This window comes from Schistosoma haematobium, chromosome 3 (assembly GCF_000699445.3).
Source record: "Schistosoma haematobium chromosome 3, whole genome shotgun sequence".
Classification (NCBI taxonomy): domain Eukaryota; kingdom Metazoa; phylum Platyhelminthes; class Trematoda; order Strigeidida; family Schistosomatidae; genus Schistosoma; species Schistosoma haematobium.
In genome coordinates this window covers 8,603,172-8,664,129 of record NC_067198.1, presented here as the reverse complement: position 1 = coordinate 8,664,129, position 60,958 = coordinate 8,603,172, and the positions used below count along the sequence as shown (strand labels likewise).

Sequence of the window (60,958 nt, the reverse complement as noted above, 5' to 3'; positions counted from 1 at the left end):
CAATTAAAGCTAGACCAACATGAAAAACCTGGAACCACCGGATGGCCGTTTCATCCTATTTTGAGACTCCTCGGCAGTGCGCATTCACGATTCCGACTCGCGAAATTTGAACCCAAGACCTATCGAGCTCGCGCGCGTACACTTAACCTCTAGACCACTGAGCTGGTCGGCACCCAATGGTGTTAATGTCTAACTTCAACTAATCCACGAAATTGCGTCACCGTCCACCATTGTCTTCAGTGAATCACTATCTCCAAACAGACCGGCTGAACTCCACTGGTCACTGATTCTCACTAAAACATCAGGAACTACCTCTTGAAGTCAGTCACTAGTTTATTAATTGGTGTAAAAAGAAACATCGGTTGTTACATTCATTAAACAAACATAAGAAGTAATCAAACTGACATTATTACAGTTTAGTGGAAATTAATTTTATGTTTGATATGTAATATTATTGATTACAAAGAAAAAATTGACTCAGAAATATGGTTTACCACAGGGAATTGTTGATTGTTTATTATCTTCTATGCATTGATTTCATGTAATAGTGATTAAAAAAATTTTTTTTTATAGCTATAAGCATAAACATAAATTTGTGAATTGAGATTTATAGTCTCTTGGCAACATTTACTCGATGTTAATATCGATTAAAGTCTATTAATGTTTAATGAATAGATCTAGTTTAATTATTATTATTTAAATTTTTTGACAGTTAGACTTTCGTTGTGCCTTTCTATGAGAACTATTTAAACTAATGAAGAACTAATAAGATTTAAGACAACGATTACTATACTTTTGTATGAAAACTCAAAGCACAATGATGCATAATTTGTATTTCAGTGAAAATTAAGTGAAACCTACCAAATTTTTAGTTAACAAAACGCTTAAAATTGATAAACATATGAAACATAAAAGGTAGGGACCAAGATATATGAATTTCTGAAATTAAGATTATGATCTTATTATTTTAATTAAAAAGATTAACTGCTGAAGTATTCACTCATATGGTTACAACCATTCTTCTTAAAGCATTCCCAGCCATCCTTGATATACTCCAAGTTCCGGCCGTTACAGTTCTAGTAAGAAGCCATGGTCAATGGAGTTCAACCGTGTAAAGTGTGAGACAGTTATTTACTTAAGGCAGAGCATGAGGGTTACAGAATATATTGAATTAGTTAAAGTTAGACATTAATATAGTTTGACCACGAGTGATCGCTCTAGGGGTTGAATTTCGCGCAGGAAACTGAAAATCATGGGTTCATTGGTGTGCACTGTTGAGAGCTCCCACAATAGGACGAAATGCCCGGCCAATGCTTCCAGGTTTTTCATGGTGGTCTAACTTCAATTGACTCATGATATAAACCACTAAAAAACTAATTGATTACTATATGATTGTCACTAACTGACAATAGTCATGTTAACTTAAGAAACTTTCTTGAAAAATTAAAAAAATTAAATGATCATAAAAATTCGGAATGTGTTGCTATTTATAGTTATAATCTTTATGTCGAAAAAAACGATTCATTGTGGCGACAAACATCGGCCATATGTTTTAACGATTACTTCAAAGTTAGTTGTTTAGAGGTATTCTTCAGGAAACCCTAGAAGTAGATGATTTACTAGTTGACTCCCGTTATTAAGGCTTACCTGCAATTTTGAGAGGGATAAGTTTTTCTAAGGAATTTGAAAGAGTACTTATTGGCATACATGATTTTCAGCTGACTACTTCAAATTAATTATAATCTCGACACGGTAGAGACAATATCACTGAAATTATTAACCGATCTAACTTAGACCACCATTGACAACCTGAAAAGACTAGACGGTTGTTTCGCACTGGTACGGGATTTCTGTGTAGTTCCCATTATGTTGTTCCACCCTTCTACTATCTATCACCTAGAACACTTTCTAATGTATTACATATTAATTTATCTAAATATTTTACATCGAAATTTTCTAAACAATAATACTCTACTAACTACTTTTTTTTGTATATTTGGTATCGTATAGAATTGAATGATCTTTCTAGTGGAAATTAAAAAAAAATTTTACTCTCCAATGGTTAGAAAATGCGTAAATCATCGACTTTCACTTTATTATTATTATTATTATTATTATTATTATTATTATTATTACTGTTATATAGACGTATATAACTACACACTTGATGCATGATGACTGTCATGAGCTTTCATAAGAACTGTGATTATTTCGTATCAATTTTTATTCAGAATACTTTCTGATTGCTTGCATAAATTGTTTTTGTAAACAAAATAGAATGAATTATCTAAATGATAAATATTTATTATTTTTTCTTTGGATTTATTAAAATAAATAAATAACTTTCTCTTATATTTATTATGAATGTATGACCATTATAAAAATAGCCTGTCCGATCAAAATAAATTAATTGTTCTTTTGTAATATTTACTATTCAAATTTAAATAAAATAGTAGTCATTTCAATAGTTGAGATTATGAGTCAATCGAAGATAGACCAATATGGAAAACCTGTAAGTACTGGACGACCGTTTTGTCATATTGTAGGACACCTCAACAGTGCTCATCCATGATCCCGCCTCGTGAGATTTGAACCCAGGATGCACCGGTCTCACACGCGAACACTTAACCTCTAGACTACTGAGCTGGCTTTTGACCTTACCTATTGAAATTACTATAATATCCACAAAACCCCTCCTGATATTAAAATAGTAGTAGTTGAAAATCTGGCACAAGTATATATATATATATATATATATATATATATATTTCTAATAACTGAAATTTCTCAATATGTAGTGAACGTACATTCAGGTGGGAAAAGACGAATTTATTGTTTAATGCACAATCACACAGTGACTTAGTAAAATGTAAAAATCACATATCAAATACATCATTTGAACATCTGCGAATTGTCTCTTACAGACTTCATTTTTTCTTCATTCCTGCTGTTATCTCAATTGCTTTCAGTTTCTTCCTCTATTATCTTCATTTTAATCTTTTCAACTTTATGCTCGCAAACATTCTACTTCCGACTGATGTTACATGATACTTATATCCGCAAACATATGTAGCATACACCACAGGTATATAATTATGGGGTCAATCTTTGATGGATGAAATTACATCGTTTTGTTTAATAGTATTATTAAAACTAATTATTTTATTTCCTGGCTTCTTATTTATCAATTTCCTGTCTTAAACGTTTTCAGACTTTCTATAATGACACAGCGTAGAATAAAGTTTGTGAGCACTACATTTATACCATACAGCTACTTAATTCTTAAAGTTGGATAGTGACCAAAACTGTAACACAAGGTGTGCGTTCCATTGTGTTTTGGAATTGTGTATTGGATGTTGTTGACACGCTCACATCAATATTCACACGCAGACTCAGAACAAGTACTTCTCACTCCAAACACCAACTGAGCTAATGAGTCCAGATAATTATCAACTTGTACAGTCGATATGAATTGCATTGGAAAGTTTTTTTGTTTTCCTCTTGTTGATTCCAAGGATTGAAATTGATAAGTCTCTATTAGGATATTTACATCCTTAACAGATCGACTCAGAAGTGCCATTTAGTCCCGTTTTTATTAAAAACGGGAAATAGAGATTGATGTAGATTATATGATTAATTGTAATAATCCCGAAGATGTAAGTTATATGTTATAATACCAAATGTTATAAGTTGGACGAGGTTTGACCAATTTAATTCTTAAGACTGAATAGAGGGGCGTTCAAATCCGAAGTAAAATTGCCTTAAAATTGATACTCAGTTTGTGATTCAAATATATATACCAGCCGGTTAATAAATAAAATGAAGATTGCATTTTAGATCAAACCGCTAACAAACACTGAAATATAATAAAATAACAGTAAGCTTCAATTAAACTTGAATTCTAACGAAACAACTATGTAAATAAAGTGAGTTAAATTTTGTGTATCCATCCAAAATTAGCTTCGATACTGGAGAACGACTGAAAAACAGTTTCACTCTGTTTAGAACTCCTTAGCATACATCCTATACAACCTTACAGACTTAACTTAAGTTCTAGAGATTTATCATTTTAGTGTTAGTTCATGATCATAATGAACTAGATTGTATTCCCTATGTGGTTACATTAGCTTACTATTGCGAAGTCAGTAACAAAAGTGGAGTTTTTTACCAATCCTTGTCCTTGATGATTTTCACACTGATGTGATATTGAGAAAATATTATATATCCTCCATGTTCTTTGTAAGTAATAAAATTAATTGAAACAACTATCCTATGAACAAGTTCAATCTAGTCAGTGGAATGATATTTATCGTCTGTGAGGCCGAATGATGCGTAAAGTAGATATTGTTGGTCAACTGATATTACCATCCACAAACAAGCTAGAACTTAATAGAAAACTTAAGCGTGCTATGATTTCGTCAGTTTGAATTTAACAGTGATGCATTTTTTGGCATCCAGTTCAACGAATCTCGCTTACATGTTTATGAATGTATTTCCAATTATTTAAACAAACTCCTATTGGGTAATTGAATTATTTCAAAGGCATGTACATTGAAATGGTACAATTTTCTTCATTTTTATAAAACAATCAACACAATAATCGAATTCGCTTTCATTTTGATCCAGAATAAACGTTTGTTTTTACATTCATTTAAACAAAATGAAAAACATATTTCTCTAATTGAAATCACTAGTCGATTTTAGTTTAACCTTTATTAAATACGTGGAAGCACTGGACATCTCGTTAATCCTAGTATGAAATATACACGATCCCTCAAACATAGGTCGAATTCATAACCTTATGATCTCGCTCGTAAACACTTAATCTCTAGTCTACTGAGCCAGCATCCAATGGTGTGCATGTCTAACTTCAATTAATTCGACCCTCGCCCATTGCCTGTGGTAGATAACTGTATCACGCGCAACACTATCTAATTCCGATGGCCACGGCTTCTTACTAAAACTCCGGAAATTTCTTCTCAGAGCTCGTTATCAGGGAGTACATGATAACTTTTAGCGTGAAGTTGTAAAGATTGTCGGATTTCATTGATATCGTGAATCAATCTATGTTAGACTAACACTAAAAACCTGGAAGCAGTGGACATCTTGTTCGTCCCAGTATGGGACATCTCGGCGGTGCCCATATTAATGCAAAACGGTCTACCAATGTTTCCAGGTTTTCAATGGTGGTCTAACATCAACGGATTTATGATTTTGATGAGATTCAGCAACCTCTAAATCCTCATACTGAAAATTCCAGATTATTATAATTACCCTTAACTTTGTCAGAAATATTTCAAATTTATTTATTGACCAATAACTAATTTGTCATGAACTATCATCGTTATCTATGCAAGCAACAACCAGTTTACTAATATCACTACCCTATTTTTTATGACAATGACGGGTTAAAAGAAACCAGTCAGTCTACTAAGAAACCAGATGGGCAGTCACGTGTACTATATGACAACGCTGTAACAAATGTTTTCCATATAACTGAATGACCGATCTATAAATGTTGATATTGCAATGAAAAGACAAAGACAATTTATAAAATGTGATGGATTTACGCTATGCATTTCGAATAATCTTATCGACTAATTTATTTATGAAATAGGCCGTAAAACTAACTTTAATGTTTATATAGAAATTATCAAAAATGAATTCTTAAGTTTAAATAAGCGCTAACCATTTGGGAAACTTACATCTCCTCAATATAAATAAAAACAATTTGTTATAATCTTGATCCTGTTCAAAAAATTTTTAATCCCTCTTATGGCTTTTAATGATTTGGCAACTTCTTATGCTTTCCATATTATCTTTTCTCTCTTTTTTTCTAATTACCATTTTATATGTAGTCGTTGCTGATAGGTATATGTACGATAAGACTGTTTGAAATATACTTACTTACTTACTTACTTACACCTGTTACTCCTCGTGAAGGAGCATAGGTCGCTCACCAGCATTCTCCATCCAACCCTGTCCTGGGCAATCCTTTCCAACTCCTTCCAGTTGTAATTCATCCTTTTCATATCTGCTTCTATTATCCGACGTAATGTGTCCTCTAGCCTTCCTCTTTTCCGCTTCCCTTCAGGATTCCAAGTTAGAGCTTGCCTCGTGATGCAGTTTGACGATTTGCGTAATGTATGTCCTATCCATTTCCATCGTCTTTTCCTAATTTCTTCTTCAGCTGGTAGTTGGTTTGTTCTCTCCCACAGAAGGCTATTGCTGATGGTATCCGGCCAATGGATGTTGAGTATCTTGCGTAGACAGCTATTTATAAATACTTGTACTTTCTTGATTGTGGTTGTTGTAGTTCTCCAAGTTTCAGCTCCATACAGTAGAACTGCCTTGACGTTCGTATTGAAGATTCTCACTTTGATATTGGTTGAAAGTTGTCTTGAGTTCCATATGTTCTTCAATTGTAGGAATGCGGCCCTTGCTTTGCCAATCCTCGCCTTTACGTCTGCATCTGAACCTCCATGTCTATCGACGATGCTTCCCAGATATGTGAAGGATTCTACATCTTCCAGAGTTTCGCCATCAAGGGTGATTGGATTGCTGTTCTCCGCTTTGAATTTGAGGACCTTGGTTTTCCCTTTGTGTATGCTGAGGCCTACTGATGCAGAGACTCCTGCTACATTGGCTGTCTTTATCTGAATCTGTTCACGTGTACGTGATAGGAGGGCTAGGTCATCTGCGAAGTCCAGATCGTCTAATTGGTTCTGAGCTGTCCATTGTATTCCGTGTTTTCCTTCAGATGTCGAGGTCTTCATAATCCAGTCGACCACCAGAAGAAAGAGGAATGGAGAGAGTAAACAGCCTTGTCTGACTCCGGTCCTTACTTGGAATGCATCTGTCAGCTGTCCTCCATGCACTACTTTGCACTGTAGTCCGTCGTATGAGTTCCGGATAATATTGACAATCTTCTCAGGAACTCCGTAGTGTCGAAGAAGTTTCCATAATGTCCTCCTATCTACACTGTCGAATGCCTTTTCATAATCAATGAAGTTGATGTATAGTGACGAGTTCCACTCAGCTGATTGTTCGACGATGATCCGTAGTGTTGCAATTTGGTCTGTGCACGACCGATCCTTTCGGAATCCAGCTTGTTGATCTCGAAGTTGGGCATCTACTGCATCCTTCATCCGGTTCAGCAACACCCTGTTGAAGACTTTCCCTGGTATTGACAGTAGTGTAATGCCTCTGTAGTTTTCACATTTGCTCAGATCTCCTTTCTTTGGAATCTTGATGAGGTGTCCTTCTTTCCAGTCCATTGGCACTTGTTCCTCCTCCCAAATCTTTTTGAATAGAGGGTAAAGCATGCTTGTGGTTACTTCGACGTCTGATTTCAGTGCTTCAGCTGGTATGTTGTCGGCTCCTGCTGCTTTCCCGTTCTTGATTTGTCTGACGGCCATTCTAATTTCTTCCGTCGTTGGTGGGTTGACATCTATAGGAAGATCTGTGTGTGCTGCTTCGATGTTCGGTGGATTCATTGGAGCCGGCCTATTCAGGAGTTCCTCGAAGTATTCTACCCATCTGTTTCGCTGTTGTTGAATTTCAGTGATTGGCTTGCCTTCTTTGTCTTTGACCGGCCTCTCTGGTTTACTGTATTTCCCTGATAGTTTCTTCGTTGTATCGTAGAGCTGTTTCATATTTCCTTCTCTAGCAGCTTTTTCTGCCGTCGTTGCTAATTCTTCCACGTATTTCTTCCTGTCGGCTCTAATGCTCCTCTTCACTTGCTTGTTTGCTTCTATGTATTCAGCTTGTGCTTGGACTTTCTCTGCTCGTGTTCGGCTGTTGTTAATTGCTGTCTTCTTGTTCTTCCTTTCTTTGATCTTGTCCAGTGTTTCTATAGAGATCCATTCCTTATGATGGTGTTTCTTTAGGCCCAGAACCTCTTGACACGTTGAAGTCAATGTTTCTTTGATGCCTTTCCAGTTGTCCTCCATGGTAGTTTCTTCTTCCTTCAGTAGATCTTGAAAGGCTTGGAATCTGTTGTTGAGAGCTATCTTGAATTCATTGAGTTTGTCAGTATCTCGAAGGAAGGCTGTATTGAACCTTTGTATTGCTGTTTGTCCACTTGTCCAGTTCTTTTTAGCTTCAGTTTTAAATTGGCTACAACTAGGTGGTGATCTGAAGCTACGTCAGCTCCTCTCCTGGTTCTCACATCTTCCATTGTCCTTCGGAATTTTTTTATGCAAATATGGTCTATCTGGTTCTCTGTAGTGTGGTCCGGTGAGATCCATGTAGCCTTGTGTATACGTTTGTGTGGAAATATTGTGCCCCCTATGACCAATTTGTTGAATGCACACAAATTTGCAAATCTTTCTCCATTTTCGTTCCTCTCTCCCAGTCCATGTCGTCCCATAATATCTTCATATCCAGTGTTGTCTATTCCGACCTTGGCATTTAGATCTCCCATCAGAATGGTGAGGTCCTTTCTTGAGCATTTCTCTATGATTGACTGCAGCCGCTCGTAGAATTGATCTTTAATGTCGTCGTTGCTATCATTGGTGGGTGCATAACATTGGATAATATTCATTAAGATCCCCTCCTTCTTTGTTTTGAATGATGCTTTGATGATTCTGGATCCGTGGGATTCCCATCCTACAAGTGCATTTCGTGCTACTTTGGACAGCATAAGAGCAACTCCCTGTGTGTGTGGAGCATTTTCCTCTTCGTGACCGGAGTATAGCAGCATCTCTCCCGTAGCTAGCCTTTTCTGTCCAACTTGGGTCCAGTGGGTTTCGCTGATTCCCAGTACTGCCAAGTTGTATCTCCTCATTTCCGTTGCTATTTGGCTGGTCTTCCCGGTTTTCCACATTGTTCTAACGTTCCATGTACCTATAAAAATTTTTGCTCTGGTTGTTAGAAGGGGCATCGGCCTCGTGGCTTCCGAAGGAATTCGGCTTTCACCATGAAGCGTCATAATTCTTCTAAATGAAGACCTTCTAACTCTCAGGGCAGAGTTAAAATGGTTTGAATTATTTTTTCTGGTAAGCGTTTTTTTAGCGAGTTAGTTTTCTACGGGATGGGGACGCTAACCCCATGCCCAACCCTCCTCCTTTACCCGGGCTTGGGACCGGCAGTAACTCTAGAAGAGCTACAGGCGGAGTTTTGAAATATATCATGCAATTATATTAAACTTCTCAGAATAATTCCTTTTTTATTACATAATCGAAATTTATTAAAGAGACTAATTTAGGCTTAAATGAATGTAATTTATAATTTTTTTAAAAATTACTATCAATTGTTGATTTAATAATTGAATTCATGAGTCAATTGAAGTTAGACCACTGTGGAAAACCTGGAAGCATTGGACGGCCGTCTCCTCCTAGTATAGGACACCTCAGCAGTGCACATCCATGACCCCGACTCGCGAGATTCGAAACCAGGACCTATCGGTCACGCGCACGAACGCCTAACCTCTGGACCACTGAATCGCCATCCAACGGTGTTAATGTCTAACTTCAACTAATCCACGAAATGAGCGACAAATTTACCATTGTTTTCAGTGAATTACTATCTCACAACAAACCCGGTTGAATTCCACTGGCCACTGCTTGTTTGAAATTAGACATTAACACCATTGGGTGGTTAAGTGCTCGCTCACGTAACTGATAGGTCCTGGGTTCGAAACTCGCGAGGTGGGATCGCGAATGTGCACTGTTGAAGTGCCCCATACTAGAAGGAAACGGCCGTCTAGTGCTACCAACTATCAAAATTATTATAATATTCACAAAAGCCTTGTCTGATAACATTTATTGAATTGAACTATTATTATGTAATAAAAGACCCACAAAATAATTTTACAATAAATACTGATTAAAAGTATATGAAATAATTCCGTAAAAACGTATCTATCTAAATTTCATAATTTTCTTCCCTCACCTCAACCTAACAGTCTCTCTCTCTTATATTAATTTATTGTAATAAATTTAAGATGGTTTTACAATTGTATAATTGCATGACTGCATAGTCAAATTCTCTTTGAAGTTATACCGAATCATAACAAAATATTTATATACTATAAGTTATACAATCAAATAATGAAAGAAAATTGCTAGTTCCCCAGTCTTTTTTCAGAGGAATATTTTTGTGTTTTTTTACAAAAATAATTACATCATGCTTATTATATCTAGACATTTTACTCTTTAGTATCAGAAGGGGTGAATCAAAATGGCATAATGAATTTGGATTATTGTTTTCACCGAAGAAGAAAAAGAAAGAAACGGTTTGGTTATTCTGTGAAATTATATCTCGGTTTGTATGTTTTTTTTCCTATTGAATTTCCATATTTAAATTATCCTTATTTTTGTTCACTACATTAATAGAAAAAAACACAATTAAGAATGTACAAATGTGATTCTTATATAAGCATAAAAAATAAATTTATCAAAATGGGTTGAAGTTAGACATTAACACCATTGGATACCGGCCCAGTGATGTAGTGAATAAGCGCTCGCGCGCGTGACTGATAAGTCCTGGGTTCGACTCTTGAGAGTTAGAATCGTGAATGTGCACTGCTGTGGAGTTATCGGCCGTCTAGTTGTTCCAGGTTTTCCATGGTGGTCTAGCTTCAAATGACTCATGAATTCAACTATAAAATTACTGAAAATAAATTATTGTTTAGTTATTCTGGATTTATATTTAACAGAAATCAGTTTATAATTAAAGATTATTGTCATATCTTAATTCTAATTAGTAATTGCAATCGTACTCGACCCGATCTATAGTGATTCCCCAGCTAAAGGATAATTTGCCTGGTTATGCCACTTCTATGTGCATCTACGAATTCAGGTGCTCCTGTGGAGAAGGAGAAATTATGCACACTACCAGACAACTGAACCAAAGAGTTAGTGAACATCTACCTTCGTGGTTAGGAAGAGGTACTGTCAAGACAATACGCAGCTCGGTTCTATCACACTTGATCGATAACGGTCATGTAGTAGACAGAAATTAGTCATTTAAAGTTATTTATCGCATTCCTACTAGTTTTCTTTATGGAGTTCGATATCGTTTCTTACACATATCAGAAGCTATAGGAATTCGAGCCAACAATCCAAGTCTTTATGTTGATAAGAAACTTTTAACACCCTTATCTCTCCCTTGGCCTTAATAAACGATTTTATTTACTATTATTCTCCATACTCTTTGTTAGTTTATTTTTCTTCACCCCCTCCTAACATTTTGTTTTATTTTCTCTCAAATATACGTTTCACGGTCCAATCATTTGAACACTTGTTATTATATAATCTTACAATTTTTATGAATGTTATTTCAGTGTCTATATATTCGCTAATCAGTGACCTATTTCCCATTATGAAACATTGATTCAAGCCTTTATTATTCTTATCACAACTAGTACACCCGTCATCACACTTATTTATGTAACTGCAATTTATCTGCCAAGAATAATATTCAAACAAGTTGTTTGGAAATTTCAATAGTTGGAATTACAAGTCAATTGAAGCTAGACCACCATGGAAAACCTGGAAGCACTGAATGGCCTTTTCGTCTTAGTATGGGACTCCTCAGCAGTGCGCATCCACGTTCCCGCCCCCCGCGAGACTATAAAATCTCTACAAAACCCCTTCTCATAATAAACATCTGCTCACTAGTGACTGGCTTTAAGAGGCATTTCCTGGAGTTCTAGTGAGAAGCCGTTACCGGTGCAGTTCAACCAGGTCTGTTGTGAGATATCAGCTCACTGAAGACAATGGTGTACGGTGGTGCAATTTCGTGGATTAGTTGAAGTTAGACATTAACACCGTTGGATGCCGGTGTCCGATCAATAACTGGGTGTTCACTTGATTTCAGCAGTTCAAAAATACTCATAGAATATTCGAAAACCAAAAAAGTATTTGAGCAAACAATTGGGTGAGACTATAATTTATGGACGACCTTTGAGAGACGCTTAAGTGACCTTGAGAGTATTCACCTAATAACTAGGACCAAATGAGGTTTATAAACCAGTGTGAGAAATCAGAAATATGATTTGCAGTTGATGGTTTAGGTTAGGAATCACATGAAGGTTTTTCATCACGAACTAACTTCCGCTATAATCACAAAACTCTATTTAGCCAAATGGATGAATGAATTTCGCGCCAAAATCCAAGACCTGTTATCTTATACGTGATTGGTTCGTCCATAAATTAAAGTGTCGCCAACAATTGTTTTCAATAATTTCATCATTAAGTTCTGCGGATAGTGTAGATAGCGAAATAAATAAAATATATAACAAATTACGAAATAAAGGCTATCCAGATAATTTCGTCAAAAATTTTCAATTTGGAGGTAAACAAGAACAAACTCTGACAAAGATGGTAAGAAACCCTATACCTAAAACTTAATTTTAAAGGGGACATAGCGGGTGACATTTTTAACACAAAAATGTTCAAATAGTTTCTCACCAAGATCTATGTATAGAAAACGGACTTGAAATAGTCTATATCAGAATTTCTAATTCTGAGTCACATTGAGTAGAAAGAGAAACTAAATTTACTGTCTGTCCTCCAGGATGAAAAGCATATTCCCTAACGAGACAATAAACGAAGAATTACTTCAACTTTGATAAATACTCATCAGAAGTGGCTGATGAAAACGAAACACCTAGACTGAATCCTAAAAGATCACAAATGGTTCAAAAGTAAACTGGTTTTATCGAATTTTAAAGGTGATCGTACTGTGGCAGTGTTGAATAAATGGACCTCAAAATCTCTGAGAAAAAGTTTCTACTCAACTTAGTTTCATGTCCTACAAAATAATCTACTCATTTAAAAGATTGAGGGGCCAAATGGAGGTGAAATCAAAATCTATATAACGGTGAGAGACTGATAATTCACCAATTCACATCTGAACTCTATGGCGAAAAGTAACACATGCTCTCATTCTGATAAGTCTTGTTGACTGAACGTTATATTCGTGTCCTAAGCTATTCTGGTAACCCGCAAGCTAGAACTACACAGCGATCTGAACACCAGAGAGAGGACGCAAAGCATGAGAGAAATACTTTACTCCAAGGTTCGTTTTTGTACATAAAATCATGGGTATTTATAGATGTTAACGTTTGTTAAATCAACATCATATTTCGGCCAATCCGTTAGCGACATATTATGCTACTGACCAACAGTAGCACGCCACGTTGGAATTCTATTATGCTCCATCGTGCTGTGATTGGCTAGGGCTCTTCGGCTCCTTTCGGGCCTCTGGAGGCTCCGTTGAAGTTCTCCGAAAGCCGACTCAACACATTCAGCCTTCTGTAGTCCAAATTACCTTTCCAGTAAGTATTGATCTTGTTTTATATTACTATATCCTCATCATTCTATTGTAATTTTAATCCGTAATCAATTACTATCACCTCTTGACAACTGTTTACAATTATTATTTAATTGTTATCATGATATTTACGTTTTCTATTACTTTTTCATGTGTCAAGTAGATAGTTATCCTATCTGTGAATTATTTTTATTATCCAATTATTCGCTAACCTTCAGATTAACAAGTGATCTTATTTTTTTGCTTAAAATCACTGACTACTTAATGATGCATTCTCGTTCTGTAATTCTATAAACTCGTAAATTCATTAAAACACGATAAACATGAATGTACAGCTCAAATGGATGGTTTCATTTGAAAAACTACGATTTAACACTACATTCAATAGTTCATGACTAACAGAAAACATTATATCGCCAAGCATAATGGAAATTCATTTTCTAAACTCATCAAATAAAACATATTATGTTAAAGCCTCAGAGATATTTTTACCTAAATAACATTACAACTAATAATATGTCGTTATGAATGATTGAAAGATGAATGAAGTGAGTTGAAATGAAATCGATCTACCGTTAATGTTATGATGATATAAAATGAGGTTGGAAAACAGTACACCATACACTTCATGTATGGTTTAAGCAAACATCTTTGACGAAAATGGATGATGGACATGAAAATTCGCTGACTGAAGTTAAAAATATTAACCATTGGATGGTAACTCAGTAGTCTGAAATTTAAGCGCCCTGAAGACTTTGTTTTCGGAACCATTTTGGGTTATGGGTCCTCATCGCTGATGATTTCCACACCAGGAAGAAACAGCCAGTTATTCATCCTTATATTTCAGTAGCTGTCTACCCAAAGTTAGTTTCTGATATAGGAATTAAATGAAAACAACAGAACACATTTCATTAACCATGTTCATTGTATTCACCGTACGTCTAGCATGCAATTAAACTGAATGGCTGGTTTAAGAATTATTGATTTTATTATCGATTATCACAATTTCACTTGAATCACGTCTGTACTTAGATAGTCATTATTTCTGAATTACAGCTTATGTCCTAAATGCACATTTTCAGTCACATTTATAAGAATGAAGCAAAATTTGTAGGCTATCTTAACAGATTGCTTAAAACAAGCTAATCCTTAGTGAAAAGCTCATATAGCAATAAGCATAAAAATTACAGTGGCATTTCGCGATGTTATAGAAGTGGAGTTATGTTAAAGAGACAGAATAACAATGATGAATATGAATGATGACTGTATATTGTATTATGTTATCATTTGTTTGGCACTGAATTACTGGTTGTGAAATGAATAATTTTTAAAGTTTTTGTGTGACATTTGGAACTTGAATAGTATTGTTGAAATGAAACTTCATATGACGAACATGGATAAGGTAACATCACTGGTCCAAGCGTTATCACAGTCGAATAATTTTCAATGTGATGTAAGAAAATATATGAAACTATTTCAAAGATTTATTTATAGCTTCACCCAATTATTGTCTTCCAGCATTCACGTTCAGCAGAGAACTTATTTAAAATAAATGTTATATAGAGATATTCAAAGACATTCTGAAGTTTTATAATTGTTGAGACCAATTTTTATTTCCCTGTTCACCCTCTTACAACTTGACGTTACAACTATAATATCGATCAAGAATTACAACTCTTTCTTGTAATCTACTAAAGATAATCTTACAGTTTTACTTCTCTATGCATTAAAGCACCAAGAACTAGGAATCAACCTAGTACAAAGAATAAAGATATTCGATTACCCTAAAATCACGTCAATTTGGATTCCTCTTGGTAAATATACATAAAGTCAGCGTAAAAGCATCATATCACTTACTTTATGAAGTAACCTTTGGTCGCTTTAACCACTACAGAAAGGCTAAACACCGTCAAGTTTGACTGAGACTTTGAAAAAGTTATTGTGTTTCTAGATACCAGTTCTGTTTGCCATCTACCGGATAATACTTTACATTATGTCTCACCTAAAAACTTATTTGAATTCAAAAGAATAACTATAACCACATTTAGTATTGTTTTTAAACAACATTTAAGTTAGACAAGGTCTTGTGTTTCATTATGGCATCGCATTGCCTATATGAGTAGTATTAAATCCAGTCAATTATTTAGAAAAATTTGATGTGGAATATATAGGGAACATGGCATTACTTTGACGTTGGGTAGAAGATGGTTTGAAATAAATTTATTTTTTAACTACAGACGAATTTAGATTTGACATATACTTTAAATTTTGAAGTAATAATAACTTTTTTACGTTTGTATCGATCAGCTTTTTGAATAAAAACGTTTGCTGCCAAATTCACATGCATTAGTAGAGCTGACATGACAATTTGTATATACGGACAAGGTGATAGCTGTTATATCCTAGTGAAGATTACGTTACGAGTAACATCTGCAACCCATTAATGGACTAATATTATTTATATATTCTCATGGTATAAATATTCAGTGACTAGATTATGTATATCTATATTCCCCTTGTTATAAGCTTTATTTTGACCTATAATTTATTATTGTACGATTTACTGTTCTTAAGCTATGTTCAGTTTATTGACTACTGCCTCTCACGTTCACAGCCACTTTTTGGCTTTATTGTGTACAAGTGTTATTTCCCATTTTATGGTGCGTTGCAGTCTGTTTATTTGATATATATACCCAGTATGTCTGAAATAAATGATACGATTCGCATACTGGAAGCTGGTATTGGTGTTTTGGACTGAAGTGGACGGGCTAGGCGGACTTAAGACCAATAAGGACGCTAGGCTGCTAATACCGGTCGAACGTCATTGGTTCGGCACAGTGCCAAGACTGTGAAAGTCGTATTTTGATTGGTGGGTAAATCACGTGATAACTAGCAAGACATAAAGTCATAACAGTAGCTATGTTATAATGTCTGCCTATTTGTGAGACTTTAAGTATATGAGGTTTTTGTACTTGAACTTATTAAAAATATTCGTTTAAAAATACCTCACTATATCTCTAGTCCTTTTGCCAATATAAATGTGACAAACAATTTATCTATAATAGTTAATCTGGAATATCTACTCAGAATATAGTTCATCAGTTATCTGTAAACAGAGTAAGTTACATGCCTAATGAAATATACACCGAGAATTTAGTAGGATGGTTTCGATTACCCTGATTTTTCTAAAATGAAAAGGCTGACACTATGAAAATCATTGTCATTCATTACAGTAATATCACCCTCTCCACCAAACTCGTTGAATACATCACTAAAATATCTTGTATTCTACATGTGTGTCATACATAAAGCATATTCTACATACTGAAGCAATTCTTTCATAGTGAATAAAACGTATATATAAGTGGATAATATTTTATTACATAACATAATAGTCTAATATGCAAATGAATAATTACGTGTTGCGTAATTCCAAAGATCTTTTTTAATCAAATAATTTCTACGTGCATTATAAAATTCCGAATTAAAATCTGGATGGATAGTGAAACTTGGTATTGGGATTTTAACAGTTGGTTGAAAGAATGTTTCAAGATTTTGTTTCGTCATTTTTGGTGGTTGACCTAAAGTTGGTTGTAGATGTAATTTAACAGTGTATGGTAATCGTTTAGGTAATAATTTGGATCTAAAACGAACAGTAAAAGAAGAGATTTTACTTGGTGTTTTTTGTTAGAGTATTGTTTATTACAGTACAACGGTCTCCAGAATGATACGTTATAAATGTGACTCATCGTGACGGTAATTGTCAACTTACAGTCTAAAAAATACAAAAGTTTGATATTTATGAACTGACTGCATTCGGTCACATTGACAATGACTGTGAAATATTCAAATACATTTCACTAGTTATAAAATAAAGTTGAAAATCATACATTCTTCATCATACCCATGTCTCATTTCGAGGATACTATGAGTTTATGTAAAATGTATATCAAAAATGAAAGTTTTCATATTTGACCTGAATCACTGACTAGTCTCACGAAATCCTTAGTTTAAATGAAGATATTTATCTAGACGTTTTGAGTTAGATTCATCTTCCACATGATCATTTTACTTCTTAATGAAGCATCTTTTTGTTTAAAGAAATATATCACCTATATTATTTTAGAGTTATTTATATTTAACTAATTTCGTGTTAAATACATTCGATTTTTCCCACTCGTGTTCTTGTTCACTACACCATATTTGTGGGCGCACGCATTTCATGAATCTCAAACTTATCTCCATCGAAAAATACTGTGGTGACGTAACGTATATACGCTCAGTGAGCTGTCAGATAATGATATACATATGTGAGTATTTACCAATCACATTTACCAAAAGCTGGTAAATAATTATCACCTCCAATGTCAAATAAAACTTCATATTCTTACTTTAAATTGAGAGGATCACCAGGTATTTCCATTCTCCATCCGTAACATCTCAAAGCTTGATCATATTCATCTTCTAACACAATTTTACATTCTTTTAATAACCTCCTATCAAATATCGCTGGGGAAATCTTGGTACTTTCGTCTAATTTCTCATCCTCTCTTCCAGCTGTTTGATCTGATGATTTCTCGTCTGATGTGAAAGCCGGTGACTCTTGGTCAGTATTGCTAGCACTAACTGATACAACAGACTCAGTGTCCGCCATGTTACCTTCTAGTTCTGAAATAACTGGGGCAGCTCTATCATATTCGTCCAGCTAAATTTAATTCAAGAATTAAAACACAAATATCTTTGAAATGATTTACAGGCCGAAAAATTCCAAGTGATTCATTTACTTACTAGTTAGTAGTATTAAATTATAGATAAAATGTATTTAATTGTTTATTTCATTAAATTTGAACTGTTCTTCTAAACAAACTAAACATTTTGGGAAGATAAAAACATGATCTAATTGATACTGTATTTATTTGCTTGAATAGTCATTATTAGTTATGCTGATTTAAAGTAATGTATACTACCTTGCATTTGTGAAGATACCTAGCTTAATGTTTGCGACTTGAATAAGTCTTTTCTAAGTCAGTCATTTGACGTCATGCTTCATTATATCCACAAGTTTGAAGAAGAGTTGTGTTTCGCTTTTCACCAAAATTCATCTTCGAAAATAACTTCAGTCACTTAACTTGTCCCAATCTAGTGAAATCCCGAACCTCCCCTTTAAGAAGTGCATTGACGTTCTGTGTCATCCCACCACGAGCATCTTTAACGAGTCCTCGACTAATTTTATATCGAAAATATGAAGAAAGATATAGACCTAATATCTATGAAAATACCTGGTGAAAAAAAATGCAAAATTCAAACCCACAGCAAAAATTATACCTTTTCTAAAAACGATATAAAATCTATTGCTAATCCCACTTCAACTTACAGTAAAGAGCGGATTCATCCAATTCAATTCCTTAGATGTTTCTGTTGTTCCGCATCATAATATAGTGTTCAGTCTGGAAAGGGGTATGGATTGGGTTCGACGCGCATTTCTAAACTATACCTCTCCCTTTGACTCTATTCTAAGACCACTACTACTAAACAAGTTTGACAGCATCAACATTGTTAGCTAAGTATTCAATTGAATGTGTTCTTACTTCTCTAGATGAGGATAACATACTGCACTTGGAGAACAATGTTTAATGTCTTTAACTCAGGAAAATACGTCACGAAAAGCTGCTGTTTCTACTTCTTTTTCTCATTTTTTTCTGTATAATCTGCCATCTTCCATAGGAAACACTTTTATTAGATATGCGGATGATCTCACTGTATGTACAACGATTTTTTCCACTTCACATCCCCTTAAAATGAATGAGTTCTTGTCTCTTATTGAACAGTAGTCTGTTTTTAATGGTCTCACACTTAATCCGTCTAAATATCAAACTGTTAAATTTAGCGGGAAACATGAACAACAATTAAGCACCCTATCGGAATCTCACAAAGTTTGTATTAATGGGGATTCCTTGACAAGTGTCATAGGTCATTCATCTTGGTGTAAGTTTTTCTTCTAACTCCACCGGGAGTCCCTCTGAGGCTATTGCTGGTCCCAAGACCGGGTAAAGGAGGAGGGTTGGGCATGGGGTTAGTGAACACATCCCGTAGAAAACTAACTCGCCAAAAAAACGCCAACCAGAAAAAATTATTCAAACCTTTTAAACTCTGCCCTGGGAGTCAGAAGGTCTTCATTTAGAAGAACTATGACGCCTCATGATGAAAGCCGAATTCCTTCGGAAGCCACTAGGCCGATGCCCCTTTCTGACAACCAGAGCAACCATTTATTTAGGTACATGGAATGTTCGTACAATGTGGGACACCGGGAGAGTCTTCCAAATTGCTGCAGAAATGAGGAGATACAACCTGGAGGTGCTTGAGATCAGTGAAACACATTGGACGCAAGTTGGACAGCAACGACTAGCTTCAGGGGAGCTTCTGTTATACTCCGGCCATGAAGAAGAAAATGCCCCAAATACACAAGGAGTTGCATTGATGCTATACAAACAAGCACAAAATGCACTTATAGGATGGGAATCTCATGGACCAAGGATCATCAAAGCCTCCTTCAAAACAAAAAAATGGCATTTCAATGAACGTCATCCAATGCTATGCTCCTACCAACGACTACAATGAAGACGCTAAAGATCAATTCTACAATAGGCTGCAGTCAATCATCGAGAAGTGCCAAACAAAGAACCTGGCCATTCTGATGGGAGACCTAAATGCCAAGATTGGAATGGACAACACCGGATATGAAGACATAATGGGACGATATGGACTGAGAGAAAGAAACAAAAATGGTGAGAGATTTGCAAACTTATGTGCCTTCAATAAACTGGTCATAGGTGGCACTATATTCCCACACAAACGCATACACAAAACCACATGGACTTCCATGGATCACACTACGCAGAACCAAATCGACCATATCTGCATCAACAAAAAATTCAGGAGGACAATGGAGAATGTGAGAACTAAGAGAGGAGCTGATATAGCATCAGATCATCACTTGCTGGTCGTCAAGATGAAATTGAAATTCAAGAAGCCCCTGACAATCGGGCGGACAACAGCACAAAAGTTCAATACGGCCTTTCTTCGGGATACTGATAAACCCAAGAAATCCAAGATAATTACAAAGCTCGAAAACAACAACAACAACAGAAGACAAAAATAAGAAAAACCAAATGTAAGTAGTACGAAAAAACCAGGACAGAGTGGGTTGGAGAATGCTGGTCGGCGGCCTATGCTCCATTGGGAGTGACAGGTGTAAGTAAGTAAGTTTTTCTTCTGATTTCTCTTGGTCTATTCATGTTTTATTGATACCGAGGGAAGTTTTCCTTTTGAATTACTATACAAGCAGACCACATGTTTTTGGCATTGCTCCCTACTCACTTTTACAATCTAATTATTATGTATGATATAATGTTCTTTACTATTCCCAATTACTCTTTCCTGGGCTTTTGAGAAAAGATTTTGCCGTATTGCGGGGAGTGCTGAGGGAAGTTACCAGGGCATGTGACGAATCTCTTGAGCTTATTATGTATATGGTTGCAGATGGATATTTAAATTCTTACAAACTCCTAGCAATTGTTATCTTAGCAGATACTAACCATTCACTTCATTCACATTTGTCTCCTTGTATATCTTCTAGTAGAACGAGACGCTAATACATTAGAATCCATGCACGCAATCAAATGTATAAATGCTCTACAATACCTTATCACGCAACTATACTACGCGACGAACTGGTTGTCAGGGGTGACCTAGTCAATAACTTGTATCCTTAAACATATCTCTAATGAAACGTTGTACAGATTCTTTTTTGTTTAAAAAACTCCATTTAATTCTTGATTATTTATCTAGTTATTTCAAATACATATTGATTGTAAAAGAAAATTCTGTATTATAGTAAAGATAGAGTATTGAATAAAGTCATGGTTAATAATAATAATAATAATAATAATAATAATAATAATAATAATAATTCCCGCTTCATTTCATCTGTTTGAATGAATTTTCTCAACAAAATTCAAGCCGTCATGAATAAGGATATGAAAGTGAAGTTGATTATTCTTCTTGGTGATTGAAGAATTTCCACATGAAATTAACATGTAAATTTTCTTCATCTTAAATGTACATTATTCAACTTCAAGATAAGTAACCCATTTTATTAATCATCGTTTTGGTGATATTGAATTCTCTGAGCTAGATGGTATATTGAGATATGTTACCGACATAAGTCAGATAATCGTTGGAAGCTAGGAACCGTAAAAAGCTGGTTTGCTCCTGTATGTGAAGCCTTGGCAGTGTACACCCATGACCGCGTACCAGAAACTAACCCATGACCTTCTGGTTCCCCATATAAACGCCTAACCTTTAGAACACTGAAGTTGAATTCAATGGCTTTCAATTTTAACTTAAATCAATCCGCGATAGTGCGCGACCATTTTACATTATTATTAGTGAGTAGCTTACGCACACTGAAAACGGTTGAACTCGACTGGTCACAGGTTCTCACAAGAACTATGAAACTTTCCTTTCTACGCTAGTCACTATTGGGCACATCATAGACGATCTAGTTGAGGAGCTATCATTGCAGTTTTGAATACCATCAAAGCTTATCTCATGTGGAGGTTACTGTCTTGAATTCAACTTTGTATTCCCAGAAAAGTTTAAAGGGAAATTTCTACTTAACATGGTCCTTGCTTTTCAAGTTTTTCGGATTTACCCATGTATTATAATTTTTCGCTTCAACATTACTCAAGTGGCGAAGTAAAGAAATTACTTTTATTCTACTTATCTGTTAGTTTACTCTCCTTAATAAGCAAACTAGGTTTTTAAACAAATACCCCTGAATAATAAATATGTATTTTTATTATATTCCAATATATTTATTATTAACTTTCTACTCAAAGCTCAATTTATTTGAAACTATTAAGTCCAACCTTGACATTGATACTTACAAATATCACTGAATATTGAAAATCGCATGTTCTTTATCACCTTTCAAAACAGTTTCGATACGAATATGAATAGGTAACAGAAACTTTCCAGATTAATAAATAGGTCCTGGGTTCGAATCCCGCGAGGCAGGATCGTGGGTGTGCATTGCTGAGGAGTCCTAAAATAGGACGAAGTGGTCGTCCAGTGCTTCCAGGTTTTCCGTGGTGGTCTAGCTTCAATTGACTCATGATCTCGACCCTTGAAATAAATTTACGTTAGTAAAGAAAATATTACAGACATATCATGAGAAATATTGGTAGATACTTACAATACATGGAGCACTATTTGGTCTGTTGGGTTTGGTCCTTGCAATGGTTTCTTCATACAAATATGGAAAACGTTTACTGCTGCTACGCGAACTAGCAGTTGATATATTAGTATCACATTCTGGATTAAGCTGATTTGAAAGTCTTGAATGTGTCTGCGAATAAACATAATAAATATAACGTTTATTGATGACTGCTTTTATTACCCAATACAGCATCAAAATGCTCTAAAAAGCTAAACTGTCAGCATGGAAAAAATTGATATTTCGCTTTTAATATCTCAGCAGTTATGAAGACATTCGAATAAATTAATGGAAATCGATCTACGTCTTTTGATTCAACTGGTTAGAACAGCCAGGAAATCATCAACTACTTAAAACTTAAATCTGTAACTAAAATTCTTAATGACAATTTTTCTATCAATATGTATTTCATATATACGCGTTATATCACATTTCAAGGTCACGTTAGAGTTTTGTCAAAAGCTGATGGAGTTGATTGAATGGGAATCAGTATGAATGATATATAAACTAATAGTACGCAGGTAGATAATGTACAGTCATCAGTGAACTGATTCAATAAAATAGGGAGAATATTCAATAACCGTAAACATTATAAGTACTATAATTTTAGAAAGAATAGCACATTTCATTACTTTAAATAGTAAGATACATTTTTAACTATATAGTCTGTCAGAACGTTATAAACATGCGAAGGAAGTTCTATAAGGATTTACGAAGCTAAAATATTGTCTATATTTCCCTGGTCTCCTCATGTGCCGAAATGTAATGCTATTCAACGGGGTTGTAAGCATACATACACATCCTAATTATTTCTGGTACAGTAAAAAATTCTGACCACCTTCTATCGATGATATATTAAACATCAGAATTTCGGTAATTATCATTTCTTTTTTTCTAGTAGATACACTTTCTCAATATGTCACAACATTCACGAGAACAAGTTCAGTGGGATTTGTTGACTGGATTTGACTATCATTAAATTTAACTTACAGAGCAATCATATGGCTTGGCTTCAAGATTATATTCCATCTTTTGTTTGATGTAACGAACAAAGACTTGTAAAACACAATATGTCTGAATTTTTAAGTAGCTTTAGAAGACCGATTTGTACAATAAAACAACCAAGGCTAGTCCTCAACCTCAAACTACAAAATTAAGCAGTCTTCAAGACTTCAATGCCCAAAACTCCTGAAAATATTACTGGTGATCAAGTTACAGAGGTAATTTCCGGAAAACCGCGGTCAAAGGTATCCCACAGTGTTGAACGTGAAACAGTTATCACTAATAACAATAGATGATGGCAGCGTTATATTGGGAAGTCAGCTAAATTTATTGAAATAAACAAGTCGATGCCAACTCAGTGATCTGTAAACTGTATGCTCACCTTGAGGTTTAAAAGTCCTGGGTTCGACTTCTGACGAGTTTATGGGTAGATGCTGTTAAGAAATCCCACACAAAGACGAAACAGGTTTCTGTTTTCTAACATTTGTTTGTTTAACATTAGTCCGTGATACAGAATCACAAAAATATTAGATAGTTGTAAATCTATTTATTTATTGCATAATTATTTTGATTAAAAATATGTGAACATTTGACGTTTTAAACAAACTATAAGTTTCAATTTTAACAATACTACAATGTCTGTACTTTGTATAATTTTGTTAAGCATTTCAGTCAATAGATAGCATATAGATCAAAATTCTGTAAATCACAAGAATGGATTAAAGGTTATAGTTGAAAGAAATGACTTTGATTTTGTTAATTTCCAGTACTTATTTTAAGTCATTGCTAATTATATTACCACTGTGTTTATTTTTTTTAGCAAATACTGAAACGAGACGTATCATTTTTTAAATTTGCTTATTTTTAAGAGCACCTTACATATTTGACACTTGACAATATTCTATTGTTGACTATAGTTAGTTCAAAATCCAAAAATAATCAACTCACGGATGCAACTGAATGTGGTCTTTTTATTAATGTTTGCTCATGAGAAGTTGATTGATTTGTTTTGGAAGTATAACTATTTCTATTTGTATCTAAAACATTCACTTGTAATAAATCCATATTTGGAGTTGGTATACTTGGTTTCTTGGATGAAACTACTTGCTGAAAAATCATGTATATTTTATTACAGTACGGTTTTCAATAAATCATCAGCTGAGAATAATATTTGAGAATGTAAATAATTGTTTACAATTGTGTCACGTAAACTTATGCAGTAGTCAATGGGATCATTCGCTAAAGAATTATTACTCAACAGTCATTTTAAATAAATCAAACGGGTTTAACTAGTTCTTTCAAATGGAGGTGATGTAATATTTTAGCTAGATGATTTATTGGCTGTGTTCTCTGTGTTAGATGGTTTAATGACAACTATTTCATTGTCGTTCTGAACGATATCAGAGAGTTATTCTAGGAAACTCAAAGAACTGATGACATAACATTCGCATCAGCAGATAATCAATAAACATATTGTTATAAATCCAGTCTATAGATACATCCCGGCAGGTCGATTGATTATCTGAAGTCAATCCAGCAAGATAACAAATGGGAAAACAATGACGAAAAAATATATGATATCACTAAAATAACCTACAGAATGATTTCATACAGAACGACGATTATAAATTAGTAATTAAACCAACTAGTTCAGAGAACACAACACTATTCAACAGAAATGTTGTCTGGAAAACAGAGAATTTCCTTTCATAAAAAACGATTTTATCTTTAAACATTTAGACAAGCTTTCAGAATAACTTTCACACAAACAAGAACTAATATACATTCACTGTAGTTTTCATAACATTATATCCATTGTCTTATATGACTGATACCATGAAGTTAAATTACTGAACGTATTGAAAATCTGTTTTATGAATTTGGTTTTTTTTTAAATCTCGCGAGGCGGGATCGTGGATGCGCACTGCTGAGGAGTCCTACAGTGGGACGAAACGGCCGTTCAGTGCTTCCAGGTTTTTTATAGTGATCTAGCTTCAATTTACTCATGATCTCAACTATTAAAATTGCTATAATATCCACAAAACCCTTCCTGACATTATTTATTTATTGGAAAATAATTTCTTAAACTCTAGGGATATTTTCAAATTCTTCTTTTACAGAAATATTGTTAATTCTCATTGTTTATAAGTACTGGGTTGTGTCAGGAAACTTTTGTCTAATGTTAGTTGTGTTGGCGACCAGTCCTGAATGAAAACTTACAGCATTTCAATTTTGTCAGGTTTCTAAGTAGCCATTATAATGGCCTAATTTGTAACCGTTTCATCGCAATAAGGGTTAAAAGCCTCTAATTTTTTAAGCCGACTTTAAAATATTCTATGTACCAATGATTCAAAAAATTATTACAATTGCGTAATGACTGATCGGCTAAACTTAGACGATTGTAATTTATTCTTTTCAATCTACAACTATGAATGACTGATAGGAATTAGTTTAATCAGCTATTCAGATGCGTGCTTGCCATCGATAAGGTCGAGATCACGCAACTTCCAACCGAAATTTATCCTGTTTTATAGTTTGACTAATACCACTAGATACATTATTTTACTTCTGAATAGATATTCACCGTTTAACCGAATCCCCATTAAAATCCAAGGCTGATTAGGAATCTTAGTTAAAAAATCAAAAAAATTTTTGGTCAATGATAATCCTCTGCTTTCACATATTAGATGTCCTTTACAGAATCCTATATGATTCTGTATGATACCATTTTATAAGAATAACTGTTCAGTGTATTCCATTTATTATTGTTGTCTCAATTCACTAATTTACATTAGTAGCCCTCATGGTTATAACAATCGATTATAAGTATCTGAGTACCTATATAATTAATAGTTACCTAGATATTCTAAATATGTTTAATCAAATAATAAAAATATTGGTTAGGCAGGATTTTTTGTCAATTACCTATAACTATGTCAAATACCATCAGCCCTCAAATGCTGTGGTACGGCCGAGAGTGCGAAAAGTCCGCTCTCCAACTCGAAATGCTCTCACATGGACACGCGTATATAGCCTCTGCCAGGGAAGTCCTACTCACTGCCTTCTCGTGGGGGGATGTTGTTTACGAAATTGGGAGGACGAAAAGCGAACGTCCGGTGCTTTAACCGGGTTGGTGGACATGGAGAGTCCACCTAGTGGAGTTGGAAAACTCTGATTCCAAACCAATGGTGCACATGTGCTCCAGTATCTTGAAGGAACAAATGGTGTATGAACCAATTATTGGCCACCAGCTACCATGTGACTGCATCCCTTTACGATGCTCCGTTGCCTTGTGGATCAAACCTTCAGGTCGAAGGCTCGGGGTGTGGCCCCCTAAGTAAACCATCTGCTTCGGTTTGTGTACCCGGTCAGTATCATAGACCTCACACAAATAAAACTAGATTTGTGTGGCGCATATGTATTCGGTGCCTCCTTGTACCAATATCTATGTGTTAAAATAAATAAATAAATAAATACCATCAAGTTGATGAAAAACAATATATATATATATATATTCTATTGTTTAACTTACTCTTGGAATTAATTTGATTTTTGATGTTAATAACCAATTATTTCCTATACCACATCTATCTTGTAATTGTTTTTTAATTGTTTTAAATAATGATTTATGTTTCATTTGTTTATTATTTTCATTATTTACTTGTTTTTTAATGATTGTTGAATATTTTTGTACATCAGATTCATTTAAACATAATGAAGAAGAGTTCGTAGTGGAACAATCTTTTGATCTTATCTCATCGGTTAAATGATTATCAGTGTATGTTTTATCAAGTTCTTTAAATGGAATACCACCTTAGATAAATAAATAAAAATATACATTTAAATGATTATAAATATGTCTTATTGTGTTCTTTTACTTTCAAAATAGATGTGCTATGGAAGGTTTTTATTGAACAATGATAATATATGGGCATCATAATATTTTATTTACTCATATCTATGTAGTATAGAAAATATGAAATATTTTTCTGGATATTTTGATATTTCATAATAATGAAAGTTAATTCTATAAATTCATTTGAATAGTCCTTGACAGATAATGTAACACAGTAACACAGAATGTAAATGAACACATTCAAACATCAAGAATATGACTATACCCATTCAATTAGTATCATTTTGTGGATTAGATTCAGTTTATCAGAGAAAATAACGGTTTCATAAAAGCTAATAGAAATTTGAAAGCATAGTTGTCGATCCATTTGGAAATTCTCATCCATTTACAATTATATTAGATGAATTTACACAATGATTAATCGTAATTGAGTTTCCAGTAAAGCTAATACGGAGAAAAAATGTTACTTAGCTCAGTATAGTGTCGACTAGAAATTATGAGTATAATCTTCTCATCAAGAAGACGTTGAGAATTAGCTTGACATAGATCAAAGCTTTCTAGGTGGTTTAATTTGAAAACCGTTGCACAGTAAATTCCACCATTGGATGTTTGATAATCGGACAGAGAATTTCAACACTCGTGTTACGATAGAGACATAGTTTTCTATCATTTTGTGAGCATAATAGTCTACTGAACCCCCACTTATTTTTACCTAGTTTACATCGTGATTATATCAAACAAATAGTCCTCGAATAGAAATGGAGAAGATTCGGACAAGTTATATTCTTTAAGAAGATAATCAAGACTCTGAGGAATACAACAAGTGAATACTTTGATAATACCGAAAATGACTCAAACTTATATTCCTCTAAACTTTTGATTACTTGTTTCATCCATCAAGTAAGCCTAAAGCAGAAAGTTTAGGCTTCCTTACACAATTTAAACCAAAAATGAAAGACCACACTAATGCTTCTTTCAAACGAATCTTACTTCAACTATCATAATACTTTAAGATAAGCGTGAGTTTATCACCTTTCAAACATCAATATTGTCCGGTTGATCGTTAGATCCCCTATCGTTGAACATATTTATCGACTTCCACCATATTATTACATTTTTGTATATGTAATAATTTATCTACTTCCATCATTTTCCACACTAACTTCAATACTATTTAATTACGATTCGCTTGTAGATTTACCTTACCACATATTGGATATCGATTAAGTGAATATCCTTTCGATGTCACTTTTCCTACTCAAACAATCGGTAAAGTTGAACATTTTTAGAACAACTACTATAGCAGATTTATATACTATAACTTTGTTCAATAAATAGATGAACTGAGTACATAAATTTCTACTTTCAAAAATTCAGTCTACATATCTTAAAAAAAAATATTTCTTCAACGTTTTATCTCAAACTTCCACTTTTGATGTTTCACAATTTTCCCGATAGGGTTTCTAATACTTAATCACAAATTCTTTACTGAACAGGCTTCTGTAAAATTTAACTTCTGAAGATGTCCAATGATGTTTAAACAATTCAAAGATTTACAAATAACTTCCACAAGTGAGAGATGAGTTGAAAGGAATGATATTGGAGTATTTTACGCTTTGTGACATAAAGTCTCTATGACCTCAGTTAAGCACTTATTAGACAGAGTATGTTATATCGACTATGTCAAATAAGTGCATTGATTAGAAGTTAATTCTTTTTATTAAAATGAAACTTTCAACAATTGCTAGGTGTTTTTTCCTGATAAAATTTTCATATTTTAGGTGAAGCAAAGTATATTTATGATGAAAAACCGCCCCTCCCTAAACATGAACAAATTCTTACCGAACTGTTAAAATTATCTTTACAACCGACAAAAGAATAGATAATAGACATATAAACAGTCGCACACATTTAAGCAAATACATAGTTAATTCAGTGACTGAATTACATTAAGATTTTAGTGGAAATACACTGACGTTTGTTGGATCGGTTATACGTATTCAAAGTTGAAAAACAGTGTGCTACAAGTTTATTGTCTATTAAGATACATTCAGTTTACAATAACCTTTTCACTCATTGTATAACTTCCTATGATCCAACTATTAAAACTTGTGTTAACTCTTCAGATATCCGGTAATTAGTCCGCACTTCATCTTATCAGTTTCCAAAGTGTAAATAATCACTGTTTTTCATATCTATTTTAAATGACCTTACATATCCATCCGCACATATGTAATAGTGATGTGTTGTTCTAATAATCCTTACCGTTTAAATCTTTTAGTCAAACTGTTCATTCTTCAATTATTTTTGTAAGCACCCGGTCAGAATCCATAAAATATAATTCACTCAAATTATTCGATGTCAACTGTTAATCAAACTTGAGGGTAAATTCGTGTTTGATAACGTTAATAAATGATTATAAATGTTGGTAAATGATAAAAAAGAGCTAAATATTTAAATAACACACCAAAACATTGATCATTGAATTAAAATGCTTGTTCTTTTGTTTATTTGTCACTTTTTTTAAAATTAACTTACTGAAAGTAGCTAGTCGTTTATAACTTGGTACTTCATAAGGATTAAACACAATAGGATATATTGCATATGGTTGACTTTCAAGTACAGTTGACATTACTCTGAAGGGAATTAATGAAGTTTTGTTAAATATAAATTGTAATTATTGATTTCAATCCAGTTTTGTTATTGTTGTTGTTGAGAACTTCCCCATTTATTTGTGGAACTAAGACATCTGAATTTAATATTATTAAAGATAAGTAAGATTTTATTCAATTTTATTTTTAAATATAATCAGTCTGTTATTGGCATATGTGCATACTGTGTGTATGCCTCGATATTACCTTAATTCACAAGCTATTTGTAAGCAATAATGGATAGTGGCTAGCAGTGGGATCCAGGACGCGCATTTCGTCCTATTTGGGACTCGTCAGCTGGATGTACCTGCATCTCAGAGTTGATGCTCACTCTGGGACTCGAACCCAGTACCATTCGCTTCAAACGCCATAGCGTTATCCACTCAGCTACTGAGTCAATCCCGAGTAGGATGAAACGCGCGTCCTGGATACCACTGCTAGCCACTATCCATCATTGCTTGCAAAAAGCTTGTGAATTAAGGCAATATCGAGGCATACGCACAGTATGCACATATGCCAATAACAGACTGATCAATTGCAGTCTTAAACCTCAATGGGAAGATACAAGCCAAACAATACCAAGTGAATTTATTTCTAAATAGTTTTAATAGATTAAATCAATAAAACTTTAGATCATTACATTTTAATTAGGTTTGATCAGTACAATTATGGAATGTTACAAAATAATACTAATCATAGCTAGATCCGCCTGGACCCCTTCTATGTTTACTGCCGATTCCATACTTGGATAAAGAAGATGTATCGAGCATGAAGTTAACAATCCCGTTTCATAAAAAAGAACGTTGATAGAAATAGCTTTAACTAATCATACTTTACTTTGGTCTTAATATGAACATATAACTTACAAATGTTTGTTCACTAAATAATGACCAGTCTCATATTATATGATCTTTTAGCTCCGTTCAAATTAAATCGATCAATTTGTAGTGTGACAACTAGTTTAAGTGGAGCGATTGAATACACTATTTTAAGAGGTTTAAGGTTGTCCACAAGATACCCTCTATATACAGTAGGTTCATACAGCTCATTGGTAACTTATCATGTTATCAAGCTGCGTAATATAGAGTAAGATTTCCCCAATAGCATTGATCCTCTCAAAATTCCAGATAAACTTATAATAAAAGTGATTGGCTTGATTAGTTATATTTCTATTTCACTCGCTGAAGTGACTGGAATTGTGACATTTGAAATATTGGATTGTATTTTAAACCTGTGTTAATTTATTGTCGGTTATTTATTTACTCTGAAAAAGTAGCTTACATTAAGCTACGATATGTCAGAAATACAGTTTTTCTATTCATCGTCTTCCTACCCAATGCTCAATTTATTTGAAACTTTAATAGTTGAGATCATGAGTCAATTGAAGCTAGATCACAATGGAAAACTTGGAGGCACTGGACGGCGGTTTCTTCCTACTGTGGAACTCCTCAGCAATGCGCATCCACGATCCCTACTCGCAAGATTCGAACCCAAAACCTATCAGTCCTAACGATTAGACCACTTATAGGTCTGATAGGACGTCCAGTGCTTTCAGGTTTTCTATGGTAGTTTATGATTCCAACTATTGAAATTACTATAATATCCACAAAACCGCTTTTGATATTATTTGAAACTATCAAGTTCAACATTAAAATTGTTATCTACATTATATCGTATGTCTTTTTTAACAAGTTTAACATTTATTAAAACTAACCAGAATTATTACAGGAAAGTAATCCATTTATAAAAATATTCAAATTAGTTTGCTGACATTAATTATACTTTACGAAGTAAATACTTCAGTTTTTCAAATAATCAATAACTTAATATCATTGGATTAAATAGTTCACCAATAGCATATATAATTTAATTATGAGCAATAATGTGCATCGATACAAGCATATCCCTTTAACTGAATTAAATAACAAAGCATTAAACACTTAATAACGTGACCCTATATGAACTATGAAATATAACTAGTAAACGAATAAATTCACCCATACCTACATAATCACAAACGTAGAAATTCGATCCACATAGTGTTTTTTTAATATATATTCAGTCACTAAGCTATGATTAAATAGGATAACAAAATTAATAAACTTAATAAAGAGCTAACTAAGTACAGTGTAACTCTAAGTAGAATTGAACCACCAACTGAACTATTAAAATAGTACATACTAGAAATGTACTAAGTTAGAAAGTAATCGTCTAATTAAATAACTTTCAGATTGCTTGGTTGAATTACTTGTACAGTTAAGTCAAATTTAAAAATAACCATTGCAAATGTCCTGGGTTCGATTCCATGAAGGTTGATTAATCCCTACTTTTAAAAGTCTTGCAGCATAGCAAAACATTTTTATATTATCTTATTTCTAACGGTTTCCTAATTAAAATAAATCAAAGAACAAAACTGTACAGGCCAATATGCACGATTGACAGTAATTGTTTTGATACTGTTTTTCATTTACAAGTGGATTACTGGAAAAATTAACTGCTAAACAGTCACATGTTTTTATTCGGTTTCATAAATTATAATACTTTTTTGAATAGTAGATCTAGAATGTCTCAATATGTTTCGTTCGATCTTCCGTTTTTCGACAGTAAAATCTTAAATGTCACATAAAATGCAGACTATATATACAGAAATTATCGACGCTCGTTGACTAGTTATTTGGTTGTAAAAATTGTTATTGACATCTTTTATACTGTTTTGCTTCACTGAGCTTGTGATTATTAGGATGACTTTTTGCCATTGAATCGTTTTTTAGAACACTGAATTTACAATGTTTTATTTGATAAAAACACCTAACATATTGTGAATTAACATTATTCTTCTGATATGATACTCAGACCCAACGTTTTGGAGATATGTTTACCGGAAAATTGATCATTATCTATGTACTGGATGCAAAATTGTAAATATATTGTTGAGTCAAATAATAGTGCCATATTATTTACCTATGTTTACTCATTTAATTATTCTTTTATAAGAAATTATGGTTAATAAACACTCATATTTGTCATGACGCTACTTCTTATAGTACTGTAATGTTTCGATGAAATTATCATCTTTCATTCAAGATAAAGAAATTAACCGTTTTGATAGATGATTACACTAAACGCTTTAATAAAATCAGTTTAAGCTATAAAATGTTTTTAGATATTTTTCCCTGAATTCAACTTACTTAAATAAATAAAATGGATTTCATAGTTTGTGTGATGAGGTGAAATTAGTTAGATCATGATTGAAAATCAAAATTTACTAAACAAATGTTTCATCCTGGTATAAGGCTCCTCAGCAGTACATGTCTACGGTTCAATCAGGGATTGAAACCATGACCTTGAGATTTTCAAACGAACATTAAACTTTTAAACCGCTAAGCTCCCATTTACCTTAAATTCATTCAAAACAAATGATATCATTTCAATTATATTAATATTTGATAGGACTTGGAAATTTTCCCATATTACTTCAAATTACCTTATAGTTCATCTTCATTATAAATTATGACCTTATTTCAACAATAATTATTATAATTTTTAGACCAATCAAAATTGACATGAAAACTTACTCAACTCAAAATTCAATAATAATAGTAATAATAATAATACTTATTTAAAACAAAAGCCATAAAAATAAAGAGGGAATTATACCCAAAAATAAGAATAAACATCCTTGAAAGGTATTTTTCTTTTCTTATATTGCCTTTTTCTCCACAATAGAATTTTCTCAAATGTTTAATTGATTAAATTATTTATTATAATAATTTCTAACTAAGGAATAGTTCAAGTGATAATAGAAAATAAAATATTTACCTTTTAATAAAGTACATTGTTTAGTGGTGAAAAAAAAAGTTTGATTTTTGTTAAGTGTATTTACGAATGAGAAAGTACTTGTAAACTAGCATATCTTGTAATAAGTAATATATATATAAGAGTAATGGTTAAACTATTGTACTCTTTTTCAATTTCATCAGATTTCAACCAGTTCAAAGATCATTTTGAAGAGACTATCTAAAAATATTATACGTCCAAACAAAAAAATAAATCCTATCAGTAAAGGCCGGTAATTTCCAATTATTGATAATCAGGACTGTAATTGTTCTGTTTCTGTTGGCATATATATTTAATGAGAATTAGGCATAATTATTAGTTCACAAGGTTACTAAATGGTAAGCTAAAGGTAATTAATCGTTTTCTGATTAAATTTATTGTTTAAACTTCATATATTTGTGATATTTTAAATGGGAAATGCTTTTTTTGCTTGTGTGCTGTGTGCTAATTATATTGACATCAGCAGTACATGACGTTAGTCGTCAACAGAATGTCTGGCAGCAGAGAGACAAGAAGATCGAACAGTAAAGAATGGAAACAGAATGTAATTTGTATGAAAATGCAAGAACAATGAAGTCTGAGACAATTTGATGAACATTTTGCAAATTAAGCATTTACCTAATGATTGTTAGGTTTTATTAACAAGTCCTGTGATTTTGTGTCAAGTACGTTCGATTGTCCCCACTCGTCTTCTTATTTACTACACTTGTACTTGTCAACAAGACGTATTTACACTCTCAAAAGAATTAGTGCTTCGATTAAGATCAGGACTCACGTCACCCAGCTCCTTAGTCTGAGACGTCACCATTCAGTCGCTTTGGATCCAAGTTAGGCCTCAAAATACAACATCAAAATCCCTCAAGAATTCAGATACGTCTTGCTAACAAATGAAAGGTTCTGCATGATTTAGGTTTAAGGTATCTTATCGACTACCTTCAACCAATTATTATCAAAACATAGTACATCTGATATCGAGTCACTTGGACTAGAAGTCACATTCAAAACTGACCGATATAATTCTATCGAAATCAAAGACTAGACGAACTTGACACTGGTTACCATTCAATAATCAAACTTTAAATTAGTCGTAGTTTGTGAAAATTATATTTGAAATAGTCTCAGCGACTGAAATTTAAATAATTAAGACGTTCTATCCAGAAAACTTGCCTGGACTTCTTCAGTGCAATGATCACCAAAATATATCAACAATATAACCAACATCTTATGTCAACTACCGATAACCCAAATGTACACATAAACACACATTATCACATATTAATTTATGTTCATAGTGTGAACTTTTCATATGATTCACGTTTAACTGACTCACGTTACCTTACAAACGAAAGTCAACATCTGACACGAATGAATAAATACAATATAGATTTTATTTGACTATTAAACATTATGATTTTGATTATTACCCTTGAGAACTCCAGACAAGTTCACTAGACAAAACGTCGGGATTTTCTAAACTCCAATCGCTCAGATGATTTCGAATTTTTTTCATTCGGTGCCAAAATATTGACGAATATTAAAAACCGATAAAAAGACTATAAGTTTAGTAAAACCTGGGATATATTTACAATGTACATACTATATTACAGTGTGGATTAAGCCAAGAAGTCTAAACGGTCAATTATTGATTCACCGGTTCAAAGTATTGTGTCAGCTACGAGACCTGTAGGTTATGGGCTCGATTCTGTATAAAACCCTGGATCTTCACCGTTCAGGAGTCCTGAATTTAGGTGAAACAGTTGTCCAGCACTCCCTTGAAGTCTTTGTCGTAGCTGTTGTTTATTATAGTAGTTAAACATAAATTTTCTATAAGGGTATTGAAAAATCCATAAAAGGATCTGATGTTTTTCAATGTGTTGTGGAAACTTTCTCATCACTCAACTCCATCTGGAACTTACTATGCAATCTAACGAAGTCATAACATGAATGAGTAAAATGAATCTTAATTACAGAATAATGGAAAAATTTTAATTATATGAATTAATTGACTACTGAGTAGTGACCAATATCTTATACGTCAAGTCCCTCTTAGTGCTAACTGAATTTTTTCGACCGAATTACAATGTGGCCACTAGTCTAAGTGACTTGATATCGTGCACTTCATATTAGGATGTTGGATGGTGGGTGGGGGTAGTCAACAGGAAACCTTGCATGAACGAGGTCTCGTTCTATGTGGCACTTGTAACTAAGGCGTAATCTTGAGGGATTATGTGCTCTCAAGTGGACTCTATTTAGTGTCGTCCATCCCACAAAAGCACTTAAACACTTCTGACAAGTTTCAAATAACAAGCAACCCAGATCCATGATTTCCAGTCGAGTACCTCCAGACACTACCTTATGACTTAACTGAATATTTGAGGAAATACTTTTATTTTAGCAAAGCAATTTTACGTAAATGCATATCTAGTAAAATAGTATGATATTTTCGAGGAAAGCAGGTCATTTTTTCAACTATTGTAGTAACCAAAACTTTTATGAAAAGAGATGAATTCAATTCAAACACACTATCTCGCGCACTTCTCATAGTAGAGGTTGAAAAGATAGAATTCAACGACCCACGTTGAATCCTAACTCCAAAACTACTTAGATAAAAGAATGCTTTGTATAAAGATCAGTAGTAATCACACGGGTTATAGGGTCCCAACATCGGGAATTTTACGATGAACGTCTATAGATCTTCTGTTTTTAATCTCTATTAATAATCTGCTGGACTAACAGAAGACCTGAATGTCAATATAAGGTGGTCAGAATTCACTTGAGCTTCAAAAGGACCTTACAGAAATAGAGGGATGAGGAGCACACAATGGGTCAAAACAACTTGTCAAAATGTTGTGTAATGACCGCTTGCCTCACTTGATACCAAGCACTTGCATTATCCAGAGAAATCCGCTCCCGATTATCTCTTCAAAGAGTGATATCACGCTTGTAACCACGAAGAGTTTAGACACCAGCCTAAACTACATGGGGGATGCAGCCAAGTTAAACGCACTCCACTACTTTATGTGGAGACAGCTAGGAAAAATCACCCCAACCACATTATAATAATATCATTATCGCACCTCTTGAGGCAACCCTCGGAATGTTGTACAACGAAGAGCAAACACCCAGGTGTGCTCTTACGTTTACCAATCAATGCTCTCTCAGTTAAAGTGAACGGAGCACCATCATTGGATAGCCTTGAGAGAAGGCTTGACAAGCATGTACCTACCTGCTGACTATCTTCTTCCTCTTGGATCAGCTGTGTCTCATGCATTTCTCACAAATTACGACGTTTATCGTTACCGCATATCTGTAACTACTTCCTAAGTCTCTCATTATCATCCGCTTATACCCTCTTTTTTTCCATATTACGTCTTCTTATACTGTCTACATTACCAATTGGTTGGTTCATTTATTTACCTACCAACTTATCCACATAATATTTTTTGAAACAACAGTTTCCATGGTGGTCTAGCTTCAACTGACTCATGATCTTAACCATTGAAATTACTACAATCTCCACAAAACCCTTCTGATATAAAAACTACTAAAATGACTAGAATTTGTGCAGTCGAGAGAATGAACTATCACCAATTGGACATTATCAAATACCCGGAACCGTAATGAAATAACAAGGAGTGAACTCAAAAGAATCGATCAGTTTATACAAGCTCGTGTCATAGATATTGGATATAAGACTGAAGAGATCATTTTCGAATATTCAAGGTCAGAGTAAGTAAAGCAGCATTCAGTTGTTAGTTATCTTGCGTCTAGCCTAAAGGTGTCTTGCGTGTTTAGAGAGCATGAAAAGCAGTAAATCTGAGTTAATTTAAGATGGAAATTTACATGAAAACAGTCTATAGGAATTGGTAATAACACAAACGTATGGTTAAGATAGTCTGAGAATGAAAACTAAAGTTTGGTATCGCATTGTTTTAAGTAGTGATTAACCGTACACCGTTTGTTTAGTGCTCAGTAACTAAAATAACAGTCCCTTGTAGACGTGCTCCCGCTTGTTTTCTAAAGCTGCGTAAAATATTTCAGCATGATTTTTGAGCTTCTCAGTTTTAAGTAAATCAAGAATCAGAGCCTAATCTCCCTGTTTTCAAGAAACTTTTGAGGGCTTCCTTAAACTTTGGGGAAAACTTCAAAGTCGGAGGATTTGGAGTATCTCTACCTCAATACAAAACTTGGAAATCAATGAGTCTACAAGTGAAAGATAAATTGGGACATCCATACGACAACGTGCTCCTTTTTAAATCATATCTGTGAGATAGCAGCAGGTGAAATTAATGGTTCTGACAAAGCTCACCTGCTTGAGTGAAACTCATATGCAAAGGCTTGATATTTCGGTTTATCTGAATAACGTATCCAGACTACCATCCGAAGAGACTATATCTTATGCGCAAATCAACGAAATTAAGGACAGAAAGCCCTGGATTTTCATATGGCGGGATAAAAAGGCGAAATCAGATTTTCAGTCGTGATTTTTGATGAAAATTATTGTCTCTTATACAATTTGATGACTATTTAGAGTAATATTTCCTCTCTGTTGTGATATTCTATTCGTTATAACACTGATTCATTTGAGTGTAATGTTTAATAATAATTTTCTTGTTATGTCCCAATGAGTGGAAAATTGTATTTCCGACGTTCCGTGACTTATACAAGCCGCTTCTTCAGAGTAAATGAATCAGTCAGTCAGTAACAACGTAGAACTCCGTACGTACCCACATCAGTTCGAGTTGCCGTACCACATTAGCACAGAGATGCAGTTGTCGATTCAAATCCCGCAGCCATGTAAGTGATGCCCACCCCGAGGCAGCATGGAATGATACCCAAAAAGCTGTGGAAATAGCAGTGATATCTACTAGTAAGGTAAACCATAAAGTTAGGGGAAAATACTGGATCTCAGCAGCATCTACCGCACTGATAGGTGCTCGAAAACTCATCCCTTTCTGGCTCTGAACATGACGAAGAGCGAAGTCAGGCTGATAAGAAGCCTGCGCAATGATCGCGGACAGTGGCGGGTAGCGAAAGCTCGAGATGGAAAAGGCAGTGACAATGGGTAATAGCAGACAACTGTTCAGACTTGTCAAGGAAACCGGTATTAGGAACCCAACTGTTAGCGAGACTATCTCAGAAGAAGATGGATATATTATTCATTCTCAGTCCAGGAGATTGGATCGATGGGCAGAACACTTTAGGAATCAGTTCAACTGACCGTCAGCCACACTTCGGTTCCCCACGATTTCCAGTCAACCTAAATAGCTGATATCACTTCCCGGTTTCCCACACCGTGGAAGGGTACTTCTTCAGGAACCTTAAAATGAAGTTAGATTAGTGTTGGTCTTAACGACCTGGTAGCGTTACCGCAGAGCCCAAGGGACAACTGCTTGAAGCCGGTCGCGCACGGCCTTTTTGTGGGAGGTTTTTGACGTGTTAGCTCCGTCCTTCAAAGGACCTTACCACCGGAGACGGGAATCCGTGAGGTAAGGTGAGGTGTGACATTTTTAGGGTCGACCTTTTCTAACCCCTTCCTCCCTTGTGAGAAGGCGGCATCGCTGCAGATGCTGGTTGTCCGAGGGAAACACCTTACTGCTGTCCCACTCCTCTACAGTCACCAGTACGACTTCGCCCTCAGACCTTGAGTTGCTGCTTTTAATCTTGCCGTTCTCCAATCGACCTATCTGGCATGGTAGAACCTACAGGAACATATGTTCCATCCAATATAGCTCGGTTGGGTCATCGCGATAGGCAAGCCGGACCACCACGTCGAGGTAGCAGCTACGGTCGGGAGAGTAAATAAATAACTGATGTCTATTCGAGGTACGATATCCCCGTATTAAGTTAACATGAACTACGACCTGCATGACATGCAGGATGTGATTTGTTATAACGCTTGGTATTTTTCATATGTGTGGTTTTATTCTAATTAATAAACGAAATAGGTGTATGATCAATATATTAGTGTATTTTTGACTAGGTTCGTCGTCGTATTTTGGGGTCAATAAATTTTCGCTTGTACCAGTCTCGGTGTTCTTACTTCACATCGTGGGAATTGCATTGGTTTATCGTTGTTTTTTCAAGTATAAATAATAAGCGACGCAGATACAACAGGTTTCGACGCTAAACTTATCTATACTTATATGCAAATAGCATCCCAGTATTATAGTTGTTGTCGATTTGTGGCGAAAACTCTTACTTTAATTCCTAACCCTAAATTCCAACTTTAAATCATAATCCTAATTACTCATACTAATTTCTAACCTATTTTTAACCTCACTAAGGTGATTTGTCTTAAGGTCACTTTCAGTCAGTCAGCTACAACGTAGGACCAGGCACATATGCATCGGTCCAAGTTGCCATACCGCATTAGCACAGAAAGATGAACACCGGATTCATAGGAGTGGTTAAGTCAATGGTGGTAATATATAAAAAAAGATTGCATATGAGGACATAGTACAGGAAGAAAGAATTAGTTCGTGGAAAGAAATATATGAAGCGATTTTAATCTCATGGTTTGTGGAAAGATAAACAGTGTATACACCGACGCCATTGTGACCGATTCTGGGCCGTGTCACACAGAGTTTCCAACCATTGATTACAATAGTCAAGTAGAACCCAACCAAGTAATCTGCATCTTTCAAAATGGTTCAGTCTAAAAGTCAGTGACTCCAAGCACTGATGCCACGTTTTGGTTTGGCCGCCCCTAACTTTCTTCCAACCATCCCGAACACCGGTTAGCTAAGTACGAGGAATAATAGGAAGTGAAGACGGAGGTTGATTATGAATACAGTGGTCTTGAGTGCTGTTAGAGGTATGAGGGCGGTTATCACTTCCCGGTTTCCCACACCGTGAAAGGTTTGTTCTGGAGGTACCTGAAGAGGAAATTGGATTAAAGGTGGTCTTAGTGACCTGAGAGCGTGACCGCAGTGCTCAATGGACAACTGCTTGAGGTCGGTCACACACGATCTTTTTATGGGTAATTTTTGTGTTAGCTCCGTACTTGCTGAGACCTTACCGCCGGAGACGGATATCCGTAGGATAAGGCGAGGTGTGCATTTTTAGGGTCGACCTTTTCTAGTGGCTTTATCTGAGAGTGGGTCAGTGGTTCCTTATTCTCAGAGTTACTTCCACTAGAGACCGACTTTCCAACCTTATCCCAATATTACCTATAGTCTATGTGTGTACCCCTAATGATACTCATGATGCCCATTACTCCCCTCATTTATCTTGTTCAAACCTGATTGAAATAGATTTCTAAACATTTAGTGTTTTCGTACTAGCTGCGTTAACCCAATGACCTTTACTATAATCTAGCTAAAACTTACCACGATTCAACTTGTACTTAACACCTGGTTTATTGGTAAACTGATTATTTATTTATTTTATTTAAACACAAACATAGGTACAAGAAGGCACCAAATAAATATCCGCCACATAAATCATTCGATTTGTGTGAGGGCTCGAATACTGCCCGGGCGCACAAACCGAGGCAGATAGTCTTCTTGGAGGGCCACTTCCCGAGCCTCTGACCTAGAGGTCTAATCCATAAGGCAGTGGAGCAACGTCAAGAGATGCAGTCCCATGGTAGCCGTTGGTCAGCTATAGGTTCATACTCAATTTTTCCCTTAGGATCCTGGGACCCATGTGCACTATTGGTTTGGAATCAGGGTTTCCCAATTCCCATAGATCCTCTACATCCGTTAACCCGGTTAGAACGCCGGACATTCGCTTTTCGTCCTCTCAATTTTATAAATAACACCCCCACTGTGAGAAGATAGTGAGTAGAACTTCCCTAACACTGGCTGTATACGCGTTGCCATGTGAGAGCATTTCAAGAGAGGGTAGAATCTCCCCACCCTCGACCGTACCAGGTCATTTGGGGTTGATTTTACTTTACATTCTATACGTGTGATCATCTCATAGGCCTGCCGGACTGCATCTACAAGTGAAGCTCATGAAAATTGGTGAGTTCTTGTTGACCAGTTTCATTTTCATTCTGTATGGTATCTCAATGCAGTTGATGTTTTTTTGTTCAGGTTTTTTAATGAAAATAGCAGATGTTGAACAGTGCGCTTTTAATTCATGGTATCACACTTTTGAATCTTACACTCAAGAAAGGTACACTATGTAAATGATATCACTGATAAATTCTCCTACAGTATATTTATAAATCTCCCAGATGACCTTATAGCTTCATTGACAAATGACGAATTCATTCTCCCTAAAAGGTAATTACCGTAAATATATTGGAAACTAGGTAGTTTTGATTCATTCTCTTATTTCCTCTCTAAATAACTAATTAATTATATGGTTAGACTAAAACTAATGAGCTAGCCATGCCTGTTAAATTTCTCCCACCTATCTAAATTCATTCTTGATTTGTTTGCCACTTTTTGTGCGGTCCCTCGAATAATTTGAAAGCGAAAGCAAAACTAGTAGCTGGGAAAATGTATATTTTCTGCAATAAAATGACTCGCTCATACACAAAGAATGACATGGCAAAATACGACAGACTATTCGAGGAAATTAGTTTCCAGACCACTCCCTCTTGCGCATCGTATTATACATTTTGTTTATTTTTGAAACATACCTAATTCCTTTTATGTCTGGCGCACTCGTGTGCTACTACAACTTAGGCAAACGAACTAAGACATACAAATGGTCATACATGTTGATCGGATTAACAGTTCACTGCGATAATCATGTGTAGTGCATTGCAATATCTAATTTCCAATAAATGATTAAATATAACAGAAGTTACTAGATATCATTACGTAGTATTTTGCGACATGAAGATGGTAGGCGAAGAAAAAATGAAGACAATATAGCATAAAACAAATACAATACTGCTATATTATTATTATTTCTATTAGGTGAGATTTAATGTTATGTTGTATATACACTTTTCATAGTCCTAGTAAATTCTGTGTAGAAAATAAAGTTGCTGCTCTTTATTCTTTAAATTTAGGTTTTTGTACTTTCCATTTACCAACCAGTAATGTTTAATTATTTATTTAAAATGCCGAGCTTAGCACGTCTTTGTTACAAACTATAAATATTCTGCCTCTTTGAATGTATGTTTTTAGTGCAAAACCAACAAACGGACATCTGTCGGACCTAGACAACGACGTGAGTTACAAAAACGTTTTTTTCATGCTACTTATAAAATGCATAGTAGCCCAATCGTTAAGCTTTACGTCCCATATGTTGTTCGGGGCCAAAATATTACTTGGGTAGCATAAATAAATCAGACGAAGTGGGTTTGAATCCACGTTGAATGCTTGAGATCCGAGTCCATAAACAATTGAACCGCATCCTTACGATCAAATATGATATTGTATTCAGCTTTAGTCAGGATGAATCATTATGTAAAGTTGTGTTACGATATGCTTTAACTAGTTTTGGATGTCTGTGCAATCGTTTACTGCGTGACTTTTGGTCAGCGATTTGTTACATCGAACTCCTTAAGTGATACATGATTGTTTACTGCATAACAGTAATTTAATACCCAGTTTCCTGCCCTCAGTAAGCATTCATAACCATTTAAACTTGTTTATTCTATTTATTTATTTACTTCGAAAAAGTTGTTTATATTGTCACAAAACGTCGGAAATACAATTTTTCTACTCACTGGGATATAACTGCCGATTCCAAGCTCTGGTAAAGGGGTAGGGTTGAGCATAGGGTCGGTAACTCCATCCTGTTAAAAAAAAAACCTTGCTAAAAAACGCCAACCAGAAGAAACAAATTAAACCATTTGAACTCTGACCTGGGAGTTGAAAGAAGAATTATGACGCCTCGTGATGAAATTCGAAATTTTTCCAACGTCACGAGGCTGTCGCTCCTTCTAACAACCACAACAACAATTAATACAGGTACATGGAATGTCTGGACAATGTGGAAGACCGGGAGAATCAGTCAAATATCAACGAAAATGAGGCGATACAACTTAACAGTACTCGGAATGAGCGAAACGTATTGGACCCAAGCTGGACAGCAAAGGTTGGATACGGGAGAGATGCTGCTGTACTCTGGTCACAAAAAAGATGCTCCGCACACTCAGGGAGTTGCTCTGATACTGTCCAAAGTAGCACGAAATTCACTTACAGGATGGGAATTTCATGGGTCCAGGATCATCAAAGCATCATTCAAAACAAAGAAGAAGGGAATCACAATGAATGTTGTCCAGTGTTATGCACCGATCAATAATAGCAATGAAGACAATGAAGATCAGTTTTGTGAAAGGCTGTAATCGATCATAGCGAAGTGCTCAGGAAAAGACATGACAATCCTGATGTGAGACTTAAACGTCAAGGTCGAGATGGAAAACATCGAGTAAGAAGATATCATGGGACAACATGGACTGACTAGAAAAAAGGAACGAGAATGGTGAGAGATTTTCAAATTTATGTGCATCCAACAAAATGGTTATAGGTGGCACAATATTCTCCCTCAAACGCATACACAAAGCTACATGGATCTCACCAGATCACACTACAAAGAACCAGATTGATCATATTTGCATTAGTAAAAAATTCACAAGGTTAATGGAGGACGCGTGAACCAGGAGAGGTTTAATACAGCCTTCCTTCGACAGACTGACAAACTCAACGAATTTAAGTTAACTCTCAACAACAGGTTCCAAGCCGCACAGGATCTACTAAAAGAAGAAACTACTATGGAGGACAACTAGAAAGGGGTCAAAGAAGCACTAACTTCAACATTTTAGGAGGTGCTGGGAGGCAAGAAGTATCATGATAAGGAATGGATCTATAGAAACCCGGGACAAGATTGAAGAAAGGAAGATCAAGAAGACAGCAATTAACAACAGTTGAACAAGAACAGAAAAAGTCAAGGCAAAACTGAAAACACAGAAGCAAATAAGCAAGTGAAGAGGAGAATTAGAGCCGGCAAACAAAAATACGTGAAAGAGCTAGCAGCGACAGCGGAAAAAGCTACAAAAGAAGGAAATGTGAAACGACTATATGACACAACGAGGAAACTGGCAGGGAAATATAGTAAACCAGAGAAAGCAATCAAGCACAAATAAGGTAAGACAACCACCGAGATTCAAGAACAAAGGAACAGATGGGTGAAATACTTCAAGGAACTCTTGAAAAGACCACCTCTATTGAATCCATCAAACATCGAAACAGCACTTACAGACCTTCGTATAGTTGTCACCCCACCGACGATCGAAGATATCAGGATGGCCATCAGATAAATCAAGATTGGGAAAGCAGCAGGATCTGACAAAAATACCAGCTGAAGCACGAAAGACAAACATAGTGGTAACTGCAAACATGCTCCGCATCCTATTCAGGAAGATTTGGGAGGAAGAACGAGTACTGACGGACTGGAAAGAAGGACACCTCATCAAGATACCAAAGAAAGATCCAAGCAAATACGAGAATTACAGAAGCATCTCAATACTGTCAGTACCAGAAAAGGCTTTCAACGGAGCGTTGCTGAACCGGATGAAAGACCCAGTAGACGCGCAAATTCGAGATCAACAGGCTGGATTCCGTAAGGATCGGTCGTGCACAGACTAAATCGCGATACTACGGAGCATTGTTGAACAACCAGTTAAATAGAGCTCGTCACTATGCCTCAACTTCCTTGATTGTGAGAAAGTATTTGATAGTGCAGATAGGAGAACATTATAGAATCTTCTTCAACACTATGGAGTTCCTGAGAAATTTGTCAATATCATCCGGAATTTATACGACGAACTGCAGTGCGAAGTCGTGAATGGAGAAAAGCTGTCAGAAATTCCAAGTGAGGACCGCAGTCGGACAAGGCTGCTTAGACTCACCCTTTCCCTTTCTTCTGGTGGTCGACTGGGTTATGGATGCCTCGACATCTGAGAGGAAACGCTGAATACAATGGATAGCTCGGAATCAATTAGAATATTTGGACTTCGCAGATGACCTGACCCTTCTATTCCATACACATGAACAAATGTAGATGAAGACAACTAGTGTAGCGGCAGTCTCTGCATCAGTAGGTTTCAAGATACACAAAGAGAAAGGCAAGGTCCTCAAATACAACACGGAGAACACCAATCCAGTCACACTTGATGGAGAAACTCTGGAACAGGTGGGAACATTCACGTATCTGAGTAGCATCGTCGATGATTAAGGAGGATCTAATGCAGACATAAAGGCAAGGATTGGTGAATCAAGGGCAGAAATTTTACAATTGAAGGACATATGGGACTCAAAACAACTGTCAACATACATCAAAGTCAGGATGTTCAGTACGAACGTCAAGACAGTTCTGATGTACGGAGCTGAAACTTGGAGAACTACCACAACCATCATCATGAAGGTACAAGTATTTATGAAAAATTGTCTACGTAAGATACTTAATGTCCGTTAGCCGGATATCATCAGCGACAGCCTACTGTGTGAGAGAACTAACCAGCTTCCACCAGACGAGGAAATTAGGGGAAGACATTGGAGGTGGATAGGATATACTTTGCGGAAATCATCAGACTGAATCATGAGGCAAGCACTAACTTGGAATCCTGTAAGGAAACGAAAAAGCGTAAGACCAAGAAATACACTGCGTCAGGAATCGGAAGCAGACATGAAAAGGAGTGCCCAGGACAGAGTTAGAGAAAAGTGAAAAGTCTGTGCTCCTCCACGAGGGGTAACAGGCATAATTAAGTATTAACCTGTCTACTCAATGTTCAATTTATTTTAAACTATCAAATCTAAGCTTGGTATTGATACCATTATCGTGTTTTACTTATAATCGTCTCATATTTTCTTAAAAAGTGTTTTAATTGTTATAATTTCAGGGCATTTGGTCAGACTATTCCGATACTGATGAAAAGAACTCAGAGGTAATTATCACCCAACAAAATTTGAAAAATATTGCGTTAAGAGACCAGAATTTCCTCAGTTCGAATCTCAGTTGAAAAGTATCATCCGGAAGTTAGGTGGTGTTGTATTTCCGAAGTTAAATTGGAGCGCCCCATCTGTAAGTGTTGTATTTCAACATATTTAATTGCTGTAGGATGCATCTTGGATGTCTTTCGATGGGTCACTGAAGTGCAAAACGTTTTCCGATATTTACTTACTCCTTAAATCTTCAGATTTCGCAGCACATGACTTGACTGCTCCGTAATGTGTATATTTATACAAACATAACGACCGATATTTTGCGTTCCTTTAGTTTCGCTCTGTGTACAGATACTCCAGCAGAGAAAAATTGCTGTCTTTTCAATTCCAAACCGATTCTTGTTCTACGAAGGTGGTATGACTTTCGTCCTGAGGAAGAATTTCGATGTTTCATTAAATCAAAAGTCCTTATTGGTAAGTTAATCGTAGTGTTACATCCTTGTGTGTTGTTTGCCCTATTATTTTATATGAGATTTAAGTTGTCATACATGCTGTAGGAGTCGTAAAGATCCGAACTAGACTTTTATGTTAGTCAACATACACCATAATCCTAGAAATCAGTGCAGCTCAGTAATATACGAGATAATGGACTACATATGTTTTATACGAATCAACAGCAGATGGGGCAAGCTTTTATCGACAACAAAATGCCTTTGATACTAAGTGTCTATACTGTATTATTATCCTCAGGTTACAAATTAGTATTGTCAAGTTTGAAGTTTGTGCAACAATAAACCACTTGTTAAATTTGGCAAGTAAATTTGTTACTTTTGTCCATTTATCATCCTGAATTATTCTGATGCACTCAAGAGCATAAAAGAGAGTCTTTAACTTCTCAAGGCTTTGTCATATAGCCTTTATGTTAATAAAAACACCCGACACGTAAACTTAGTTGGCAGGCATGCAGAGACCTCTTCGAGGAATTCGAAAACTTATTTGAAATCAGTGTTGTAAACGAGCTCCGGAGTCCTAAGTGCTCCTAATCCCCTTAGTAGTCACTTTTTGAAGACTTACACTCAGTGTTGTGTGGGACTCAGATATCCTAAGACTACGAGTGCCATTAAAGCATTCCTTAGTTAACGTTTACATCTTGTTATTTGTTATGACTCGTCAAAATGTCATGTGACAAAATTCCCAATCCGAACACCGACTTATGTAACCTTGACCCTATGTTAAACCAATGGTGCGTTAACCAGCACGAGCAGTCTTGATTCAACCCTGAGTCCTTATTGGTCCTCTGTATAGTAACTTTTCGCCTAGCCCAGCCCGTTCAGTCCCGAACACAAATAAAAGCCTCCACTGTATGAATCGTATATTTCAGACATAATTGGTTTTGGATACCCGCAAATGAGACCGCATCATACCATAACATGAAGAATAATAATTATACAAGATCAAGCCAAAAGTGGTTGTATGGGATACTGTAACTTATAAATTGGGAATAAGTTGAGAATGGTAAATCGTATAACATTAGCCAATTGGCGAAATAAAACGTTATGATAAAAGGAATACTAATATATATATATATATATATATATATATATATATATATATATATATATATATATATATATATATTTGATGAACACTGCTTAGGAACTCCATCATACTATAAGACAACTGTTTCATGGATCTTTGTTTCGAACTGCTCCTTATTTAATATCGTTCCATGCAACATACTGCATTTCTTAGTGTTCAGCATGACAAATTTTTTACCAACTGAAATGTCAGTTTAAAACAAAAATACAAACTTAGTCGCCCATAACTTACGACGCGCGGACGCCGAACCTCTAGACTACTGATCCCAGCAGCCAGCAGTGTACACGTTAGTTCACGATATGGCGCAGACATTTTTTGTTGTGAGCATGATGATATAGTATTCCAATTTTTCGTTTACTATGTTTTTATTTCCAATCCTCAAGCAATTTCCCAACGAAAATGTGATGCCTATTTCAAAATAATTGAAGAACAGATAGAAAACATCAAATACGACCTTGTGGAATTCTTTAATCGAAAAATAAGAAATCATTTCAAATCAGAAAACTGTAAATTTTAGTTTTTTTAAAAAAATATTGTTTTAATTCATTTATTAATCTAGATACAGTTGACTTATACAGAGAATCATCGGTAAGTGATTTCTTTCCTAGTGTTATTCTCTTCTTTTTAACTTATGTATAGGACGATGGTAAAATGCGTATTCAAATAATTGATTTCAATGTATTTGGTCCACCAACTGAAGCACTTTTATTTCAGTGGTCGGAATTGGAAAATGATGTACATGAAAATGTGAGTTTAATTAACGCTAATTTTATAGTATACTTCGGTTTATATGACAGCGTAGTTGTTCAAACGCTAGTTTTACGGTTAAGGCATTCGAACACCAACCAATAGGTAGCAGGTCCAAGTCACACTCCACCTTTTTGAGTCCAGGCACCGAGGTAATATTACCATCTCTCTCACATAAAGTGCAGCTCAGGCCGAATACACGAATCTATACTTGTTAAATGAATGGCATCATATTAAAATGAAAAGTTGCAGCCTAAGACTTTAGGTGGGATTTGAAATTCAACCCATTTTAAATTTAGCTTATTCTTACTTCATCTCCCTTCCCATGCACAACTAGTGCAAGTTCACTCTTTGTCAGACTGGATAACACTCACTAAGGCCTGAGAACCTTGTGTTGTTGGTGTATCTTTTCTCTAAAACCCATATACAGAACCCAAGTGACCCTAACGAAAAGATGTGGGCAATTCGTACGATCTGTCTTTCGCCTACCAGGAGACTCGTCAATGACGTCTGACGACCTTCCAGGTGTAAATATAGCATTAAGTATGGAAACATAACAGCCACTCCTAGAATTAATTCTAGTTGACAGTTACTTGTGTGCTGATTAAATAAATGGGAAAACAAGAATGTAAAAGAATTTTTTCGTCTTATTTAATACACATATATACTATTACAATGGAGTGCCAAAGTATGTTCCACACACGGAAATGCTTTGGCATAAACAGTAGTGAGCATCAATAAGTGTAGCACTAAAGTTTATTTTTCAAAAAAAAGAACAATATCAGGGAGTCAACTGTTAGTGGGACTATCTAGAAAAAAGACGGTATAACAGTTCAAAATAGGCGACTGGAATAACAAGAGGGAAGCCTTGAGGTACTGCTCTACAACAACCCTCCAGTTGCCTGCTACTGACTACGAACCTAAATAGAAGACTCATTAGTCTCCCGACTCTAAAAAACTTCATGAGCGACATAACCTAAGACGTTGGGTGGCACCAAAACCTGGTGTTATATTTCAGATGTTCTTAAAGATATGTGTATGAAACAATCATTGAAATTGACTGAGATACTAAGTATAGTCTAGATGCTTACGGTTATCTCGTCAGACTAGTCGTGATCGTTGGCACTTTCGATCCATAAAAAAGGATAGAAATCTTGTGATTATCATCAGAGAATCATGTTGATTGAAATCTCTTTTTTAAATAACGGCTGTCATAATTACCCAGCACACAAAGAAAGCGCGATAGTAGTAAACCTGAAAACATCAGGCGAATTTTCGACTTATCACAGCTTTTACAGATAAATAACGCTAGAGGCGCTATCAACAAACCACCACATTGATGTGGAGTGCTACATTTAATGAAAAATCACTTCATTATCCGTATTTTGTTGATAGGATACTATTCCGTTATTTCGCTACCAAAGTGACCAAAATATCCGTCCAAATTCAGTGAATCAATACAGCGTGCCAATCGATTTGATCGATATTGCTTCAGGATCTGATCCCGTTAAGGTGATGGACTTCATTCAAGCTGTAAGTCCGGAAACATACAGTTACTCATCTATTGTTTTTCATATAGACAGTACAAACGTAAATCTTTGTTATTGATAGCGACATCCCTTATTAATGACACTGGAAATATCACTAACTACTACTAGTATCCTCTCTAAAAGGTTATGTTTCATTGTCAATGCATTTCTAACATTCCTTTTACTTACCCACCATTGTCACACTAGTTCCCGACGTCTTTACATTCTTTAAAGGTATCAAGATATAACGAGTTTAAAGTTGTTTTACGTCCTTGATCTGTCTACCCAGTAATATACAGGAGAGAACTTGTCTCGACCTAGGTTAAGGCTTTAACACGATAGCTTAACTGTTTTAACCTTGAGGCTAGAAATGCATGAGTCTGAATTGAGACTAAAGGCCTTTACCAGAGAGGGGAAGACTATTCCATAACCTGATTGGTTGGCTTCAATTTTTCCGGATCAGGGCGTGTTTCGTAGCGAACAAGTAGTAATTTCCTCATAGTCATACCTTTTTAACAGAAAGTTATTACGTCTAACCACTATGTAGTAAATATGATGCATTACGTACGCCGTGTTGTTATATGGATTTTATTTGGAAACTTTGTGGTTACTACCTTTTATTGGCTTTTGTGAAACAAGTAATATCACGCGTGAGGTGGGTCACCACTAACTACTTATGAACAAATGATCCGAAGTACAGAAGTCATATTTATAGTATAGTGTCAACTATATGAAGTTACCCAATAGTGATCACATTCTTTTTCCCTTCATTTGGAAGAACCAAGTTGACAACATACCTATAACGAATTAGGGCTGTATCGTATGATATGCGAAGTAACCGAATAGTCCAAAGTTGTAATGACAATGTTCTCGTTCTAACAACAAATTGATAATAAACTTTTTGTGGAAATGTCTTTCAAAAGATATTTATCTTATTATACACTAAAATACTATAACCTTTTGTCACCCGTTTTGTTTTTTGTCTCATTCCACAGAAAGTAGAAAGTCAGAAACAGTCGTGAAATTGTATTTTCTATGTATCTGTTATTTTTCAATATTTCGAATAAAAAAATACATTTTTCTTAGATCAAGCTGGTAATTATTTTTTTTTCTTCGAAGTTTTTGAAACCTTAGTAGGCTTTTTCCTAGCTGGCGACTGTTGCTTTGAACTATATTTCTGTGCAATCTTATCCAGAAAGTTTTCTGATGATTTTAATGCATTTTCATGTCGTGCTTGAATTGCCTTAGCTAATGTATCCAAATCTTCGTTAACATCAACTATCTGTTTTTTGTTTTTATTGTTCTGTTCCTTTGCAAACAACTTTTCTTCCTCTAGTGCTCGTTTAGCTCTTCTCTTTGCTTTCTCAGGTCTTTCATGTGTGTACTTCGTATATGCATCAATTTTACCACTAGATATCAATTTATCAATAAGACCGCGAACTCGACTTTCATCTCGATATGACGTGAGCATTAAAGACTCCATTATAATATCCATATCACCTTTAGAACGATTGTAGATCTTGATCAAATCTTCCGTTTCCTGTTCACTTCCTTTATACTTTTTACAATAGTCATCTATTTGTGCAGTTGTGATTTTAGGAAACAAAAGTTGCCAGTATTTAACCCAATCATCATATGATTTGCCTGTGATCTCATCGTCTTCATCGATAACACCTAAAAATTAAGATTATTCTATTTTTATAAATCGAGAACCAACCTGTCTCATCATAGACTTTACGTTTCTCGTCATCTTCCATGTACGAATAGACTCTAGACAGTACTTGGAAACGTTTTGTCGCCTCTGACTTTGAGTCACTGTCATGGCGATCAGGATGATGAAGTAAAGACAATTTATAGAAGGCTTTACGAACTATAAAAAGATGACATATTTCATATTGTATATTTACGTTCAGTTTTGTCACACTTCTTAGTCACTCCTAAGACTTCATATAAGTTCTTCGTGTGAAAGTATTTAAGGCAATCTTTTAGCAAACTTGACATTATATGACCTCAAAAGTCTAAAAAAAATATTAAACGCTAGAGCGCACAACCTTAAGCGAAAATACATACGGCTGTATATAGAAATCAAAATATATTTCAGAGAGTTTCCTGATTAAGAAATCCTAACATTTGACTCTTGTTTCCCCGTACTCTTGTCTAGCAAGCAGTCTCAGGAGGTATCAGTAAATAGAAAAGTTGTCAAACATTTGCTTGAAATTTCTATATCATCAACCACCATAAATATAGAACGTCGCATAATATGAATCCACCCCAAAATCATACTTTTATTCCATTCATCACCAACCTCTTAGTTTTTTTACACTGAAGTTTTGAATCCCCTTTGTGCCTTAAATGTCATATATGACACGATTTAGAGTGACGAAATGCGGAATCTATTATTCAATCAACCATACTTTGAATTTCTATAATAACAATAACAAGTTAATAAATACATGAATTCAGAAGTAAAGTACTGACTCCTAGATGGTCATTGTTATTCGGGTGACTATAACAATAACAATTCATGACAGAGAACATTTTCTTATGAAAAATGTCTACTCAAGAACTCATCAAATGAAGGGTGTTATATATTTTAAGTTTGGGTTGACTGTCAGCCAAATATACTACGCAAAACCGCGCATCGAACCAAGTAATTGCACAGGTGATTGACCGAAAATATATTAGCTGTTGTTTAGTAATCCTACTATTCGAAATGGCTGTTAGTTGATAAGCTTGATAATAGCGCATAGACGCTATCTGATAACAAATGGGTGGGGCGATATGAACTCTTATAGGACGCCGCGTTTGGTTGATGATGAAATACTACGTTAACACACCACATCCAAATATTATCATACCGCTCAATTTATGAAGATATAAGCACTCTTTACACTCAACTATCGCTGATATATTCTATCCTTCAGTCGTTCGCTGTGAATTCTTCAGTGACCGGGAGCAGCGCAGCAAGCACAATTGAACAGTCACAAAAGGAGGACTCGGAGTGACAGGAGGCAAGGGTTTGTATTCCAAAATGGAATAAGAGAGTACAACTAGAGACCATCTTTATAAGTTATGGGTTTTATGTATTATCGTATTTTCAGGACTTTCTTCCTTTCCAATATATTCACTCTGTCTCTCTGTAATAGAAAATTTTTGCGTCAATATCATAAGTACAATGGTCTCGAAATAATTATAACTAGCCATCTGTTAAAGAGTTGAAAATCTAAGTAATGCAAGACAAGGTATTATGTTCAATACCTTGACTAGATAATATAAACCAACTCAAACTTTGCTCGGCAGAATAAGCGAACTATCTGTTTATTGATGTGTCTGAGTGGTAAAAGAGCGTTTTTGACGAAAGGTGCAGTTCTGCACCGCACATATTGCAGATTCACTTATTAATGTTAGGTAGTAGTTCGGGTTCTTTGATTGAATTGGTGTTTATGTAGCGACTCGGATTATATATTCCTAGTGATAAGTAACATGTGGTTTGATTTCCTCTGTTTTTATTCAGTTTGATAAAGACAAAGCAATGGATGAGTTATGTAAGTCCTGGTGATGGGGTCTCTTACCGAATCTAAATTTCTTCTAAATGAGCCTACGTGTGGAACCTTACAGTGTGGTTCTACGGAGTTCCACCGTTTGATGTTTCTATAGAAAAGTTGATAGTCACCCCATAAGTACTAGTTTCTGGGCTTGTGAATCTCCACGTAGTGTCCTTCTAGATTCTCTGTTCTGAAGGACATGAGTTATGATGGCATTTTAAGTGAAGAATTATAACTAACCAATTTGAACACCGTGATCAAGTCACTACTAGATTTTACCTATAGCAAGGATAATTAGTTTAGTCGGTCGGTCGCTCGCGTAGTGAACTCCAACGGAAGCTTAAACAAGATATAATAATATCTCAAACTGAAACGGCAGTGTGCAAATAAGAAAGTGGTAAAAGTACAACATAATGACAGCCTTGGGTTAACCAATCAGAATTAGAGTAACGCCTCATGAATTTCGCTTCAAGTTCACAATATCCCGTGCTTCCCACCCAGATAATTATCTGCAATTATTCTGAAAAACCTGGATTGTAAATCAAGATATCTACTGAATAATCTTTACAGATGAATAAATTGCACTTTTGGATGTAAATATAATGATGATACACCCGCTACTAGTTTACGAGTGTATAGACAAAAGGATGAGGGACTTTATATCTATTCTGAGAGATAAAGCAATAATGCAGGCTTTAAAAACCAATACACGAAAAGTGATATGTAAATTCATGACTCAGGATATATATATATATGCATCGCTTCTTCGACACTGCCGTGCCTAAGAAGATAGTCAACAATTCTTATTAAACTGCAAAATCGTGCATGGAGAACAGCCCATAGACTCGTTCGAAGTAAAGACCGGTGTCAAGCAAGGTTGCTTACTCTAACCCTTTCTCCTGGTGATCGGCTGGATTATGAAGACATCTTCATCTGAGGTAAGCACAGGATACAGTGGACAGCCAGGATACTGCTGGACGACCTAAACGTCACAGATGATCTGGTTCTTTTATCGCATACGCAACAACAAATGCAGAAGACGACCAGCGTAGCAGCAGCAGTAGGTTTCAACGTATACAAAGGGGAAAGCAAGATTCCCCGATGCCACATGCACCAATGGAATCACACTTGACGGGGAGCTTTGAATGATGCAAAAACCTCTACATACCTGGGCAGCCTCATTAATGAGCACGGTGGATCTGATGCAGATGTGAAGGCGCGGATCGGCAAAGCAAGAGCAGCATATCTACAATCGAAGAACATCTGGAACTCAAAACAACTGTCAACCAACACCAAGGTCAGAATTTTCAATACTGTATGGGGCGGAAACTTGTAGAACTGTGAAATCCATCATCTAAAAGATACGAGTGGTTAATAACAGTTGTCTGCGCGAAATACTTCGGATCCGTTGGCCAAACACTATCAGAAGTAACCTACTGTTGGAGAGAATAAACCAGACTCCAGCAGAGGAGAAAATCGGAAGCGCTGGAAGTGGATAGAACACATACAGATTCATCAAGACTGATAAACTCTTGGTTGTGCACTTGATGTACTTTTAAGCAAGATCGCAGGTACAAGGTTGCTCCACCCCCATTCCTGTTTTTTCTGTCGTTGCGAAATAAAGATATCCCTAGTATTGCTAGCTCCCGATCCGTAAATTGAGGTATTCTTATCGAATGAGTATCATTAGTACTACTAAAGTCGCACAGCTCATCCATTTTATTTGGTAAATTCGTGGCATCCATATATAATTAATTTATGCTTTCAGTTCGAAACCCAAGATCTTCCCCATCCTGTCTATCTGTATGAGCCTTATGTGAATGGACCTGATGATATCGCTTTCAGAATACAGTATGTCAGGCATTATTTTTACATCCCCACCTGATTTCAGTGAGTGACTAGCCAGCAGAACATCCACTGCCTCGGCAGCGTTAGTGAGCGTTGCGCCGACTCAGTCTTGGGTGGTTTTGATCCTTGAAGTCCTTTCCCCGAGTGAGCCGTATGACAGTCAGAGGCTCTATATTGGGAAGTTCGAGCTTCCTGTTTAACTCTTTCTTAAAGCATCCTGTCACTTTGGCCATGTAGATTGAGGAGAAGGTCAGAGATGTCTTTAAGGTCCATGATTACGAGAATCGTCGCGAACCCTGATTGTTTTCCTAGGTTTTCGTATACGTTCAGGATGCAATTTTTTTTGGTAATCGAAGTGCGTTTCAGATTCCTTACTGACTGACTGGACAGTATTAGGGGTAGACTGTATGGCAAAATTACCATTCGGTTTCACTACAATACCTGGAATGTCCTGCTTTCTAGACGGTGAGACAGTTCTTTTTAACTTTGTTGACGGGAGTCCAACCACCTATAGAGCTTTTGGGGACCCGTTTCGTTCAGAGACCCTGTGTTGGGAGACACAATTTTGCTGGGTGAGTCTAGTGCTGTCGATTTTATGATGGTGCTAGGCTTCAGCATGTCCTTACTGGTGTTGACGCATGTTCCGTCGATACTAGCGTTGCCGATGTCCCTCTTTTTTCTTCACCGCGCTCCTTTGTTTGCCTACCTGTCTTAAGACTATCTTTTTTCAGGTTTACTGACAACTTTTTCCACAGACCCATCAAGAGAATGATGGTGGTGCTCAGCCAGTCCTCAACATTCATGTTCCACGTGACACATACCCACCTAGTATCCGAGTTATTAAGTCTGCCGTAAGTAGTTACTGTGAGATCTGTTCATGCTTTGTGGAACCAACATTTGCATTTATCACACTGCATTCCAGAGGTGACAATAAATTGGCATCCGGGTCGCTTGGTAATGTGAGATTTTGGTGAGATTACAATATTTGGATGACCTTTAATAGACGCTAGACCGACCTTAAGAATACCCACCTACTAACAAGAATTTAATAAGGTTTATAAACCAGGGTGAGGAACTACAATTATTATTTACAGCTGATGGTTAAGGATAGGAATTAGATTTAGGGTTTTCATCACGAACTGATATCAGCTACAATGACGGAACTCTATTTAGCCAAATGAGTGAGTGAATTCCGCGCCGAAATCCAAGACATGTTATGTTATATCTGATTGGTTCATCCATAAATTAGTCTCGCAGTAATTTTTAACAGATCCTAGAAAAGGTCTACGACCATAAGACAAAAAACATCACACTCAAAACGGATAAGATTGATAGAAACGGGTGGTGCAAAAAATTTGGATAGGTGAAAACTAGCTGTAACGTGGAAAAGTGAAAAATCAAATAGTAATTTGAGACAAAACCACAGTCAATTATTAACTTGGGTAGGGCTCAAGGGAAGTAATCTACCAGGCATTAAGCTTAGGATGTATTATTTGGGTTAAAAACGATACTTTCATTGCGTAAAGACACAGCATAAGTTCGAGAAATGCAAATCACTTTAGGAATAACCGTTCCGTTTCAAACGCAAAAAGCAACGTACTTATCAAATAGCCACAAATGAAGGATATGCATGTTATAACAAATAAACAATATTTGTGAATGCAAATGTGACTGTATTTACAAGATCACACGAAGATGTTGTACAAGGATTTTTGCCGGAAAAATCATTAAACATGCATGTCAATATACTCGTCACACACGACTTCTGAGATTCCATGAATTTACCTAATTCCTGTACTTTGAAGCACTCCTAGCAGTTGGTTGTCTTTTTGGAAGAGGATGGCTGTTTATACGAGACTCCTGATTTCCAACATAATGAATGTTGTATAAAAGGTCAACATTCTCTTCACACCTGCTTAGCTGAAGACAATACTTGAGGAATTCTGAAATGGCAGTGTATAACAGTTTCCAAGGCCCACTTAATGAATGACTCATAAGTAACTTCACCAGTTGAAATCATGAGTCAGTTGAAGCTAGACCACCATGGGCAGCCGTTTCGTCCTAGTATGGCACTCCTCAGCAGTGCGCATCCACGATCCCGAGATTCGAACCCAGGGCTCATCAGCCTCGCATTCGAGCACTCAACCGTTAGACCACTGAGCCGGCATCCAACGGTGTTAATGTCTAACTTTAAACAATCCACGAAATTGTATATCTAGATGATTTAATATAAAACATAAATGACCTGAAAATAATAGTCGGTAATCGCGAAGTTCTGAACTCTGAACAGCTTTTATCACATCGTATCGTTTGTCATATCTTGATATCTTCAGTTGGAGAGATAACACACCCACGGACTACATGTTCGTGTCCTATTTTCGGTATCTCCGTGTGTCGTTGTGGATTATGTTTCGTTCTATAGTCTGTTACAATTACGTTATTGTTTTGTTAAAACTCCGATGCGCCAGTCTGAAGATATTTTATCAACTATGCAAAAGTCGTTGTAAGAAAAGGATAACTTTGTCTAGATTATCAGCCAGGTTCTAGCGTAAATTTTAAACGGTATTTGGAAATTGCGGGTTCAAGTTTCATATACAGCCGTTATTTTTTGATCTCATGTACGGGATTGGACCCGTTTTCACAAATTGCGAACAAATGTAAAGGTCTTTTTTAAGAATTCCAGCACTTTAAAAAATTTAGAGGCTCTTCATAACCCTCCCTCGAAATTCTTAGTGAAATTACGAAAAGTGATCAATTTTATCCTACATTTAGGAGCTTAGGTCGTTTATGTTGGTGTTTCAAGTCAGCTTACTGGTGTATTGAACTTACTGTCGATGAGATTTGCACCGCTTTCTAAAAACATGGAGAAACAAAGTAGGAAATCGCATGAGAGCATTAATGTCGAAGGCTTACGGATTTCGGTGATTTCTTTACAGTTACAGTCTTCCAGGTGGCAGTTGAGTTGTATTTTATTCAAGTTGTTTGGATCACTTACAATTAACTTTGTGTCATCATGGTTAGTTGGCATGCATTGTTACTCACTAATAATGTACCTCAAGATGAACTTTGTCATGATTCATACTTATTTCTCTTTCTAACGCTGGTTTCTGGTAAGTATAATCGCGCTTCAAAGGCAATGTTACGAATAAATCGATTTGTTATTATTAATAGGGTTCCAACTTCCTGGGTCGAAAATTTTAAAACTGGAATTTCATCTTGAGATATAACCACATTGTTGTAGTACATCATTTTGTCAAGTTATGTCATCTAGACCAAACAACGTGTGTTACCTTACATCGGTCATCTAGCAACCAGATTTTTAACAATCACCGTGTCCACGACTAATGGGACATGAGTGAACTCAAACTAACACTGGCCACACTTAAATGTATTGGTATGTAAGCCTGAGTAATTTTTTCTGATATTTCATATTTACCAACGATGAGAATGCGAATTAATAGAACTGGCATGTGAATCAACGTATAGTTAGTCCGACTATAATAAATTAAAATGTGACACAACAAGATCCCCATTTTCAGGCTAGTGGTTCCTCCAATACTTATATGTATTTAAGTAACGCCTAGTATTGCGACCGAGATATCAATATGCCGAACTGAAGAACCGAGGTCTATCACATTAGGCCAGACTATGTTTTTCCGTATAACGAGAGAAGCGTTTCAGAGTTACTTGCATTAAACGATATCAAAACACAGACTGAGTTCAATTCAAAAACGGCTCCAATTTATTAAATGGAATAAATTATACCAAAAGCAGAAAATACCTCGAGTGGTACAGCCTGTGCTTGTAGCGTGGCGTCGAGTTGAGATTAACTATGAACACCGCTACAGAGAAACACGTTCCAAGTAAATCAGAAGGCGAAGGTTGAACGTAACCAAATAAATCTATAAAATCCCCGAGAAGCCAAATATCAGAAGGCAGTTAATGGACCAAGTCGAGATATATTTGCTGGCGATCTCGTGGTATCGAAAGTATACCGAGATCGTGCCAGGATACAAGCTTGGTTACAGAACGTAACCGAATTCGCGCGAAGTTACAATCAAAGTGTAAGTATAAGAATGGAAGCACAAAATAGCTGTCATTAGCACAGTCAAACAAAAGCACATTAAAACAAGCACTGGTACAGTTGGTTATAATAATAATTGTTTTTATTAAACCAGTCGTGTTCTCGTGATAAATGTGAGTCACTACATGCTATACAATCAAGGGTTTACTAACTCTAACGTTCCAACCAACAAAAAGAATAGTTAATGAACAAGAATTTAATACCTGAGAATCACTGGAAATGTTCCTAAAACGATGGTGTCAGATATCTATACCCAGTGACCTTTCCAGGCATATGGTCAAATGTAAACAGTCACCCACTGGACCACACCATGACCTTAAGCTCAGTCAAGCACGATCTTATTCTCAGTGGTCCGGCCACATGCAACGGCGAATGAAGTAACAAACGAACAATCTTCAACCAAGATCAAATTACAAAAGCCTCGACAAGTAAAACTGAACAATGTAGAGTGTTGTCAAAAGAGGCCTGAATAGATGCTAAGTACGAGACAAGAAAAAACAAGTAAATAACAATACTGTGGATGGATTCTGAGTGTTTTCTTCCCGTTACACCTAGGCAAAGTTGCTTCGCTTTGCCCCTAAGCGTGTAGACGGTTAACTAGAACGACTTTCTTCCGCGATGCTGAACTTCATACAAAGTAATGAAATCAGAATACTAAAACCACTTTTGAAAACATTTACTAATTCAAGTTGTGATAATTTACCTCTTCCAAAATGGCACAGAACACCTCAATTTCGCGATGGATTGAAAAATGTAAAAAATGCACAACAAGGTATAACATTGAAGCAGTAAAGTTTCGACATAAATAACAATTGAGACACAATATTTACCATACAGCTTCATGACTG

The 60,958-nt window shown here is 35.6% G+C and overlaps 3 protein-coding genes across 5 annotated transcripts; 1 reads left to right on the top strand and 2 right to left on the bottom strand.

Annotated features, from left to right (window-relative positions):
* Nucleotides 1–16,642: 16,642 nt before the first annotated feature.
* On the bottom strand, nucleotides 16,643–31,832 carry MS3_00004943 (uncharacterized protein). Of its 2 annotated transcripts, XM_012942113.3 has the most exons (7): nucleotides 31,782–31,829; nucleotides 29,955–30,165; nucleotides 27,093–27,373; nucleotides 24,509–24,667; nucleotides 22,538–22,690; nucleotides 17,673–17,986; nucleotides 16,643–16,924 (listed from the first exon to the last, which is right to left on the bottom strand). In XM_012942113.3, the coding sequence occupies exons 2-7, from the start codon at nucleotides 30,046–30,048 to the stop codon at nucleotides 16,678–16,680; spliced, it is 1,248 nt and encodes a 415-aa protein (XP_012797567.1). In that variant the 5' UTR covers nucleotides 30,049–30,165; nucleotides 31,782–31,829; the 3' UTR covers nucleotides 16,643–16,677. The 2 variants fall into 2 exon arrangements, with proteins under 2 accessions (XP_012797567.1, XP_051068863.1); XM_051212936.1 differs by lacking the exon at nucleotides 24,509–24,667 and having other exon boundaries at nucleotides 31,782–31,832.
* A 10,116-nt stretch (nucleotides 31,833–41,948) lies between these two features.
* Nucleotides 41,949–54,534, top strand: MS3_00010571 (uncharacterized protein). Of its 2 annotated transcripts, XM_051218946.1 has the most exons (12): nucleotides 41,949–42,028; nucleotides 42,070–42,138; nucleotides 42,997–43,039; nucleotides 46,716–46,760; nucleotides 46,802–46,897; nucleotides 46,934–47,040; nucleotides 47,093–47,232; nucleotides 48,741–48,863; nucleotides 48,917–48,945; nucleotides 48,997–49,104; nucleotides 50,500–50,637; nucleotides 51,629–54,534. In XM_051218946.1, exons 1-12 carry the CDS (start codon nucleotides 41,955–41,957, stop codon nucleotides 51,653–51,655), a joined length of 999 nt encoding a protein of 332 aa, XP_051068861.1. In that variant the 5' UTR covers nucleotides 41,949–41,954; the 3' UTR covers nucleotides 51,656–54,534. The 2 variants fall into 2 exon arrangements, with proteins under 2 accessions (XP_051068861.1, XP_051068862.1); XM_051218947.1 differs by lacking the exon at nucleotides 48,741–48,863.
* DNAJC9 (DnaJ sub C member 9) lies at nucleotides 51,645–57,644 on the bottom strand. The gene is made up of 4 exons (XM_051212935.1): nucleotides 52,685–57,644; nucleotides 52,541–52,651; nucleotides 52,351–52,503; nucleotides 51,645–52,307 (listed from the first exon to the last, which is right to left on the bottom strand). The coding sequence occupies exons 2-4, from the start codon at nucleotides 52,632–52,634 to the stop codon at nucleotides 51,733–51,735; spliced, it is 822 nt and encodes a 273-aa protein (XP_051068860.1). The 5' UTR covers nucleotides 52,635–52,651; nucleotides 52,685–57,644; the 3' UTR covers nucleotides 51,645–51,732.
* Nucleotides 57,645–60,958: the final 3,314 nt, after the last annotated feature.

What these genes read in the sequence shown, in the direction of transcription:
- DNAJC9 (XM_051212935.1), bottom strand. Translation starts at nt 52,634, where the DNA reads ATGTCAAGTTTGCTAAAAGATTGCCTTAAATACTTTCACACGAAGAAC. An exon ending in GAAGTGTGACAAAACTGAAC is followed by an intron (nt 52,504 to 52,540) that starts GTAAATATACAA and finishes ATCTTTTTATAG; the next exon opens with TTCGTAAAGCCTTCTATAAA. An exon ending in TAAAGTCTATGATGAGACAG is followed by an intron (nt 52,308 to 52,350) that starts GTTGGTTCTCGA and finishes CTTAATTTTTAG; the next exon opens with GTGTTATCGATGAAGACGAT.
- MS3_00010571 (XM_051218946.1), top strand. Translation starts at nt 41,955, where the DNA reads ATGAAAATAGCAGATGTTGAACAGTGCGCTTTTAATTCATGGTATCAC. An exon ending in TAAATTGGAGCGCCCCATCT is followed by an intron (nt 46,898 to 46,933) that starts GTAAGTGTTGTA and finishes TAATTGCTGTAG; the next exon opens with GATGCATCTTGGATGTCTTT. An exon ending in TGATGGACTTCATTCAAGCT is followed by an intron (nt 50,638 to 51,628) that starts GTAAGTCCGGAA and finishes CTCATTCCACAG; the next exon opens with AAAGTAGAAAGTCAGAAACA.
- MS3_00004943 (XM_012942113.3), bottom strand. Translation starts at nt 30,048, where the DNA reads ATGTCAACTGTACTTGAAAGTCAACCATATGCAATATATCCTATTGTG. An exon ending in TAAACGACTAGCTACTTTCA is followed by an intron (nt 27,374 to 29,954) that starts GTAAGTTAATTT and finishes TATTTATCTAAG; the next exon opens with GTGGTATTCCATTTAAAGAA. An exon ending in AAATCAAATTAATTCCAAGA is followed by an intron (nt 24,668 to 27,092) that starts GTAAGTTAAACA and finishes ATGATTTTTCAG; the next exon opens with CAAGTAGTTTCATCCAAGAA.